The sequence below is a fragment of the Colius striatus genome, chromosome 11, assembly GCF_028858725.1.
Source record: "Colius striatus isolate bColStr4 chromosome 11, bColStr4.1.hap1, whole genome shotgun sequence".
Classification (NCBI taxonomy): domain Eukaryota; kingdom Metazoa; phylum Chordata; class Aves; order Coliiformes; family Coliidae; genus Colius; species Colius striatus.
Window position 1 is genome coordinate 15,877,477 of NC_084769.1, and position 72,089 is coordinate 15,949,565.

The 72,089-nt window shown below is 38.1% G+C and overlaps 1 protein-coding gene and 1 long non-coding RNA gene across 2 annotated transcripts; one reads left to right on the forward strand and one right to left on the reverse strand.

The window, feature by feature from the left end:
* Positions 1–5,919: 5,919 nt before the first annotated feature.
* On the reverse strand, positions 5,920–27,591 carry LOC133626351 (uncharacterized). Its single transcript, XR_009819449.1, has 3 exons — positions 27,229–27,591; positions 9,474–9,593; positions 5,920–7,487 (listed from the first exon to the last, which is right to left on the reverse strand). It is a non-coding gene; the product is annotated as an uncharacterized LOC133626351 (long non-coding RNA).
* GYPC (glycophorin C (Gerbich blood group)) lies at positions 14,343–42,493 on the forward strand. Its single transcript, XM_010199735.2, has 3 exons — positions 14,343–14,545; positions 38,758–38,808; positions 41,144–42,493. The coding sequence occupies exons 1-3, from the start codon at positions 14,512–14,514 to the stop codon at positions 41,338–41,340; spliced, it is 282 nt and encodes a 93-aa protein (XP_010198037.1). The 5' UTR covers positions 14,343–14,511; the 3' UTR covers positions 41,341–42,493.
* Positions 42,494–72,089: the final 29,596 nt, after the last annotated feature.

Sequence of the window (72,089 nt, forward strand, 5' to 3'; positions counted from 1 at the left end):
TGAGATAATGGAGAGTTGGCTTAGCACGTGACTATTCATAAAGCCTGGCTCCAAGACAAAATTTGTTTACTGATCAGGTTAAACAAGAGGATTACTGCTTTTGTGGTTCACATACTTGAACCATGCTCAGGAGGATGACCAGTTTGAACCTCATAAGTGACCTTTTACAGGGGACAGAGAAAATATCTACTTTGTGTGAAGGGATTGTGCCATGAAAAACTGGTTTATTTAGTAGCTTCATGTCCAGAAGCAATACAGTTGTGGAAGTACAGAGCTTTGCCAAAATTAGTTTCCTTTCTAGAAAAGCTCCACACAGTATTGTCACACCTATCCTGATTCCTGACACCCTGAAGAACAGAGACAGACAGATCACCTCATTCAGAGATATCTTGGTTTACTTTATTGTATCTTTACTCTGGACAGAATAGTCAATAGTCTCTCTGTGCTTCTCTTCTGGCTGTTTCTTAAAGAAAGGAGAATTTCTTTTCCACTCCTTTTTCTGGAACTCTTCCCTACTTCATCTTTGTTCTACAATATTACATGGTTTCCTAACATTTATGACAGTAATACCTACTACAATACTTCAACTACTCTTACTTTTTATCTTATTACCATTTACTAAGTCATATGATTACCTCCTACTTCTCACTTTCATGCACCAAAACCATCTTTGACCCCTTTGCCATATGTTTTGTCAGCATAATGTTTACTGGTAATACCACATCCTTTTCAGGGCGTTTTGGAAAAGTAACAACAAGCAGATTATTTTTGGTATAGCACATTTTGTCATACCCAGGAAGATGAGGTTACATTGGAAGGATAAATGTGTCATGACTTCTAGGGAACACTAATCTGTTTAGAAACCATAACTGCAGGTGCAAGAGACCTCGTGGCATCACACTAACATTCGCAGCAGGATAGCAGAGCAAATCTGTAGTGAATGACTCTACAGTGAGAAACTTTGATGACTTGGGCTCATGCTGAGGAAAGTAGTTGTGCTGAAGTCATAGAATAAAGCAGAAAACAATATATCCTCCTACTCAGTTGTTCTCTCTGGGTAGTTAAGTATTCTGAACTCCAGGTCAGGATCTCTTTTATTTCTGACTAAGCTCTATCATTTTACATCAGCGTAGAATTTGGCCTTGTCTTTTGGGTTACATTAAATTTAACACTTAATATCACTCTCAGTTACATAGTGATAAATCTGAATTTACCCTACCCTTTTGAACACAAGTACCAGGAGAAAATCTAATAAGTTTATCCTACTTCTACAGTGAGATAACAGAAAATAAGCTGTGCTTCAGGATATTAAGACCAGAAGTAACACATAGTAAAAGGACTAAACTTGGAAATACATTATTGCAATTGTACAAATACAAGAAATAAAACTCTCCATAGGCAAGGATGGAAGAGTTAAGACACTCTGTCTGGAACTGCAATCTATTTTCTTCTCCTGATAGAAGCTGTCCCAGACCTGATATGCCAGCTGCTGTCTCTGATATATGTTTCCTGCCTCCCCATATGCTTCATGTATACGCTTGCATATCACTTTGCAGACAGGCAGCATCTTTAAAATGTCACACTGACAGCTTGCTTCGTGACACTCCCCAGCCTCTGTGCTGGTGACATAACTTGTAGGCCTAAAGTCTGCTTATGTACACATAATGGCAGAACCAAGAAGGTGGTTTACAGTGAATTTCTTGAGAAGTGTTACAACAGCTAACTCTGGAGGGAGCTAATACAGCTGGGTTCATCGCCTGTGACATATAGAGACAGGAAAGACATCACGATCATGTTGTTGGATACTTTGCCCTTTACAGGCCGTGGATCTTCATTGGCTGTTTCAGATTATTATCTTCAAGGCCACTCAGGCCACAGAATCATACTGAACTAATAATATATGTTTGATTCATAAATCTTCTAGCAAGATTTCAAGAAATAGAAAAATTCATACTTCTTCTCAATCCTTTGTTCCAAATCTTGTTTAAATATTGGAGTTTTTTCTCATTTGCATAGTTACAGAGTAAATGCACAATTGTTAACTCTCATTAAATTTATTCCACTAGATTCAAAAGCCTTTTTGATGCCTGATTTTTTCCTTCCCATGGAGATACTTGAGAGCAATAATTATATTACATTTTGATCTTTTTTCTAATAAGCTAAACAAATTAATTTCCGCAGCAAGGCCTTGGCCTTTATGAATCATAAACCAAATATACTTAAAGATATCTACCTTTCAAGCTTTTAAAATGGAATAGAAAAAGCTCCTTCATGAAGCAATTTCTTATTTTCCAAAAAGTTGACAGGAACAAAAAAATTAGGTCAAGCTACCACACTTTCCAGAAGAGATGAAGTCAACAATTGTTTTTTCATCTCGGGTTTTTTACAAAGATCTGCAGTTGATGAGATTTTTTTAGAAGTGAAAACAAACTTTTAGTTTCAAGCAGTCAAATGACCTTCCCAGGGAATTCAGACAGTCTATGTAAGGAGGCAAAAGTCACCATATATATATATATATATATATATATATGACACCAAAAGGCAACTTAACATGCGTGAGATGTAATCCTCCTTCTCTGCTTCAACAGGTAACCGCCATTTCTCCATGGAAGGGTCATATTTTCTCATACAAAGTGAGTTCCCACAGGAATGTCATATCAGAGAAGTGATGTGGCACAGGAGAAGTCCAAACATGAACCAAAATAAGTTCTGTATATGAAACATGCTGCACTCGCAATGACAAATACATCATTCACAACAGATCATAGAATCATAGAATGGCAGGGATTGGAAGGGAATTTTAGAGATGGCTAATAGTGAAAAAGCAAGGAAAAATCTAAATAAATTAGGGGCCAATGTGACTACTCAGAAACTCAGAGTGGTTCTAGGGACTTTTCACCCTGGGAGCATGAAATCAGTGATCTCACTGTCCACAAAGAGCTCTAGCACAGCACTACGCCACAACCCCTGTGGAAGATAACTTATCAGCAGAGCCAAGTGGTAAAAAAGTCAAGATCTCAATGTCTGTGGCAAAAGACGATGGTTAAGAATAAAATGAACATGAAGTGAATTCTCGTTCTGTTTGTGTGTGTTTCACAAGGAGAAACTATGTTGGTATAATTTTTAGTCTGACAGATTTGTCCACATTTTCACTTTTGTCATGAAAATGGCATAAAATTTATACCTGATTTACGTTAAATTAATGTGACTTCTAAATGAAGAAAAGCCCTTAATATCTAATATCTAATATCTAATATTATAGACGTGTTTCTATTTCTTGATAATATTTGCAGTGCAGGATGCTTTTACATCCTTTTTTTCCCCAGTGATCAAAACCTCAACTTTTCCAATCTTTTCTGTCAGGACATTGTAGGTGATCTTCTGTTCCTCTAAAGAATACAAAGAATTTTTAGCTCTCTGAGAGAAAACTCCAATTTTGCAATACCAGCTCATTAGCAGAGTATGGAGAATTACTAGAAATATTCAGTCTTTCTTCTGCTGTTATGACAAACCTATATCATAATATAGGTTTATCAGAATCTCCCCACACAGCTTCCAAAACTTGAAAGACATTGACCTGATACTATTAAAAGACAACTATAAGAATAAATACTTAAAAAAACCCCAAAAAAGTTAGTAGAATTAATGTCTGGGTATTGCCCATGGTCATTCGATTTGCCATTGCACTGATTAAGTCAATGCTGACTTGAGTAGACAACATAAAAATGTTTACTGATGAGATAGCAACAGAGTTAGATTGCTCATACATACATACAGCTAATTTATTATGAGGTACAGTTAACTGGATGCAGCTGCTAATGCATTTCCTGTCTGGGCTGGACTGACAGCAGGGCAGTTGTGCTTGGATCATTAGTCATTTAGAATTTAGATGGGAAGATTAACAGGTCAAGATTAGCAGCAAAAGAAGTGTATGGTAACATAAGAAGAAAAACTGGTATTTTGTGGATGTGTTCCTGATTTTTTTTCAGGTGAATTGCATATTTTGAATACCTTAGGAACACAAAACATTATCATCCACTGTGAACCACAATGACTTTATATATAGACAATATCTGGATATTATGGCCAGTGAGATCAGATACCAGCAAGACACTACCAATTTATTTTTCATTTTATACTTTAGCTGAGTTACTCTAAGATAGATCATTTATATGCAAATTGGGTCCAAATCACCTAGATATATTTCAACTCCTCTTTCTCTCCTTTATTTCTGCACCTACAAAAAGTACACAGCTATATTCATGCAGATATCAAATGTGTGATCCTACAGTTGAAAGACTGATTATTTTAGGCTATCACTTACAGCAAAATTCTATAACTTTGAAGGTACTACAGAAAAAAACCAAAAAGTACTATTTAATGTAACCAGTGAATTTGTAGTCATTATTCCTAGTTCTAAAATTGAAAGAACATGGTCTTAAAGCTGATATATGATAAAAAGAGGGATAACTTATTAAGTATTTGCAATTACTATTTTTTTCCGTAGAAGTTAACTGCTTAATTTGAAAAAATATAAATCTGTTCTTTTTTTAGAACCTGTATATCTCCATCTGACTATCAAAAACATACTAAAGTTGGATTCAAAATATCTATTAACATGATACTGTTACAACATTGCTAAATAAATTTTTGAATGTATTAAAGCTGGGAGAAAGCATTCTCAATGATGCGAATACTAGCAAGGACTACAATGACTACAAACCAGCAGATGCTTTCAGAGAAAGGTCAGAATTGGAATTAATGTAAAAAAAAATTAATCAACTGTAAAAGAAACAAAATAAATCAAAATTTATTTGGCTCTAATTACCGTACTTTTCAAGCAATTACAGCTTTTATGAAATTATGGATAATATGCAACAAGACCACTTTATTTAAATTTATTTAAGATGTAAGCATGTGTGTTACATTTGAGTGGCAAGACTTTGGTAGCGGGGGGGCTAACAGTGGAGGCTGTTATAAGAAGCTTCTAGAACCTTGCCCTGTATCTGGTGGAGCTAATGACAGCTGGTTCCCAGATGGACCCACCACTGGCCGTAGCTAACATCATCAGCAATGCTGGTAGTGCCTCCGTGGTCACATTTAAGATGGGCAAGACGAGACGAAATCAGAAACTGCAGCAGAGGAGGAAGGAGAATATGTGGGAGCAATGACTCTGCAGACACCAAGGTCAGTGAAGAAAGAGAGAAGGAGGTGCTGCAGGCCCAGAGCAGATTTCCCTGCAGCCTGTGTTGCAGCCCGTGATGAGACCCTGACCCTGCAGCCATGGAGACCACAGGGGAGCAAGAGATCCACCTGCAGCCTGGGGACAACCTCACAGTGGAGCAGGAGGATGCCTGAAGGAAGTGGCTGTGCTTCTGTGGAAAGGTCACATTGGAGCAGGTTCCTGGTAGGACCTGGGAACCTGTGGAGAGAGAAGCCCAGGCTGGAGCAGGTTTGCTCTCAGGACTTGTGACTCTGTGAGGAACCCAAGCTGGAGCAGTTTATTTCTGAAGGGCTGCACCCATGGAAGGGACCCATGCTGGAGAAGTTCACAAAGAACTACAGTCTGTAGAAGGACTCACATTGGTAATGTTTGTGGAGAACTGTTTCCTGAGGGAGAAACCCCAGTCTGAGGCAAGGGAAGTGTGTGAGGAATCCTCCCTCTGATAAAGAAGGAGCAGAAGAAACAATGTGTGATGAACTGACTAGAACCCCCATCCCCCATTCTCCTGTGCTGCTGTGGGGGAGGAATTAGCCACAGCAGGACATTTCAGAGGATACCTGACAATTCTTTATTTAAGGTAAAATTAAAAAAAAACTAAAAAAAACCAGAAGACTATGGCAAGTGAAATTCCAAACGATGCAATATTGATAAAGAGTTTTAATTGACACAGAATGTTTATTCATGCTACGTGGTGCATATAATCAGTTACACTTAGTAAATAAGGATTTGATTGCCCACTATGCCAAAATATTGCAGCACTTTTATATGGCAAAGGCAGGGACTTTGTCCATTGGTATTTATCAAGTACAAAAGGAATGGCCTCTGTAAGGAGTATGAAATGATAGGAGAATAGAAAAAGCAAATTTAAATAACCCTAGAAATGTTTTAACACTCTTTATGTCTGGATCTCAGCAAAGACGAGTGTTATTGGGTTTTTTTTCCTTAGGGGGGAGACAAAATTATTAGACATTATGTAGTTCAGTGTACCTAATTTTAGGCACAGAATAAATAACCTTCTAGAAACCTTTATCTCTTCCTTTGATTCCAGAGGGGATGCAGAAGACTAGAACAGATTATGTGACTAATATCTCAATCACTGAAGTCACATAGAATCACACTCACTTCTTATCTTTAAAAAGTTCTTCAATAGACTGCCTCATCGTAGAATCTGAGTATAATTAGAAAACTTAATTTGTATGATGTGGAAGAGGAAGTGTCCATATATGAATATTTATAGAAGGCCTTCAGTAACCAGGAAAATCTGTAAGCACTTTTTCAACCTGGAAAGAGACCTAAGCATGTGCTTAAAATTAAAAGCAGGCTTTGTATTTTCTTAAATCAAGGTAACCATAAGGACATTCTTCAGTGCTTTCCTAATATGTGTTTGAGTTCACAGAGACAAATCAGCAGTGTAGCACTGGTGCTACACAGAATTGCTCCAGCTCTTATTTCAGTGTTTGAGGGAAAAAAAAAACAAACAAAACCACAATCCAGTGATCCTAGAGATTTCTGAACTAAGATGTTTCCCAAAACTTCCTGACCTAAACCAATTCCATTCATGAGCTTTCACTATCATATCCTTTCAGCCTGACCTCTTGAGCCAAAATTCATATTAATCTACCTAGTAGAGAAAATATGTTTAGATTAATCAGATACTTTTCCTGTATTTCTGTTTATTGTCCTGACTTATAACTTCCTGGACAGCTCTTTGATTTAATAAGAAAGCAAAATATTTCCAAATAAAGCACTGCAGATTTGATAGTGAAGTGTGTATATATCAGTAATATTTGCTTAAAGCTCACTACAATAAAGAAGTAATCAGTACATACTCTTTCAGAAAGCAATCCTTCTGCTGCAGCTTAATGGCTACTGTATCCTACAGGAGCACAGGGATGATAAAAAGTAGATCTGCAGGAGTGTTACAGTATTGGCAACTGAAATTTTTGACCGCATTCATGCATGTAATTAAAATAAGTTTCATGGAAGTGTGTGACATTGTATGCAGAGTGAAACATTTGGACTTTGCATTAAAACAAAACAATCTCATTGTATAATTTAGTCAGCAAAAGCATTCGTTGTGTGTCCCAGTATCTGATTAGCTGAGTGAGTCTGGTAAACTGTTGCAGTTGGGCTTGTTGCCATTCTAGCATGTGCAGCTTGAGAGTTTTTGCTTTGTTTTGCTTTTTGCAGCTGCATATTCTTGTCCTGCTGAATGTCAAAAATCTTGAAGCAGTGCCAATCAGATACAGCTGAATTGCCTTTGCTGCAGTAAAAAAAAAAAATCATCAGCGTGCAATTTATTATTAGAATAGATCATTATTAATTTTCACTCCCATCAGAGCAGACAACTATATCCATTTTTTTAAAAATAAAAACTTACTTAGCACAAATAGAAGGAATAGCAAACTAGATGTTTTTAAGACCATGTTCTATTTTAGCTGAACTCAGGGGAAGTGGACATCAAGGATAGCCACATCAAGTGCATTTAGTTGCACTTCAGGAGCTTTACTCTCTGTACAAGGCCTGTTAACAAACTTATTATCAGTGGCTTAGGGACTTCAGCAAGATGAATATTTTACTATTTTAGAGAACTATAAATTAGTCATTAAGCAGAGGTGTGTGAATTTCCTTTAAAACTTAAAGGAAAAATAAGTCACCCACTTGTGTCTCATAAAAGACAGTGGGGAATCACATGTCTAATGTTTGAATTTGGCTTTGAGAATCCTTCCTGGAGCTCTGTTTTAACAGTCAATTTCACCTCTGCATAATTCTTGAGAATAGTCTTTTGAAAGCAATGGGAGGAACTCTCTGCAGGGTGTTAGTAAAACCAGTCACATGAATACACTGAGAAGACACATGTGTTTTACACCAAGATTTTAGCCAGAGCTCCCTGGATTCTATGGCCATTGATTTAGGAATTGTTTAGGATAAGATTTAAAACAACCTACCAACCACCAACAACCAAAAAAAAAAATCCATGAAAGTACCAGTATAAAAGTATTGAATGTTTTGGGAGCTCCCAGACTTCATCTTGGTAGTCCCAAGGGATACCCTGAATGAAGGATATGGTAGCTGCTTGCCACTTTAGGAATGATCTCCAAGAGCCTAAGGATTTGCAAACACTACAGTCAGGGATCAGAGGAGAATACATCCTGAAGGAGTTTGAGAGGACCCAGATCTGTGCTAATTGCTCTTAAACCCTTCCTTCACACTGTAGTGCTGAGTTATTGGTGCAGTTCTAATGAACTCTATCAGGATTGCTGACTACATCTTTTAGTTATTTAATTAATCACTTAACAAAGGAAGCAATTTGAACAAGGCAGTAAACGCAAGCATCTTCATGATTACTCTGACAAGTTTTGGAATGAAAATAAAAACTAGAAGAATCTAAGGTTGTTTTGAAGTAAAAACAAAATCACATGACTCAGAAATGAAGTTCAAGTCTCCCTTGGGCTAGGAATTTTGTGGAGTTATTTTTAAAGCAATAATAGAATGTGAAGTGACAGGGTCTCGGGGTCATCACATGTGTCCTCGTGGTGCTGTAGTTTCATTCAGTGTAACTATGCCTTTATCACATGCCAGCTTTGTGCTGAGATAGTGGGTTGAAACACTGAAAAACTCTTCACTGAAGTATCTCTGATTTTATAATTGATCCAAGGCCATGGAAAGCAGTCTGATAACTGAAGACTGTTACAACATCAATATGATAAGGAAGATATCCAGGACAATCACTATAAAGTGCACTTGTAAAAATTATCAGAACAGCATTAATTTGGTAGGATAAGTACCTTTCAGCAAGTTTAGCCTGCAATCCTGCATAGAGACTGCCAGTTGTGGCAGAGATGCAAAAGCCTTTTGCTTTTGTGATTATAGAAGAAAGCAGTCTTAATGTGATGCCTTTTTCACCAGAAAGGATAGTGTAGGCAAGCTAAAAATGACAACAAAATACCTCAGTGTCATTATACTTCAGGAAATATCATTCACAGAATCACAGAATCTTAAGGGTTGGAAGGGATCTCAAAAGATCATCGAGTCCAACCCACACTGTGATTAGAAAAACCTCAACTTTGGATGTGCCTCATCCATGTCTGATCCATCCAGATTAGAAAGGGTAGAAAAGAGGTTGAAGCCTTTGCTAAAGTATGGCAGAGCTTAGGATCCAACTTTCCAGAGAGCTTGAGCTGAGTCTAGCCAATAGTTATGTTACAGAAGGACAGTCCATATTACAGACCATTGAGAAGACTGTTACCTGTATTTAACTAGCAGTGGAAGCATAATTTAACATGTAGGTAACAAAATACATCAGGCTCCGTAGGCACCAGGACTCTTGATTTTCAATTTTCTGTCAATTTTGGACTTATATAGTAACCTGGAAAAAAAACAACTTATTGAAATCATTATATAGTTCCAACTATGTCACCAAGAACGGTCATTTTCAGTCAAACTGGAGGTCTAACTATACCAGTTCCCTTAGGAATTATGACTTTTCATTTTTAATTCTGTTTTGTGCAAGCACATCTTCCTTTCTGTCTTAAAGTTCAGCATGATTAACTTAGGTTTATTTTTCATAGTTCTTTTTTCTGAGAAATACATGTGCCAAACCCTGCTCTTGGAGTTCTTGAAGTCATAGTATGCCAATAGTATGATTCCCCACCCCACATGCCAGCATGCTGCTGGCTGGTCTAGAGTACGTGCAGATGATCTGCTTTTCAGCAGTGTCAGGTATTAGATTGGAGCGAAGCTAGGAATCAGTGTCTCTAAGGCATTCTGTCTGATCTTTTGACATGATAACATAGTCACAGAGAATCTGCACCACTTTGTCTACTGAGCTCTTGATCTTATCCATTTCCCTCTGTGGTGTCATTAAATCAACCACAGTTCATGGAAAACCAAGCACAGGGCTGTAGAGAAGATGTAGAGTCTTCTTATACTTCCATTTTGCAGAGTGATGGCATGTTTTGAGAAGGATTTGCTTTGTAGCAACACAGGAAGTTCTCTTCACAGATACTTTACAGAAACAGATGGAAAAGAACTTGCCTCAAAAAGCCTAAGTGGAGACATTTTAAACATAAACAAGCCTACTACATCCTTTAACTGCAAATAATTGTGAGATAAGGCAAAGCGGGGGATACACTGCTTTCCAAAGACTGAAGTAGGTCAAAGGAGTGGCAATCATAAAGATGTATGCCTGAGATAGAAAGTAGGAAGGAGGGTTGATCTCTTATCTCCAGAGTAAATACTTCTCTTTTTGCTTTACTTGAGGGTGAAGAACTTGTTCAGTAACAATTATAGTTATGACCACAAACAGAAAATTCCTGCTCTGTGCCCTAAGGACTTCCCAAGCTTCCCAAGCACTTACAGTCAATGACTGCACAGGCACGACAGAAAATGCAAGTTACAAGAGCATCATAGACAATCTTAGGTCTCCATCTAAGTCTATTTAGATCTCTTTTACATGGACACAAAGATTTTTTTCTTCATGACATTGCATCAGACCTGAGTTGGCCCACACAGGGGATGGGTAGACAGTGGTCAGTAATCCCCATTCTCTTGGTATAAAAATAAATGGGAAAGGGGAAGGAAACAAGTGGACTGAAGTCATACTCCACAAGGTAATAAATAGACTATTCTTTGCAGAGATGGAGAGGAATTTAATCAGTAGAAAACAGTATTTCACAGATTACCCAGAACCAAATGCTTTCCCTCCTTCAGGATTCAGCCTCGCTTCTGTTTGGGATCCATTTGAGCCATGCATAGCTCACCAGCCTGGCTTGTTTAAGACAGTTTGAAGTGTGTAGCCAGCAGCAGAGAGGAGAAAGCCAACACCATCTCTCATGCCAGCTGGAGAGGTGACCACAGCAGGCAGCCTGGTGGGAGAAACCACTGGCTTAGGCAAATGTGGCAATCATTATGGGCATGAGCTTCATCTTGAACTTAAAACCAGGCAACAGGCACTTGCTACATTGTCTCCTCAGAGGTCCAGGTAGTAGATCCAAACACCTCTCTGAGGCTGGGAGGATGCATAGGATGAACAACAAAGGATATTCCTGACAGTTTTCCAGTCAGCCTCTTTCAGAACAACAAAGGACTGTGGACAGTTTTATACTCAGACTCTTTCAATCTTGCCACAGTTTTCACAGGCTGAGATTACAGATTTTGCATACATTTTGTCATGAAAATCTAGCAAAGACAAGGATTTCTAGTCTGATGTCCTGTTGTTTTAAGGCATAACTTCCTGAAGAGAGACTTTTCCCTTTGGTTTATTTATTTATTTTCCTTCGAGTACAGCCTAAACCCTCCCTTCCTGTTCGGAACAACAGATGCAGCATACAGCATTGGCTTGCCAAGTTTGAATGACTGTGAAATATCATTTATCTTGGAGCAAGATAGTATCAAAGAGAACAACTGTGTGGGCCTGACTATGAATTCATTACATAGCTGTTCTTGGGAGGAGTAGGATAAGTTGCAGTATCAGAGGCAAAAAGAGGTCCCACTTCAGAGTTAGCTTCTTGGACCTGAAAGGACTGTCACATCTGAAAACACTACTGAGACAAAAAAGGGAATTCTGGTTTCCTTGCTCAGAAAAATGCTCTGAGTATTTAAAGGTTGGAGATACAAAATTATTCACCAAGGCAGGAAACCAGTAGTTCTTCTGTTAAGTTAATGTTAACATGGTACCCCCAGAAGATCAAACAACTGTCTGATGAAAGCCATGCAACTGACACACACACTTCCCAGCACACCTGCATTATCTGGTGGATCCTAGACAAATGCCACAGCCCCCAGATTAAATTTGCTTTCAGCTAGCCTTCTGTTGTCTTCAGTCTTTTGTCTTTTCTTCCAGAAGTAACTGCTGTATTTAAAGTTTGGGAGAGCACTCAGACAAGATGGAAATAAACGATTAATCATATCTTTTCCCCAGCACCACTCCAGCCTCATTCCTCGCTCTGAGTTTCTTTGGTGACTTCTGTCCCCCAGGGGCAGTCAGCTGAGGGCTGGGGCAGGCAGAGAACACTGTGCTGCTCTTTGTTTTGTGCCCCAGTCTCAGGCCCCTCCAGAAGCTTGTTGAGCTGCATGAATCTGTCATGCTTGTTTCCCTTTTCAGCCTCACATATTTCCCACTAACGATGTGGGAAAGGTCAGGGAGGGTCTCTGTAATGGCCTGTTTGAAGGTAAGCAACAGTCTCGAGAAATGGCTCTGTGGTTTCCTGGGAATCTCAGTCTATTCAATAAGCAAAGAAGCCTTAAGGAAAGTGAGGATATCTAGGTGTTAAAGAGGATTTTCCTTTATGGGTTTGATTTTGCCAGAACCCTCTTACATAAAGTTGGGTATAACTCTCCTAGCGATTGCAATGAGAACAGCAAAGACAGACGGAGTAAGGGTTGTACAGAAACAATGGGATTAAGCACTAGGAGCTAAGTGAGTTCAGTTTAGGGCAGCCCACTTGCCCATTTTGAGCAATCCACCACAAAGCTCTTATGGAGGGTTTAGACCACTGGCACTAACATAATAAAGGTATCAGTACTTCTGTCCTTGTTCAGTTGCAGTGGCTGAGAAGACCTTTCTTGACAGTAGTTCTGAAATATCCCAGAGATCAGGATGATGAAAGATTTAAATGTTATAATTTTGCGTGACAATAATTCTCATGCTGTGGGACAGAAAGCCACAATTTTACTTGTCCACATTGTGCTTCAAATATAGAAAAAGAGGTAGTAGATAACATGGTCATCAGTATTTTCCTAGAGAAGCTATCTGGTGTAAATGTCATGCTATAGAATTGAAGCCAGTGGAGCAATGTCAGGAGTTTTTGCTATTATTTTTCTCTCTTTGTTCTGTGCCTTACTTTGCTCTATCACTAAATGTTCCAGCACACTCTACAAACCCAAAGTATGGAAAATGCTGACCCAAAGTCATTTACTGTATCCATGCTCACAAACAAGCTGTTATTTGTCTTTGGCATGTAAAAAAAGTCAGTGTTGTTTCCATCCTATAACCATTAAATAAACACTGTGAACCAAGTTGCAGCATTTATTTCTTGCAGGAGGTCACTGAGATGATTTCACAGAAACATCCTGTGACAGTTTGGCAAAACAGGATGAGTCTCAGCCTGAATTTCATGACTCTTTTTTTTTTTTTTTCCCCTTCCATTCCGATGGTTACTGTGTTTTTGCTGTCATGGGCAGTCAATTTATCCTGACTCACAGAGACCAGGAAAATGGAAACTTTGTCCACTCTTCTTAGTGTTCAAGACACATGCATTATAAATTACTCATATTTTGGTATGACCTGGAATTCCTAGCCAATGTCAACTGCAAACTGTCTTTGTATTCATACTTACAACTGCATACCATTGCAGTTTAGCATGCAGATAGCCAAACAGATAGCTTTAAATGGTAGCAATATAAACAAGGGAACTGATAGCCTAGTCCAAACTGAAAAACTTGCTACAAAGTACAAGTAAATCAAGCTATGCAGACTCATAAATATATCCTATTTATAAACACCTGCCTGCATACTAAAATAAATATACCAAGACTGGGAAAAAATCAGGTGAGTCATCTTTACCCTACAGAAGGCAAACTGAGGCAGAGATTAAATGCCTTGCACAAAGTGTCATAAGAAGCCTGTGTCAAAGCCAGTTACCTGCACCACAGCCACACATTCCTCCTTGTTCTGAGAACAGTGTAGATCCATGCTGTGTACTGATGTAACTACTCTGACCTAGTAAATGTCATTCTCAATTTTCAAGCATTAAAAGGGTAGAATCAGTTAGATTGTGAGTGTTAAGGATGCTGCTGGGCAATGAAAATTGAAAACCTTACTTTCAATCTCACTCACAGATGATAGGCATTTCAGGAAGGGAGTTAGCAGTAAGCTTTCACTTAAAAAAAATATATCAACAGTGGTGGGTAGGGGTTTGGAAAATGAACCTAATAGTTGCACCTAGATTTGGCTAAGAATGAAAAGAGCATTTTCTTTCCACTAGTTGCTGGATAGTAAAAGCAAAGGGGTGGAACACATCTAACTTGCAGAACTTGAATACAGTTAACTGCTATCTGCAAATGGGTGCCCCTCCCCGCTCATGTGAGCTACACAGGCGAAAGAGAATGACACATGTGCTGTTTCCTTTTCCAGTTGTAAAGGGGTCAGGAGCCAGGCAAGGAGAGCCTGAACAAGAGGAGCATTTTCCTGGGCTCTTCCAGCTGTTCTGTTCAATCCCGCCGTCGGTTCTGAGCAGGGAAGAGAGACTGTCAACACAAATAAGGCATTTTCAAAGGCGTAAATTATGAGTTACCAAAACAATACGACATCTCAACCACGTGAGTATGCTTATTCCCCCCCCCACCCCGCCTTACAATAAGAGTGGATTTATCAGTGTGTTACTTAAGAAAAAGATTGTCTAATGCATTTCATACAAAGAAAATGCCTGAGACTAATGCTGAAGAAAAAAAGTTGCATTGAAACTGTTTTCCTTTTTTATTCTTTGTTTTTCTGCGCGCGCATGTGTGTGAAGAACTGAAACAGCCTCTGCAAACTCGCTCCTGAAAAGGACCGAGCAAAGTTAGTAACATTTCCGCCTAAGCCCTGGCTTAGAAAAGTTTCATTTGAATGTTTTTCCTTCCCCTCACCTTCACGAATGAAAATATATAGCATTTCAAAAGCATACTGACGCTTTTCTAAGATATTAATGGTGCTGCCCAACTTGTGTTTAGAGTCTTAAGCTGTCTGTGTGTAATATGAGACGCAAGCCACAAACTGACAGTCTATATTTAAAGCCACAATGCGTTTCTGCTTCTGGAAATTTAGAAACATGGGGTTAAGGACAAGCAAATTAGTTTCTCAGCAAGAGAAGGTATGGGAGGGGAAGCCTTCTTATCGTGTAAGTCTGAAATAGTTCAGTAAGTTTGAAAAGACAGAATTCGGCCCAGACAAGTCAAGTGAGCCCAGACAGAGGCTCAGCTGCAGCATGATAGCATTCATTTTGGGACAGTATTAAAAAGAAAGCAGAGGGGAAGGGGATTGATTCTAATCTGATAAACTGAGAAAAGTCAGTGGGAAAACTGAGGTTTTGGGCTGCAATAGCTCCTTATCTCTTTTATGGCTTTAGTATAATCTTTCCAGTTTTAATTCAAGTCAGCAGTTTTGTGTTATTTTTAATATTCTGCCAATAACAGAATTGTTTATCATACCGTGATATCAATAATGAAGGCAGAAAGTACAGACAGCTCTACGGAGAGCTGCCTTCAATTCAGGATTTGATCCAGAGATTGCTGTAGGAATATTTGTTCTGTATGGATGTTGACACTGATGATGTTTCCCAAGCTTTGAATGAAGCAGGCTGATCCAGCAGAAATACTACAGTGAGCAGCACCTCTGGAATCTCAACCAGCAATTTCTATTTACCCTTTAGTCCGTTTTGCAAGTTCTAACCAACAAGAATGATCAGATGATATCTTTATATTCTATTTTATTAATCAATTTAGAATATTATAGCTTTTTTGGTGTTGTTTCGATTGCAGCTTGTTTACTATTATTGACAAGAAAGAAACATGCAGGCTAATTCAGGATTCTGAGAGTTTGGGTTTGGAATAGCTTGAGTAAATTGCTGCCCTTGAAGTTCTCCAACTGTGTGCAGGAAGGTGGTCATGAGTCATTGAGGTGCATTTTGCTCATTGTACAATGTCAACAAGAGTGTAGACCCAATCTTGTATCTTTAGTGACAGGCTTGGCCAGGTGACAAGTCCAGGAGCAGCTCTACTGTCCTGAATACATTACAAATCACTTCTCTGACAGACCCAGCTTGTCAGAGGACCTCATAGAAGGCAGTAGAATGGATCTAGATGTGGAGTCAGTATCCCGTGGGGCCTTTTGTCTGTTCATAATGAAAAAAGGCTGATGCATCAGGTTCTCTTATTTTTTTCTCCCAAATCTAGGCAGGAATTCTCAGCTTTAATCATTTCAAGATCATATGATTCCCAGTGAAAATCAATGGCTTACAACTGAAAAATAGTGACCATTTTTATTTGCCATCGTAATTTCCCTTACTATTTCAGACAGGATATTCCTGCATTTTGTTTCAGTCTGTTTGCTCTTTTAAATCATGAAGATCAAATTTACAGATTAGAAACAAAATTAAATTAGAGGGAAGTCTGATAGTACTATATTCCCATATAATGCAAGCTTGGTGCATTGCTTTTATAATGGTTGAGATTTTGGAGGTAAGTCTTGGAGAACAGGGTCTTATTTCCTAGTAAAATTCCAACAATTCTGCAAGAAACATTATATTGAAAGATCAGTATGTTGACAAGCACTGCACAGCACGGAGGGCAAATGTTTGCCAGAGAGACAGAGTAATTGGGAAAACAAATATGCTTCATGACCATAGTGAAAATCTTTGAAATGGGTGTGAAAGTGCATAAAGAATCATCGAAAATCTTTGACTATACTGAACATGTTAATTCTTTGCTGAGTACCTTCAGGTGAAACCACAGAGTGGCTGCCTGCTGATGGAAACTGAACAATGTTAAGTTACTTAATCACTCACGTTCTTTGTTTATCTCCTTGTATTTGCTCACAGATGATAAGGAATTTTTATTCATTCTATAAGTACAGTATAATCCTGGCAATTCAGGTGAGAACAGACTACTGTTTCAGATTCAAATTGTTCAACTCTGTGAATCTTGCAAATGTATTCTGCCTCTATACACAATTACCACACCAACCTCTGGCACTTCCCATGAACAGCTCAGATATCCCATCACTCTGAGTAGGCTCTCTGTATACTCAACAGAGGGGGAAAGGAGCCAGTAATTCAGTCTGCTGCTGTTAGGCAGAATGTGTATGTTTAGTCCATCATTCATTGTTAATGGGCATTTGTATATGGTTGGAATAAAATGGAATAGCTAAGTAAAGAAGTCTGAGACCAATGCCAAAAATGGCATTGGGCTCAAATTTCATTGGCTGGGGTTCAATACAATGTTTTGCTGTGAATATATCTCCAGTTTCTTCTTTTTTTACTTCTTCTTTTGATTATAAAAAAGATCTAGCCTGACTGCAGGAATGTGATCTTCCTGACTTTCAAATGCATCAGTTTTAAAGTCATCAACTTTTGGTGATGTATTTGCTTCCTCCCATCTCCACTCAGATGTATGGGCAGTGGCTGCCTGACTTATTACAAAACCTGAGGATTTTCACGGGTTTGGTGACCTCTGTTCAGCCTGCAGCTTTTTGCCCTCTTCCTTTTACACTGCAGTGACTCAGTTCCGAAGCAATGGGACAGCTCAAATGAGATGAAAGATTTGCACAAATAAATGTCACCCAGTCAAAGGTTCAGTCTGGGGAAACAGTGACCTACCAAAGCCATCTTTGGGGGCCAAAGGTGTTCATGCCATTGGAGAAGATGCTCTGCACTTTGGAGAATTTAACCTGTATTATCATTCTGTTTTATGTAGGGTTTCTTATACTCCAAATGCCAGCTGTCAGAGGAATCAGTGGTTAAGGTGAGCAGTTTTTGGAGGCTTCTCTTCCTCATCCCCTACCAGCAGATAATATCTTTCTTCTGAATAGGTAGGGATGCAGTGTGCTCTGTGCTTTGCAGAGGAATTGGCCCAAAAGGAAACCAGGAGGCCAGATTGGACCTTAGGCCATGGCGCAGCTGCAGAAAGAGGGTGAAGCAAAGCAGGCCTTGTGAGCTGTATGCTTTCTATCTGCATTGACAGATGTAGTTCAGCAGCAGACCAGGTGTAAGCCCTGCCCTGCTCAGGAGCAGCAGACCTTGATGCTGCTTCTGTCCCATGAGCAGGAGGTCTCAGCTCCATCCTGCCCAGCTTCTTCACTTGCTGCAGTGATAGCTAGGGCTTCTGGCATGTATGTGTGGGCTGCCCCCTGCATAGAGGCTGAGAGCTTGGCAAAGGTGGCCCCTGATAAAGCCAAAGTGACTTACAACTGTGAGCGGCGAGTCTGGTGCTGAGAAAAGCCTTGTCCTATCTATAACTCATTGGGAGATATATTTTACTAGAGCAATACCACTTACCTTTTACATGGGGCCTGTGAAAAGCTGTAAATGATCCCCATAGACTTTTAATGATGTTATTCACTGCCTGGGCAATAGATTTGATTTCATTGCCCTTAATCAACAGAACCGCTTGTCTGTGACAGTAACTACGAAACAAAAATGGAGACTATTGATTATGAAAATTTTGGTCTTCACTGGTAAACCTGTGAACATTTACAAGCAAGGAAACCTATATATTGTAATAACCTCTCAGTTTTTCATACAGAAGTCTCAAAATGTGTCCCACAAGCATTTATGTAAACAGGTTGCATATGAATTGGAAAAATTGGCTTTATACCCCAGAGCTCTCCCCAGCACCCTCATTGCCTGTGATGTTGATATGAAAGTCAGCAAATTCAAAGGCTCAGAATGGAGCTAAAATTTCAGTAATTAACAGAAAAAGTGTTGGCAAACTGCTAAACTGAAGGAAATGAGGAAAACGTCCACTCAAATAGGAGCCTGCTTGTTTAAAACACATAGTTCTCAAGATTTCTGGGCACTGCTTTTCACAAAAAAAAAAAAACCACAAACAAAAAAACCATCATCCAAAACAAAATAAAACAAACAAATAAAAACCTCGAACCATTAAAAAACCCCCACACAATGTGAGGGGTAAAAAATAAAATAAAAAGCCAATGATTTACACAGCAGATGTTAAAGATTCAGATTATGACTAGTTATGTGATTAAGCCTATTAGTATTACAGAATTGCACAGTGTCTGCCATTTCATTGCTGATATTGCTGCACCTTTCTTTCTAGGCTCTTGTGGAATATACTCTGTATCCATCACTGTTCAAATGAGTCAGTCCAATCAGCAAAGCCTTTTGTAAAACAGGCTTTTGGGACTGCATTCTCTAATTAAACTCTGTTTGTGTGTCTGCTCTGTGGAGTGCCTGTCTCTATTGTTGGGGAGGGATTAGTATTCCTATAGCACAGAAAAATTCAAGCCAACAGAGGGATCTGACTGTACTAGGTGTTGTACAGACAGCCTTTCTTCAAAAGGCTGGTAGACTACAGAGAGAGGACAGATTACAGGTAGGAGAGAAATGACTGCTTTCCAGGGCCACTGCTGGAGAGGCAGCTTTTGGATGTGGAAAAGCATTTACAGCAGCCAAGGAGGTAGGAGTTAGTATTGATTCCCATAGATCCATTGGGGCAACAGCTCTTTGCTTCCCACTCTCTAATTTTGTAATGCATCCTTAGGAAAAAAATATAACTCAGAAGTTATTTAACAACTGGCTTCTTTTTTTCCTGCAGAAAGATCAGAAAACTTTTAAACGTGATGTTAGGCACTAGTAGGAGTTTTGTCTACTTTTGAGGGGGGCTTCATATCAAAGTTGTGATAGGAAATGCATGAAGAAAGGGGACATCCAGATGCCTCTGTGACAAGAATACATGAACATCTTATCTGGGCAAGTATTTGGACAGCAGACAGACTGTGTTTTACTTCAGAAAGACTTAAGTACCTAAGTCAAATGAGTTTGACAGTGTTACCCTACTAACGAGTTGACGAAAAATTCACCAGCTGCTAAGCATTCTGAAAAACTACTTGGTAAGTGAAGAAAAGTGGCACTTGGAGAAATCAGGTTTGGTTTGCCAAAAATTTATGAACAGAAATGGTAAAAAAGACTATCTTCTCTGGATAATTTATTTGTGACCCATAATTCAACTGCATTAAGTAACAATACTGTGATGTTATAACAGCAGACATGCTGCTCATAATTTGTAGGCAAACGAAGATATGTGCTCATCTGTTTCTCCAAGAGTCAGCATGATCTAATTCACACTTGAGTACTGTCTCTTCAATGTTAGTATGGAAATCAAGCGCATGGGCTGTGCTATGCTGCTCCCTCATTGCAGATATACTTTGCACATGTAGTTTCACCAATGAGACATCTGGCTAAGTGATTTTCTTCTTAATTAATCTTCTCATCTGCAAAGGAGGACAGTTTCTCATATCTTCTTCTCTTCTGACATATGTTTCACTACAGGGTTCTTCCTGATGAAGCAGAAAACTTCACTTAAAATCTCAACAGGTTAAACTCATTCTACTGCATTGAAGTTTTTAAGAGATTTTTTTTTCTTTGTTCCATCTCCCTCTCTTTTTGATCTCAAAAAATAATTCAGTTATTTCATGAGGGTCTACCTCTTTCTTCTTCAGATAAGCCCTGAAATGGAATTAAGCTTTTTATCAGTAAATTGCAGAGGGGCTTTTGAACACACCCTGAGAGCTCCATGTTATCATGAGTGATAAATGCCTCTTCTACTGTGGACTGTATGTCTAAAATATGTAGTTTTATGAGACGGACCACATTATAAAGTGTAAGTGTGACAAGGTCACAGCAATGCAGAACCAGATATCACATCTTTACATATGTGTAGGTTCTTAAATTTCCAAACAGAAACAACAGTAACATCAAACCTAGAAAATTCGAACTTTTTAATAGATGTACATATATAGAAACATAGAGTGTACATATAAAATGCGATGTATCTGCATGCATACATATACACAGGCATACACAGGTAAACACACCACTCTTTTCACTACTTACATAGATATTCAGTAGTCAGACTTCAGGGTATGGAGAGTTTTATTTCCCTGATTACACTTCTGTTCATAGACCAATACCCAGAAGCTCATGCTTCCCTTTTTGTATGATAGATACCTTCAAAAGTAGCAGAAAAAATGACTAGGTTTTCAAAGGCTTATCAGAGGCATAAATTCCATATCAAGAAAGCAATAAAGATGATTTGGTCTCCCTATAACAAAATATCCTTTTAATATGATAGAGTAAAACATTAGTGAAATGTTGTTATGCAAACTCACTTGCAGAAGCCAGACTCAGGTGTCTGCTGATTACATTATAAAGCCAGAGCCTAGCAGCTCACCATGGTATAGACACTGAATCACTCCAGGTTTTGAATTTAAGCATCTACGGTATTTGCATGCATCTATCTTGAAGAATATTGCAGGACCCTTGTAAAAGCAAAGGTCCAGAGAAAAGGAAAGATAATGACTTAAGAAACAAGGAGGAAGTAGATGTTCCATATGTACCAAGCTATTTACAAGAGGAGAACCCAGTTTAGGAAAGGCCACCTCTGAGTTCTTTTTCAGGTGGTGAATGGTACAAATTTACACCTCAGGCAGCCAGGAGATTTGGTCAGTTTTGTCATCCTCTAGCATCTCATCTGTGCTGCGAAAATTTGGTAGTTGAATTTTCAGGATACTTTTCTAGAAAAATGGATCATTTTAGTATATTCATACTGAAATAAAATATATTCTTTAAAGAATAATTGCCCACCCCATAAATAAAATATTTATTCAAGAATCGGTCCAATCATTTTTTTTCTATTCTGTGGCCACCTCAAACAATTATAGGAAAAGTAATTTATACTGAAAGAATTTCCACAGAATTGTTACTCCAGGTTAACCTGACCCTTTGGTGTAAGCAAATTTGTTCTCTGTAAACAATGAAAATAAGCTTTTTACATTGAAAAAGTATTCTTCCTAAGATAAAAGCAAAATTTTTCTCATCTGCTAATTGAATGTTTCAAAAATTTCAGTCACTTAACAAGAGATAAAAAAGCAGCTCTTGATGACCAGCTTTGGTTAAACCAAATAATCCACAGGTAAAACAAATAGCTTGCAAGTCACTTAACCATAGGTGATTAAAAAGTTATATATATGAGTGAGTAGAGCGAAAAAATATTTCTAGAGGATTGTGAAGAGTTACCGTAAAAATGGGGTCATACAAGAATTCAGGAAACTTGTGTCTATTTTAAAGAATTCTGAAATATGTTTAAAATGACACTGTTTCATTTGTCTTCTGAGATCTATATGGGTATATTGTTGAATTCTGCTTTCAAGGTTTTCTTAGCATGTATTAGGGCTAGAAAATTACCAATTTATTATGAAATTACATTTTCATAGAGTTTATTATTTCCTGAGGCTTTAATAACCAGCACTTCTGAGCTAACAGAGGCTGTTCTTCTAACTATTGATGGTTCATTCAAATGTCATGAGCACAGTCTCTGTCTTATCCAATACAGAGAGCAGGAAATTAAATTCTTGATGTATCTATGATGCGAGGATGCTCTCAGAGAGCATATCAGTCTCTGTCAGTACCCCTCTCTCATACCTGCTTTCTCAAGTTGTCTAGTTTAGATATCCTCTGTACTTCCTAAGCCTTCTTTTCTGTCCCTTTCTCAGTCCACAGGTAAGTGCTCATATCTCAACACAGGAGAGATACACTGGTCCTATTTTTTAAATGCCATTTCCTCCCGTCTTTCAAAGAATTTCCACAGTTCTGGCAGTGGGAAGGAAGAAAAGCATAGGCAAGGATGACATAAGTCTTCCCCTGCAGTCCTTTGGGCTGAGACCTTATTTCCTTTAGGAGTTGCCCCCTCTTCCACCTCCCTCCTTCTTTGCCATTGCTTTTACTTTGCTCTCTCACCTTCACAGCTTGCTATGAAACAACACTTTCACTTTCCAGATCTTTCCCGTCATCACATGGGAATTTTTATTTACAACCTAAGAGATGGTTTTTACATCATGGATCACATGATTGGGAGAGTTTTTTATTGTCTGCCTCTCTTGAATTTCCATAATCACATCAATTGGCTTTGATTTTTGGACTCTTGCATAGAAATCCAGTTTTCCCCTCACTGAACTCACTGGGACTTTTTGTTTCAAAGCCTATACTATGAGTTACTAATGGCAATTAAGCCCTCAGTGGAAACATGGGGATATACACAGGATTAGACTACAATCTCTACAGAAAACCCAGGTATTGAGCAGAGCAGACCGGGAAACAAAACTGCCATTGAGAGCCATATTTCCATTCCAACTTCCCCTTTGCTTTGAGAAAAAGGGAAGTCATGGTTTTCTCATTCTTTTTCAAAACCTCTCAGTGTGCTCTGCACACGCAGTTGCTTTTCCTATTATTCATGCTATACCTGTTCCAGTCACAAGGAAGGGCAAAGTGAATGGTTTCTGCTAACATAAGCATGGCCAAGAAGACCAGGTCAGGAAAGACAAGTGTGCTTTGTCAGTTCTTCTTGTACGGCCTGTGCCCACCTAACGAAAAGGGACCAATCCTTTTGAAACTTTGATGGTTGGCTTTGGCATTTACCTGTCTCCCACTGAAAGGTGTCTTCTCCTCCATACATAGAGTTAAAGCAACAGTTAGTGTCAGGACCCTTGATTATTTTCAGAAAAAAAAAAAAAAAAAGAAAAATCACAGTGATGCATGGTGGCTTTATGTGGTGAGAGATGGAAAACGTGGTGGTTTACAGTCCCAGAAATAAGCTGGTTTACTCATATCCTGAGTTAGCCAGGTCTTTCCTTTGTTTCCAGCTCTCCAGTCATGATTAATAGCAAGTTCTTACCATCTTTCCTCTCACATTCTTCCCATTCCTTTTTAACAAAACACAATCTTCTCCATTACCTAAATGTATCCTTTTTTCTTTGTTTAGTCTGTAAATTCCTCAGGGCAGAAATCATCTCTCTTGCTACATCTTTTCTAAACAAAAATAACCAAATAATTTTTTGCCACTTCAGTGGTCATAATAACGGGCACTGACCACATCCATCTTCCCAAGTTACCTCATCAAGTTGCTCATTCTGGGCAGAATTAGGCCTCCTGAAGCATAAAGATAAAATACACAAAACAAGCTTAGGTATGATGTCTATTGGCAAAGTATATCAAGTTGGAAGGACTTTAGGGCTTTCTCCTTGAAAATATTTTTCCCCTAAACATATTTATTTATATTCTCAAAGATAGTCTCTAGACTGTGGAGATCAAAGCAAGCTGGAAATCCAGCAGAGTTTTTAAGTGCATTAAAGGTAGTGCATTTCAAAGCCACATTCCTGAACATTTAAGCACCATGGAAGAAATGAAGTAGCAGGTGGTAAAGCCTGTAAACATGGTTGTTCTAATTGTCATACATTTCAAAATTGTCAAGACCTAACTCTATGGTGCAACAGTTGACAAAAATAAAAGATGCTGCATGCACACAGACACACACAGGAGAGCATCAAACCCATGGACGCCAGCAAGTTCTGAGTTTTCTCTTTCAGACATGTTTCTGTTCTAAGTACTTTACAGCAATGAGCATGTGAGTTTACCAGACATAAATGGAACCTGGCCAATTTGATCATGGGAGTGAGTGCTCCTTGGGAGATTTGAATATGGAAATGCATTTCTCTGATACACATTTTTTTCCCAAGGTAAAGAGTATAAAATGCTATCAGCTACAGACTGATGTCATTTTGTAAATGTCTGTGGATCGTGACTAGATACAAGCAGTCTTTAATGTTTATCCCTTAGCAACTGAAGTATTGTGGAAATATCTTCAAGTGGTTTTAGAGAGTCAAAGTCAGACAAAATGAGCCTATTTTTATTATTATTGCTCCTAAAGAAATGAGAACATGATAACAAGAAGTGTCCACCAGATCTGACCCCTTTCCTATTATAACTTTTAGTGCATGCTTTCTGTTCTACTCTAGTGGCAGACAGAAAGCTTCATCACCTGAAGTCCATGTAAACATATAGTTGACCATTTCTGTCTCCTTCAGGTTCCTGCAATTTCCAGGAGATGCACTCATTGCACTTTGTCATTGCATTGATGAAATCAGTGGTGCTGAGATATTTGTATCCTGGAACTTAAGATTGTTCACATTGATTTCCTTGGACTTCAGATCAGAATTTGCTGATTTGGGATCTTCACTTTTTAATATTACTCTACTTCAGGTGCCTTGATTTAGCTTATAGTAGCCTTACCTACTATCACAACAGATTTTAATGAAGGCAAAATTATATATCAGTATTAATTAGAGTTCTTGTAGGAACCACTATTGAAAGAAGGAGGTAGTGGGGAAAAAATAAGATAACCTGATCCTTTATCCTCATAAATAAGAATACTTCCTGCTGATTCAAGGACCTTGCACGTTAGAAAAGATATCTCTGGCTCCTGAGCTCATTCCCCTGTGGATTAATGATCCATAAGGACTCCTTGTACCAGGAAAGGGTAAATCACTCTTTCCGCTTTTGGCAGGCAGGAATGTGAGTGGGGAGATAAATGCTTTTGCATTTCTCTGAACTTTGCTGTTGCTCCTCGGTAAAAGATTTCCCTTCTGGAATCCGTTAAAATCTGCAACTCTCAGACAAAGACTCTTCTTCCTCCTCCAATGTGAGATGCTTAATCTCTGTGTCCTGGGGACATAACCATTTGTGAGCTGGAAACAGCATGAGCCAAGCCCTTCTTCTCTTGGGGTACCTCCTCTGATTTCCATTGCTTGTGATGAATGAAATCTCTCATTTCAACAGCATCTAACTTGTGTCAGAAGGTTCACGACTGACTGGAGCAACAATGGGGTGGCAGAGATGGATGAAACTGTTTAAAATGTGTTATTGCTAAATAAAGGATCAGCTTTAAACACGGAGGGGAAAGTGAGAGGAGGTACGACTGCATGACACTGTTTTTAAGATAAAATGCAGCCTGGACTTTTTCCCCCTACTCCTCTTTATGACTCGTACTTCCTTTAAGGAAAAGGTTGTGCATTCTCTCCCAGGCTGCTACAAGCCTTTCCCAGACAGGAAGCATATCCTGTGTCCTGTTTTCTCCAGAGGCTAATAGCAGACCAGATGGGAGCATGACTTCCACATTGCTGCTTCCACTGTGCTGCATTTAAGTGACCTGAGTACCAACTAACTGAGTTAATCTCCCTCTCTTTAAAACGCGGTGCAGCCAGCCCCAGAACCTTGTAGAGTCTGGCAGATGCTGTGGGTGGCCATAAGGATAAATACAAGCTACTCCCTTTGGAGGTCTGGGTGGCTATATTTGTCACATATGAAATTGTAGCAGTCATGGGGGCAGGGGGCAGGGCAGGGGAAGGAGGAGGGAGGGAAGCTCATGCCCTGTAATTAAAGATTGTGTGTGTGATTCATTCCAGAAGAGAGGGGTGTGTTTTCCTCATTGAATGAATTGGCTTGGAAACTGAAACATCTAGCACATGCAATTTTCCACCTAAGTGATTTCATTCACGGTTCACACCTGAGTAGAGGCTCTCTAAGGGAAGAAGCCTCCCCAAGTCATGCCCTGCTGCCTGCAGCACACAGCAAAGTCCAGGACTTGGGGCTTTCTGTGGGAAGTCTGCCAGGGAAACTTGATAAATGTGAGTGTCCAGCTTTGCAATTGATTTTACTTGTCACTATTTGGCACATTAAGGTAACAACTTGTTGTCTGTAGGCGTGAGCATCCATATCCCTTAGAGAATGCTTCTCCCCAACACTGAACATAATCCTGGGTAAGGGGACACGAAATACCAAATCAGTCCCTTGACAGGCACAAAGCCATGGCATGCCAACTGTGGCTGAGGGTTAGATTGCCTCCCCAGATTCCCAGGTCACATATATCTATCTTTCCCATTCTCTGGCCTTACTAGGATATTTCCAATTCATCTTCTAGCTCATGGAATTTGGTTCCAATTTTTCCCATCATTTGTTTCCCTGCCATTGCACAATGATACAATAGTGTGACATTAACAGAGCTGCCTGTGTGTATCCCTTTGACCCTCACCAACTGGCTGTTAGGTTACACCAGTATTAAGAAAAAAAGACTTTCATTCCCACGGACACTGCCACTTCTTTCCATGTGCTATAATATCCACAACAAGTGATTGATTTAGTAGGTTTGATCCTGATGGTGCCGAGTGTTTCGCCTAGCCAGGATTCAACACATCTTCAGTTCTGCATGTAAAAGTGCTATAATAATCATGGAGCTGATGGTCCATTTTCCCTGTTAGAGACAGTAGCAGATGCCTAATGGAGAGTTCAAGCACAGGGCAACCACCTAGGGATCTAAGGCATGGGAAATTCTTGAGCCAGAGTTCGTATTCCAGTGTTTAAAGAGTTTCCCTGGGGTATAAAAGCTTTTGCACTTACCAGAGTTTTTCATACGAAATACTTTAACCTCTTGCTTCTATCCAGATTCGGGGCTTGGCAGAAATGAGCTTTACCTCCACTCTTCCCTCTTCTTGCATGAGCTCTTTTAATTGCTAGTTGAAGGAATTCAACCTTGGGAGCACAGTTCATGTCAGGGAGCAAGGCATTCCTCTGCTTTGTTCCTAAAGTGCCTCCAGAAGCCATGCAGAAGTGCATGAAGCCATGGCTTTATCATTTTGTCCCCTTTAACAGCCAGCTTTGCAGCTGAACCTGGCCCTAGACATGATAAAAGCTGTTGCCTGAAGCTGTCCATGCAACTCAGCAGCACAAGGGTGCCTACATAGCTAGCCCCTGTCTTGGAATGCAAGCAGGATCAGGAAAGACTCTGCCACTCCTTCTTCCCTCCTTATTCAGCAGGGCTCCTCCTTTTCAGACAAAAAATGTTCACTGGAAGGTTTTAAGGATGTAAAACTGGACTGCTGTGTATGTCTTCACTTTATAAAGTATGTGTATATTCTAGTCAACACTTTTTGCTGACTGATTCCTAAAGGGACTCCCAAGAGCAAAGACATTAGAAAGACAAGCCTTAGAGCTTCTGCCAATGTGTTTAACTCTTACTGGGGTGGCAGAGCCAGGCATGGGAAAAGTCTACCACATCTCATGAAAGTAACTAAGTGGATTTAGAAATGCAAGTGTTCAGGTCTTGTGGAAGAAGGAATTAATTTGACAAATGCACTATTTCATTCACTTCTTTCAGTTTTCTATTTCATCTATGCAGATGGAACCAAAAAAATAAAAAAAAGCAAAAGGGATGTGAGCTTCATTCCACTATGGCTTGTAAAAGATACAGTGTTCTGTCCAAGCTTTGCCCTGACATGAAGTACAGCACAGGTCACCCTGAAATAAACTGCATCTCACACATCTCTCAGGCTGGAACTTGGCTCTTAAGCAAAGTTTAATGGGAGTCTGCTCTGGCTGAACTCTACTTATGACTTCATATTTTCCACGGCTGTGCTAGTGTTGTTGGTTTCTTCATTTTTCCTTCTTTTTTTTTTATTCTCTTACACTATAAAGTGTTTCAGTGGAATAACTTGACCTTATGATACTGTTCCAAGGCAGGCTTCTCTGGAGGCAATGGTAAATAGTTTGGGTATGTTATGAAAGTGTTTTGAGAAATTTGCAGGCTTTTTCATGACTGCTGAGAAAGCAGATTTTTTTTTTGTATCCTGTTAGGCAGCATCAACTGGTGAATTAAACTGTGAAGCTGGAAAACAGAGAGGACAGACAGGGGCTATATAAGATGATTTTCACAGTGAATCCTTGGTTCTATCATGTTTCTAACATTCATAAAATAGTTTTTAAAAGTTTTCACTATTGGGTCAACTGAGCAGTTGGAATGCCTGGGAAATCAGCCACCAACTTCTAAGGGACCTGAAGCAGTTTAACAGAGAAAGCTTTTGCAAATCCCACCTTCTGTGTTTACCACTTGGTATTTCACTTTCTGTGTTGGAACAGTGCCTTGCTTTGAAACAAGTGTAAATGGGACATCAGTGCCTGTTACTGCTCAGCTGCAGAGTATGATTCAGTTGTTCAAGGGCATCCCTCCAGGCAGGGAGGGAGATAGAGAGTAGTAGTTTTGCCTTAGGGTCCCCATTTGGAAAGCTGAGAGAGGAGCCTTACTTCTTAGTGCACTCCAATATATTACACAGGGAATACCAAGCTCAACTTTTTCCATGGCCTTCTAGAGCTATTGTATTTAAAAGGATTCTCTTGGCTGTGAAAATCTGGAGTTTTCTGTTCTATTCAGAGTAATCTAGCAAGAAAATATCCAGTATATCCAGCTGTTTTTCCCCTTATGCTTTTCATTTGGGAGAGTTTTTTTTTCTGAGTGTCAGTTTATGATGTACTTCACCTGCCCAAAAGAACATTCTGCACCTAGCAAACCTCTGCCTGTTAACAGGTCAACAGACAGTCAGACTACATGGCGACTTGGATCAGTTTGCCAATAAGTAAATAAACCCCACCTCTTTCCTTTTAGTAGTCTAGTTTTCTGCTGGATCAACTTGAAGGAAAAAGGTTTAGGAACAGGAATATCCTTTTCTGCTGGAATGAAGCAACCAGCTCAAATCACAACAATCCACATTCCACTTTCCTATATGTAAATTTTATATATTTAGGAAGGGAGCAGCCCAAAGGCTTTACAGTAAGTAAAAAATACATTGATCAGAGAAGTGTCATATCAAGCATTTGTTGCTATTGAAAACTACTACACCATATTTCTTTGCCTAATAACACACATTAATCCTCCATTGAAATTGACAGGGCTATCTGAGCCAGATTTTGGCTTTAAGGGTTACAAAATACAGTCCAAACAAAAAAATTTAGCATTCTCACAAAAAAAAAAAAAAGAAATAAATTCTCAGCAGTATCCCTTTGGTTTTCTTTTGCTGTTTAAACCACAGAGGGCATCATCTATGAGCTTTGAAATTGTCTCCAAAACATGGCACTTCTTTTGAAATACGTGAGCAAAATATGAATATATCCAAGTACCCATTGCTACGTCTTTTTTCAGTCCAGTTTCCTAATGAAATGAATCTTGTGTGTTCCTTCTGTCTATCTGTCTGCTTAATCATCTGTTCATCCATCTGTCTCTTCCCATCAAGCAGTTTTGTATCCACTGACCAGTTTCATCCAGATTTGAAAGTGAAGTATAAAAGTCTCAGAAATTATTATCATCCTCCAAGTTGTATGTAAGTCAACGTTTGCCTTACAGAGACCCATTCAAGTGAGCAATAACGGAAAAAGGACTCCTTATTAGGGAACTAAACGAAATGGAAGACTTTTCTAGTTAGGAATGTAGTAGCATCAATTTTTTGCATAAGATTCCTTCCATAAACATGACTGCTGTTTAACAGGCAAAAGTAAAGTGTGAGATACTATTCAAGCACTCGTAGAAGAGATCTAACCCTTCTGACCTGTGCATGTTGAAAGCTCTGCAAAAAAAGGCTCTAACTCAGCACAGGCTTTGTAAAAGGATGGTTAACCAATGCTAACAGTAATGGTTGGAATTTATTTTCCCTGATTGCAGACTTCAGAAAGGCAGGTTTCTCAACTAAGCTAGTCTTTTAGGTTTACTGCTTGTAAAAAAAATCCCACGTCATTACCAAGGATTCGTCACATCTGTATTGGAGCTGAACGGATCTAATTGCAAGAATACTCTCTTGCAATGAATAGAATAGAATAGAATAGAATAGAATAGAATAGAATAGAATAGAATAGAATGGAATGGAATGGAATGGAATGGAATAGAATAGTTCCAATTGGAAGAGATCTACAGTGATCATCTAGGCCAATTGCCAGCTGCTGTCCTCTCTACAACACCTGTAGAGACAGTTTAGATAGACTCCTTTCTAGTAGTCAAATATCTCACCAGGATGGTTATTAGCTTTCCACCTACATAGTACTTACCACTCACATTTCATTAGGGAAGAAGAAAGTTAGTAATGAGTTGTTAATGAATCTCACAACAATAAAATTTCTGTGCAGAAAAACATTCAGTATACGGCTTCAATTAAGTTTTTTTTGTGCTCGGCTCTGTTAATGCATTCAATATGTTATTTGTTGAATAATGCCAGACAACCGTCCAAAAATAACAGACACGTGAGACTTTTTTTTGTTTTTTTCCCTCCCTTTTAAAAAATTATTGCACAATCTGTCTAGAATTGCTCAAATAAACGATAGATGGTAAAGAAGTTTTGCTAAAATTGCTCAACTCAATTCAGACAGCTTGGACTGATACATGAATGCTTTTCAGATAATAAAATGGGCTTTGTCTTTTTAAATGGAATAGATATGCAAAAGAAATCTGCATATTCATTGCAGAATCCTTGGAAAATGAGAAATGTTGTTGCCCTAAGCTATTATTTGCCTTGCAAGTTTCTAAGGTGTTTCAATATGTTTCATTTCCTTTGTTTAATATGTTCAATATTTAAAGCATTTGGAAGATTGTTTCCACTACAGATATCTCCATTAATAATATTAACCTCATCAATGCTCCAGGAAAGATCTGTGTCCCTGAAGAGCATATGCTAAACTTCCTGACATTTCCACTTGCAATGCTTAGTAGACAGTGCCTTAGGCAAGCACTGGTATATGAGCCGGATGTAGCTGGATGTAGCTGAATAAAATTCATATCAAATAAGTTAGGAGAAGGAGCAAAGAGAGCTGCTGTTTCCAAGAATTGTCACCTGTCAGACAGCCTTGCTACAAAATATTGATGGTGCGTCTCTGCAGCTCCTCTGAACCTATGTGCATGATGATTGGAAAGGATGTGGTGACTGGAGAACTGGCTGCTGCTGAACAGCTTAAAATTGCTGAATCCTAGCTGCCTTTCCCTCACTGCTGGAGTATTGTAGTCTCCCTTTTTGCTCCAACATATAGCTTTCATGAAAATTGAGTCAAAGTGCTTATCTTTCCCTGCTATTCCTTTAAAAACTGTTGGAGTGAATAATGGAGTCAAAACTTGTGAAGGTTACAAGGACAGTCAGCCATACAATAGGAACATAAAAAGTTAGTGCAAAAATGCTGTTGAATGTATTTGATGGAATTATTTCAAATACTAATAGCTCAGTCTGTTAGGGGATTTAACTTTAATGTTTGTCTTGAATAGTGTTGTGTCCATTAAAAGAATATGTTTCAGTGTAAACTAAGATCTAATCTTAAGAAGTTATTAAGATCATAAAATCAAACACAGTAAGAAACACAGAGATCACTTTATTCTCTGATGACATGGTCAAGACACCTGAGAGTCAGGACTGAGTCTCATAGACCTGTTAGATACAAATTAGAAGCACATTCTGGTAAATGATTACAAGCAGTTTAGCAGTTAAAATATCTTATTGTATCATATAATCATTTACACAAGGGGTTGGGATGGACTTTTCAAATCCTCCAAGACTTCTTGGCCTCTGACTTTCCACTGAAAGATTCTGGCTCAAATTTTTCCGCCTATGCTTCTAACATGCAAAGTTTAGGTCAGTGAGGTGTGCTTTTGTACTCTATCAAGAATCATAACTTAAATATCTGCTGAAGGTTATCAGATGGGCTTTCACTAAGTTCATAGTCAGCTCCTTTGATTACCTATGATCATTCGCCACATTTGCAACGTTTAATCAAATAAGCCAGCAGCTCCTTTCCATTCAGCTTTGATCTCAGTGAATGAGCCAACGGCTGTTTTGCTCCCATTTTGATTCAGCAAAAAATGACTAGAACTTGTTTACTTTGGAGAAGTCAGACAGAAATTATTTGGCAGATTCACTGGATGTTTACTGTTTCTTTCAAAACCTTCCCAACTAAAAAGCCTTCAAAAGGAGCACTTTGTTCTGATGAAGAGGAGCTGGGAGGAGGAGACACATGCAGAAAAACATCCTGATTGTGGACTGTACCTTATGGTTTCATTTGTAGCCCATTTGTCATTCCTTCTTTAATGAGGCAATACTAGGTTAATTTTTCTTCCCCTGCAAGATGTTGTACATTTGGAGATTGAGTCAACTTTGATGGCTATGGAGGAAAAATGTAAGTGACGGACTAGTTACATTAATATATTTCCATAGAAAAGTAAAGAACTTTGTTGTGACAATAAGCATGAGGCAGGCAAAACAGGGCACAAGTTTCAAAGTGCCACATGCAGCAGTTTCTGAAAAAGATTAGACCTTCTTCCAAGTCCACACACTTCATGCACCCTTTGTATCATAAAAAAGCAGCATTTGCTTTTCAGACACCACATAACATTCCCATAGGAACACATCAAAAACACGTGAGCAACAAGACCACCACTCAAAACTCATCTCACGATTTCTAAAGCATCCTTTTGTGAGCTTCATTGCCTGCTTGTTAAGGAACTTCAGTGCCAGGGAGGCAGCTCTTTTCCCTAACTTCTCCTCAGCTCTGGGTTTCTTCTGTCAACCCGAGACATTCTCATTTTTCTGATGCTATAAACAGCACAGAGATCCATCTGAATTTCTCTGGCATTTTTTACTATACATATATATCCATGTGAATATACAGGACACATTAAATATCTGTTACCAGAGGAGACATGGCCCTACAATAAGATCTTTCTCGAGTATGGAGTTGTATGGGATCTTTAAAAGTGTAACATTAATAGTACTTTTAAGGGAGGGATTGCTATTTTGATGCCTTTACTGGATGCACTTTGCTTAATTGCTGTCAGCATCAGTGATTGGTATTCAGCTACCTTGAGCTAAGGAGGTGAAGCACTTTACCGTATGTCTGTAGTAAATGCAAATAAACAAGAGTAAGTGGTTCAAAGTGAAAGGGGAATTGGAGGTGATAGGGGACAGGGGATGGTTCTTTTGGAGAATCAAACAGAAAAGTTTGACTTAACTAAAAAAAATCTGTGCTATTTCTAGATTATATATCCCTCTAAAAGACCTTTCTTTAACTTTAAAAATTTGTTATTTTTTTTTATTTCAAAATATAGACGATCTATTCAGTTTTAAAAGATCCTTATTATTTTTCACTTAAAATACTTTCTCAAATTGACTTCTAGTGCATCTCATCCTCTCTGATTTTCCCCAAGACTCAAGTACAATTCAGTTTCACAAAAGAAGTACGAAACTGTGTGAGTGAACCCATTACTTCCTAAATCATTGGAAAACACTTTTCTTGTTTACTTCCTAATGTTCTAGAGTGGTACAAAAACATTTTGCTGATACCATATACCAGAATCAAATGAGAACTGAAAAAATTACGTGGTAATCTTAATCTAATTAAAATTATTTGATAATGCCTTTTTATCCTCACTATGTTACAAAATATGTAAAGTCCTGAACAGACTTTTATTTTAATTGTATGAAAATGGATTTTTTATACTCAGGATTAATGACAAAGTACTTACTAGCTAGGATAACAAGAGGATTTGGCCCAGTGCATTTTAACTTTTTAGTCAGTCTGCATGATTTACCTCACATTTGGAGCACAGCTCAGTTACTTAGCCAAAAGATCATGTGGTTGTTGTTGTATGTCACCATTATTATTCTTATAATAATTTAGTACATAAATGGAAGCCAAATTATTCTGTCTCTTGTCCAGATTGACAGATGAGAAACTGTTCCTTAATTTTGAAAGAACAGCCTTGATGTGTTTCATTATCTAATGGGAGATGGTGATGGGTTTTTCAGCAGAATGTGTCAAATTGATGGGTTCAGGCTGATGACCCTTCGGGATAAGAGATGCCAGCTCTGGCAGGGGACTGCCTACTTACTGGCAAATATCAAAATAGGTAATGGCATATTTTTTAATCCAGAAAGGCCTCAGTGCAGTGCATCTGGTATTGTAACACAGGCTAGAGAGCAGCTTGAACAATTAACTATTTTTAACATGAAGTTTTCAGAAGTTGGTTCAACTCATTTTTTACACATGCATCTGCAGTGAACCAGTTCTAACTATAGCTTGTAAATTAAATCAGTGTGCTAAGGTTAATAGATTAATGATTTTCTCATGAATGCAATGTGTTGGCAAGGCACAAACGTAAACCAAAGGGCAAGGAGGACATACCACAGTTGCATAAACAATGGAGATGTTAAGACTTCATTAATTCTTCCATACTAAATATGTAGTAAGAAAAGTATTGCATCAGTGGACACGTTAAGACCTGCTTTTAAAGTCAAGACAAATGATGGCTGCAGGAAAGCACACAAAGAACAAAAATTTAAGAAATGTCAAATTGAAAACATTATAGTAAAGGTTTTTAACAATTGCAAAAACTTCCTGGTAGTCTCTGTACTCAATACTTTCAGAAATTTATAATGTTTTACTGAATCCAAATACAACCTTACCACTGTCTTCAGTGGAAGCAATTAGATAGCAATAAATGTTTTTGGAATTCCACCTAAATTCTTTGCACAAAATTGCAGTCTTCCTTTAAAATTGAAACTTTGCAAAAATAAGGCAAGATTGGTATGGTATATTGTACTAGGTCAATTCATAGAAACCTAAAAAGAAACAATAATTTACTAGACTCTCCAGTTATACTTAAAGCTCTCTTTAAAATGTATGAATAAATGAAAGAACAGTCACTACAGAGGCAAAATCCTTCTTTGAATTCATTTTATATCTGGCCTGAATTATGAACTGGATGTTATTCAGTTTGACCATCTCCCTTGTTTATTGGAAGTACATAGATAGATAGTACTAATATTTAAGACAAAATTATTAAACCTTTAATAGCTGAACTCCAAAGACACAATTCAGCCTACAGGCTGCTTACAGACCACTTCCTGTAACAACACAGTCAATAATTGGTGTGGTTCAGCAAAGCAAGTCCATGGATATACCAAGGTAAAGTCGGGTTGTTCCTCAACTGGAAGTCTCTCTAGCAGCAGTGTTTTTTATAAAGTGGTTGAGTGAGCTGATTAAAGAGGAAATCTTGCAGTGCATTTCCTAGTCTGCACACCTAGAAAAGCCCTAAGAAAGAATTGAAAGGTCTAAGGAGCTCAGGTCATCACTCATAAGGTTTGAATGAATTTTAAGCACTCCTTATGAACAGGCACAGCAAGAGAGAAAATAGGTAGTCCAAGATAGCACTTAAGAGATCTACTTGAGTGTAATTTAGCAGCCATGGCTTCATGTCAGATTGTAACTACAAGCAGGCAGCAATGGAGCATCATGACAAGAGATGGCTTAGATTGCTAAGAATCAAAAGCACAGACCTGTGGTTAGGAGTATACTGAAATGCTGGAGCTGGAGCAGTGCTGCCTGACTGCAGTTCAGTGGCTTTGAAAACTGAGTTGTAAAAGCTACTTATCACATGTAGATATCTGTATACTCAGTGAGATTGACTGACTCAATCCAACAGAGCAGTATCACCCACAGCTGCAAGGAAATCATGACAAAGCCAGCTGTATTCTTGGGCTTTTCTATCTATATTCAACACCTCTTAGCAGTAAGCAGTTACCCATCTTTAGTTTGGAGCTTTATCTTAGGAAATAAGACACTAAGTTTAGGGTAAGGTCTATGTTATCCCATCAAATTAGTCCTGTGTATGACACAGCAAAGATTTGGTAGATCAACTCAAAAGATTAGATCCATCCTTTAGGATAATTCCCATGCATTTATCAAATGTGCCAAATGGGAATCCCCTTGCAGGTACAGTTTTTCTTTCATACTGTTTCCATTTATAAATCCATAACAAGCAAATATATATGTAATTAAACTGCTAACCACAGTGCTGACTGCAAAACCACTAAGTGTGCAAGTACCTTTTTTTTTTTTTTACTGGAAACTCCTTTGATAGGCAAAAAATATGCCTGAAAAATCGAAAGCTTGAACTTCTCTGCAAATGTATCCCATATGTTACTAACAGTAGCCACAGATGCAGTGTCCTGAGACGCTGGATCATGCAGCAAAAGATCACCTAGGACAACAGTCACCCTGTTCTGTGGTCAACAATTGACGCACAAAGGAAAAGTCAGACCCTCATGCTTGCAGTAGAATATGCACTGTGGAGAGTGATGCCACGTCATGGTGTTAGCTGCTTGCTGAATAGGACAACATTGTCAGCTTAACAGATTGATGCCAATGACATGATAGCTCAAAATGGATCCAATATTCTTCTGAAAACTTAGAAAGTACAATACGGAAACAAAAACTTTTCTGCAAAGTGATGATAGTGTAATCCATTATCAAAAAGCACTGTGGTGGCAAGTACTAGAGATAAGGCACTTGTTATCTGAATCTGAGAGGCACCTGGGAACAACAGGAAAGAGTAGAGAGTTACTCACATGCCTTTTTATAATTAAAGGGATAATGATTTGATCTGGCATTAATGTTTGGAAGCAAAGCTGTGTGGCTAGGGAAGCACTTTAGAATTCACACCTTCAAGTATTTGATTGCGGTAGAGGAGCCTGCTTTTTTGGCATGCAGAATGTATTTGGTGTATAAAGAAACACAGAACAGTTTGACCTTGAAGCAATTAATCTCTTCTGAGGCACACGGGTTTTGAATGGACATAGAGATAATTAGAGTTTTTAAATTACACAAGGCATGCTCAATCTTTCCATCAGTATATCGCTGAAAAAAAAAGTGTGGGAAGTATCTGTGGGTGAGAGGAAAGGACTCTTACTTTCTAGAAGTAAAGCATTTCCCATGTTTAGAGATCTCAGCTCTCCTCAGTTTATAGCAATTTGATATAAGAGACCAGACATGAGTAAGGAGAATGCTGCTGATAGTGTCATATCCTTGCATGATTTATCACAGATTTAGCAAAAGAAGAGCTAGATAGCAGCATAGTGCCATTATTGAATTTACAGAAGGATTTTAAATTAGCATTTCCAGTTTTTCCAGAAAAATTTTGTATGTACTTACCAAAGGAAAATTTTAAAAGGCCTCACATAAAGCTATTTTCCTTCTTTGGAAACCAGTATAATCTAGAATTGCATAAAGAGAGAAAAAATAAACAAAGAATGCCCTTTGTTAAACTTAGTATGGAAAAAATCCAGAAGCTCATTGTCTTCTCAAACATCCACATAATTAAGGACTAAGTAGACTGATAGCAACGGCATGAAATTAGGAACTAAAAACAAGATAAAAATTCTGCCCCTATGAACTACAAGAAAGCTAGTGAAAAAGTGCTTGTCTGTACAAACATACTTCCATTTAAAGTCTATAACAAATAATGAGGAGAGGAAAAATCCTCTATCCATTAGTTGTTTCAGATATTCTTAGTAAGTTCTATAATTAAGATAAAAATGTAGTTCAAATTCTAACTGCTTTTCCAGGAGCTTACAACATATCAAACCAATTTCTTCTTAAAAAGACATGGTCAGGTATTCTTCTTTTACATTTAAATTGCAAAGTTATCGTTTTTTAATAAATTATAATCCAATATAAAATGTAATTTGGTTTATCTCCACCAAATTCAGACTTACTCTAAGTGAGGATTCTGTTTTACACCATGTACATAACAGGCTTGCCTTGATTCCAAATGTAGGTTTAAAAGAAATCAAAAGCTAAGATTCAAAACAGGATATTGCAGATAAATAAATACTAATTGAAATCAATAGAGTCAGATTAATTTGCATCTAATTAAGATCCAGACCATACTCTGAAGGGCCATAAATGGGAAAACAAATAGGCACCAATATTTTTTCCCCAAAACTACCTTTCTGAGAGTAATCACAGTACCTAAGCGCTCTTAATTTAATCATTCGCTGGAGGATGTTACAGGTAAGTGTTCATAATAAACAGTAGCTGTTTCCCTGGAGGCCATGATAGTTGGCATAATGTGCTAGCTATTTATTTTCCACTGTTAAGGTGACAGAAAACGTTACAGTACAGCTAAGTTTAATAAGAAGTTTCATAAATGTCTTTTGCTAATGAGATATTTTGTTTAAGTTCTGAGTTTCAGAGGTTAAAATAATAGAGTACCAGCAGTACAGTCACTGTTGTTACATATGATCCAATTCCTTTTTCTTTAATTAACTTCTGTATGTTCTAATCTATTTATAGATGGAGACATTGAGAGCCCCACAGCTGGAGCAGATGTGGCTGTTATTGGAGGTAAGTAGCAGACCATACTAAGCAGAACCATTAGAATTAAAACAGCAGGTTGGTTGATTTCTTGCATTTTGCAAAACCCCTACTTTGCTGACAAGACAACAGGAGCAGCACAATTAGAGTTAATTAGGCCAGTGGGAAATCTGCTCCCAGAGAGGCTATTGGCAAGATAACGAGACAAGATAATGAGCATAAACTATATAGTGAGTAGTACCATCCCCATCCGTTCCTTGTTTTAGAACAAAAAAAAAGTCCAGAAGTAAAGTCAACTTCTGATATTCTTCATTATTCACTGAGCCAAGATTGTCATTTAATGTAGAACTGGTGTAGCACCTCTGATTTGAGACATCCTAGCTTTTGTCAGCTGACCCTTTATTTTTACAGAATGTATCACAGTGCATTTCCTGGTGTTCCATAAAAGCTCTCTCGTGCATTTAAACTAAATACAGTTGTCAGAATAAACGAGTAAAGCTATGTTCATGGAGAGAACCTGTCTTTTTATTTTTATTGTGTTTGTTCATTTCCATGCTAACGCACTAATTTCAGTCATTCACAAGGGGGTATGCCAATCATTAGTGCAAATTGGTGAGGTTCTGCTATATTTCCCTCAGGTCCCATCTCCCATAACTTTAATTTCGGCTTTCTATGAACAAGTAGCAGGTAAATTGATTTGTACTTAGTCCCTACGGCTTATTAATATTGTGCTACATCCAAAGCCTATTAAAGCCTCTTGTGTCAAGGGATACCAGTGAGGTCCTAAAAATTGATGAAGCTCCCATTGAAAATATGATGTTATTGTAAACCTAAAGTTCTTTGTATAAACAGTTTCATTTCTGCTAGAAGTAATTTCCCACTTCCAGAACCAGACACCATAAAATCTGCAGGATAGCATTACAGGCATAGTTTTTAAGAAAAAAGTTATATTTTTTTTTTTTTACCCTGCCAATATTCTTATGTTAGTTCCTGTATTTTTATGCCAGTATCTCCATTGAGTTGACTGATGCTGATAAGTCTGAAGCTTTGTAGATACCCACTCCTACCACGTATCTTGATCACTAGAAATGTCCCTCGTTGTCTCTGCAGAACAGTAAACATTTAATCTGACCAAACATAACAATTCAGTTGTAGAAGAGGAATCAACTACCACTCACACGATCCATTGACAGATAAAGCCCAAGGGGAGTAACTCAGATGATGCTTCCTGAAATGCAGAGCCCTACAAGTCAGATTAATTCTTACCTATTGCATCTTTACAGCAGTTTCACACTCCACATACGGAATTTTCCTAGGAATGTTGTGTTCTGATGCTTTTCTGTGTGTATTTCTTTAAGATTTGGTTTACTCCTAGAATCACGTGAATACAGAATCATCTCAGTATCATGTACTTGGACAGAATCACAGCTGAAGTGTTTATAAGCACATCCTAGTTGTATTCAAGAAAAGGGTTAAAAAGTAAAATCACACAAGTTGAATGAACTTTGAAATACGTCATTTATTTTCAGGATTCTGAAGTAAAAAATTGATTTGTGAGGAAGGGTATACAGCTTGTAATTGTTATGCAATTAACTTGTCAAGGATGCCTTTCTTTTGTGAAATGCCTTTCGCAATAGAAAAGGAAAAAACAAAAAAAGAAAAGGTCTCTGGTAAGCAAGGACACACAGTATTCTCTGCATAACCACTCCTGGAACTTCAGTTTGCTTCCCTTCACTAGGAGTACTTCCATTCACCATTTGAGTTACCTATGGAAATCTTTGTCCAGTCAACACATTGCTAGTAATTAGTCTTAGTCCAGGCAACAGAAAAGATCTACCGAGAATCCCTACTTCTTGCCAGGTGCCACTTCCGTATTCATTACAATCAGACTTTCTTAATTAGAGCTTAGCATGAAATAGCAGCTTGCAAAAACAGAGTAGTACTGCAGTCACATGGCTACTGATCTGTTGAAAGCCTCCTGAGAAGTATCCAGTACCCTACTCTTCTGAAATGGACTACACTTGTGGAGGCAGGGTCGGGTTTCCTACAAATTCTCCTATCATTTTTCCCTTATGTTCTCTATTTATCCTCATTTTGTAATTAACTTTTAGTTCCAATTTGTTCAACCAAATCAAGCCATTGATTTGAAAGAAAGCTAGTGGAAATTTGGTCTCCATTCCTGCAGTATCTATATCTCGTCATTTGCAGTGTCAGATTCCGTTCTGAGTCTGTCCCCTGCAATGTGCAAACGTTTTATGATACGTGGGCTTTTCCTTATCAAATAATTCAAGCTGTGATGTCTGGCTGTGAGATACTGCTCTTATTTTATTAGTGGCAATACATTTTACTGGTCTCTCTCCTCCAGGTGTGATTGCTGCAGTGGTGTTTGTCCTCATTTGCCTGCTGGTGGTGATGGTCCGGTATATGTACAGACATAAGGGCACTTACCACACCAATGAGGCAAAAGGAACTGAGTTTGCTGAAAGTGCAGATGCTGCTTTGAAAAATGACCCTGCTCTCCAGGAAGCAGTGGATGAGAGCAAAAAGGAATATTTCATCTGAGAGGCAAGGATTTCTATGGAGCCTTCCCCAAGGGAATCAATCAGAAATGCTACATCAACAGAAGTGCTGAGAGATGGATACTATGAAGATACAGGCAAGCATCCTAACTGAAAAGTATCTCTCTACCTTTTTTGTCGCTGCGTTGTTTCGTTTCCTCTGCGGGTGAAGAACTAAATGCCAGATACTTGCCTGTTGATTTTATTAGCAACACAGCTGGTCACAGTTGAAATCAATATCAGATAAGAAGAAACAAAATCTCAGTATGAGTGATACACCAAAAGCAGATAAAGATAGCAAATGTCAAGCCTTGACATTTGGTGAAAGTAGCAGATGCCAATGGAAAACAGCCTCTTAGAGTTAATGATGCATCTTACACCAACATGATACAGAACTACCTGAAAGTGAATTTCAGATGGTCACAGAACAAACATTAAACTAGATAAAGCTGAAGCAGCTGGAACAAAAATATCTATGTAGCCCAGATATCTCTTCTCTCCTTTAAATGTGCAATTTTATCAGCAGAGAGAAGTTTCATTTATTTGTTTGGGGATTTAGATTGGGTTTTTAAAAAAAAAAAAACTAAAAATCAAAGACACTTCAAACAAAAAAGACTGTTGGAAAATATGAAAGTATAAGAATGAAGGATCAATTCCTAACTTTCTCTGCATGGCAGCTTGAGAACTGCAAAATGTGGGAATTTATGCTGTAGTATATAATAGTCAATAGACTCAACAATATGTTTCAATTAGTTGGTAGGTTCTCTGTGCGCATACATAAATAGATATTAAAAGGTAAAGCATCTTGGTTTGAACAGGCCTTCAAAAACAATGGAGCTCAGATAGATTTTTTTGATGTAAGACATTTTTGTTTGAGAATTTATTTATTTACTTTGCCTTGGAAAATTCTCTTGAACACTTACCAGCAGGATTTTGGATTTTTGCGGGGAGAGGAATTCAGTTCTGGTGCAGGCACAGATAAATCTTTTACAAATGCAACTGTAAGACTGCCACTATAAAGAAGCTTGTTCATCTGAATCCCACTGGCTTGTATTGATGTCTCCCTGTTTGGCCTCTATATATCCTTTGCACTATGCTAGATAAGAGAACTACACTGACCATGGATGTTTTATTATAAATAAATGATCTTATTCCTCGCCTAAGAATCAACAGTAGTGAGTTTCTTTACCTTAAGCTGGCTTCCTAATTATCTCCAGAAGTATGATAATATTTTCTGCATCTACTCATACCCAGCTACAATGGACCACAGAATGGGAAAAATACACAATTACAAATTAAGGCCCTGATGAGCTCTGCTCAATTTGATATGTTTTTTTCCATTGTTTTGACTATGTATGTGTGTACATATATATGTCATCTGTAACTTTGCTTTCAAGACACTGTTGATGATCACTTGTGCTCTCTTCTGGGCACCAAAGCTTGGAAAGCTCCTGGATTCCACTATTCATTATCATTATTATTCCCAACAATGCTGTAAGAGAAGACAGATCTGAACAAGAAAAGACTCTGAGGATCCAACTGAAGAAATGGGTTATTTTTTGTCTTTTCATCACAATCTCAGTCTTTTCTCAGTATTGGAAGGAGATGGACTCTTAATTATTCTTAGAATACAGATTTCTTTCAACTTGAGCTTGCTGATTAATAGTTAGGCAACTATGTCATACCTGATACACAGGAGAACCTGAATTGAAGTGTCTTTTGGGGAAAGGAGGGGAGTCATTTTTTTAATTATGAGGTGGACTGAGACAGACTAACTGTCCACATTGGAACTATAGAGGCCAGATTTTCTGGTAGTACAACATGCATTCAGTGGAACTTGGCCAATCCTTACCAGTTCAGTCAACACTAGACTTTGTGTAATTGCTTCCCCTAAATCTGAACTCAATGCAACTACCAGTCTTTGACTATATCCCTTCTTAGTAACTTAATTAAATCTCTTTATCCTATTTTCCCTATCCATCTAGGCTGAAAACACTCCAAGCATACAGCAACAGCTTTCCTACCAGTAATGAGCTACTTTGAATATTTGCAGAGCAGTGATTCTGGCAAGAGCTATGGTTTCAGTTAGTTTATGCTTTTACAGTGTCTTTTTTAGTTCCAGGGCTTTGTGTATTTAAAAATTGCTCAAGAACAGTGAACAGAAGAGATAGAGATTTTCTGTTTAGTTGGGTTTTTTTAGGATAAATTCTGCTTTATAATGAAGAAAGCTCAAGACATCTGATGAATGGCAGATTCTAATGGCTTCATCATCCTGCAACTTTTACACATACATTAATTCTATTGTCTTGAGTCATTCAGTTAAGTTATTAAACTTATTATAACTTTTAGGACTGATTAGTCAAACAACCTTCTTCAAGCAACACAGTGTGCTAAAACAAACATTATATACAACACCAAGATGTCTCAATTGACAGACAAAGCTTTTTATCACTGATGATTAAATTATTTTTATTATTTACTTCTTGAATAGAAGAATTAAGAAAACAGTTTCTTTTCCTCAGATGCTTTTATTCCAGATGCCTCTACTGCTGCGGCATATTGTCTTGTGAGTCTCTGGTACCCATTCTCCCCAATCATGGTTGCCATTCTTGCTTACAATCCCCCAGACTCTCATCTGGATCCCTATGCTAAAGGATTAGAGAGTTACTTACATATTTATTTATTTGCCTTTATTGATGAAGAAACTTTGCCCCACTCTCCCAGCCAATTTTCAAAAACTTTAACTTCAAATTGCCAATCTTTTGTCAAATGTTATCAAACTTGAACAACCTGAACTGAGACTGATTTACAGGGTGATCATATATGCTTCATTTTCACAGAAAAAAAAAAGTCTGAAAGCTCTATAGTTGGTGAAATTTAATGCTTTAAGTCTCCGGTGTTCAGTAAATAAGGTAATAGCATGATGATCTCTCAAGGAACTTTTTCCCTTTAGGTCTTAATGCTCTGTGAAAGCTTGTTAAATCCCACTTTGCATAGAAAGCCACAGGTTCACACTTAGAAGTCATTTTTTCAGTGCTATATAGGAAAGCTGTGCCTCAAAATGACCAATATTTGCTGGAGTTGGAAGAGGGAAGATATGATCTTGTAGGAATACAAGATGTATATAGAAATCACAAGAGTTAAACACAATATTTCTTACTACATTGGTGAGCTTTAAGAGTCTATCTGTGGAGTTTTGTCTCACTGAAAAAAACAAATGATGGTTTGCAAAGGTAAATTAATCTTTTTTTAAACCATCTCTTGGTGAGCTTTGAAAAGAGTCTTCACAGGTTTAATATACTACCATTCTGCCTTAATACCTGGAAGTCAATTTCTTCTAATTTTTTAGAGCATACATGTACAGTTCTCCTCTGCACAAAAATGACTGATTGCCAGTGTCAGCCCCTGTAGCAACATTACAGCTCAGCAGAGTAATTCTGTCCAAAAGCAGTCAGTCTTAAATGTGTATCTGACCACCCATTACTGAACCTGATATACATTTTTTTCTAGGGCTTCACCTCTATCATTCCAGGTTTTCCTAAGGTCCAATGCACTATTATACATTAATGCCAATCTGAGGAGGATTTAATTAGCCAAGGTAGCTATTTATTTTTTTCTTTTCTTTTTAGAACAACAGGACCAAATCACTTTGGGGGGCTAATTAAAAACACTACTATCTCTCATAATACCAACATCAATTTTTCTCTAAATCAAATCCAGGGACTATTAGGGGAACACCAGAACAGGAAAATAAAAAGGACTGCTTCTTTTCAGCAAGGAATGCAGACAAGGTGTTGAAACATTTATAGCTGTGGGATAAGTAGCATAGCACTACTAGCTACAGCCCTCAAGATTCCTCACAGAATACAGGAAACACTAAGACAAGATGTAAATCAGTAGAAAGATACAGAGTAGGAGAAGGTAATTAGACGCCAATAGAAATGGAGAGCAGTTTTTCATCAAACAAAATACGTTTGGAGAAGTCTAAGCATGCCTTCTGAAGGTAACTACTGACAACAAATTTCTTTGAATTATATAAGGAGCTTGAATTCCTTGAATGTGCAAGTCCAGTCAAAAATATGCTAGGAAATACACACCAAAAGAGTATTCATATTAAATGTATTAAGAGCTGTTTATTGCATTTTCTAAAATCACTCAATTCTTCACATAAGAAAGCTTTGTAAGTTTAGAAAATACAGAAGCTTCACAGCAGCCATTCATATAAGACAGAAAACTAAAGAACCCCTGAACAAGCAATGAATACACATCCGATGTCTGGAAATTTAGATACTTAATAAAGGAAGATAACAATATCAAAGAAAAAAAATATGGTGAGTAAAAATTCCAGACATATAGCAAAGAAATGAAATATTTGTAGTAGCAGAGGCCTTTCTGTAGCTCAAGGTGGTAATATTGTCAGTGATTGGAAATACGGAACCCTTATTCTACAAGATTATTCCCCGTGTGGTTGGGATGAAATCCCACTGAATTCAGCAGGACAAGACTTTCACTGACTATATTTATCTTCCCTTCAAAAATTTATATTCCCTCTCATGTCATAGAGAAACACACTAAATTAAAGTAGAAATCTTTGTAAGTGCTGATATTTCAGCATAACCTCTTGCCTTCACATCATTTTTCTATTTTTTCAACCTGTATGTATGATGGAAGGTATCTGATACACTGTATTAAAGTCTATTTGAATTGCAGCATTGCTAAGACAAGAATAGACAATACAGATCATTCAAAGTTTACTGCTTGTATGTTAAAGATGATTATAGTGTTTGTATTTGCCAAATCTATTAATACATTGCTGATGTAAATCTATTCTGAATTGAAAAAAGCTAAAATATGAAGAAATAAAGAGCTTTATAATTAAAGTTGTCATTTTCAGCATTCAAAAGACTGATCTCATATTTTTGTTCTCTTTTAAAATACTATGAACTCTTAGAATTTCCAATTATGTTGTTTTCATAAGAATGTACATTAAAAAGGAAGAGTAGACTAGACTTCTTAATAGAGCATACAAACTCTAAAAGATATACTGCTGGTGTTTGCACTAAAAAAGCAAGAGAATGTTTTAATAGATCTAAAGGGGAGCCACACTTCAAATACGAAATCAAACAATAATTCCCCCTGAAGGAACATTACCTTGTGGATGCCAGTGTGGACCTATGAACTATTATCTAAGGCCTGGTATTCTTAAAAATTTTAGGCATATGTAAATATCTAATGAGTATTTACTGATGGATGGCCTATCTTCCATTCAATTTCTACCAAATGTGAATACTGGCTTTGTTCTTCATGCTTTCCAGGAGATTTCTCTTTTATCTTAATATATCTCTCGTTAAAGAGTAATATCTCAAAATATTGAAAACATGGAGGGTATAAGGACAGAGTAACATTGTTGTTTTAATATTCATAAGTGAAAAAGGTATGGTAAGCATCACTGTTCCAATAGGCCTTTAATATCCAGAACTAGAGGCCATCGGTAGACAAATGGTTCATTAGCAATGCTCCTGACGGGACGACAAACAGAGAGGTAAGACTACTAAAGATTACATACTGGATCCTCCATTATTAGCCAGAATATTATGGAAATTTGGCCTTGATTCATATCACCTCTGACAGCAGGATTCAGTGTTACTGAAGGCACTTCAGTAGCCCAAATCTGATGGCTTTTACTTTTACCACTGGTACTGTATAGAACGTCATTCCATGGAGACTGGCCATAGGCTGTTTGCCAAGAAATAATGAAAGTGAGCTGGAACTAAATTCATCGTTTATGGATGAACATTAGTTGACAAGCTTATAGCAGGAACAAAAAGCCAAGTAAAGGAAAAAATACCAAAAGGAAGCATATGAAAATAAGAGTTTTCAGCAATATGTGCCATCACATACCCACATTTCCGACGTAAATTTGATTTGCTTCACACCTCTTCTGTCACTGGTGCTGAACCTAAATCCTTAGTACAGGATATGAAAGTATTGAGAGGTTAGTACAGGATATGAGTACACTGAGAAAGAAAAGAGTCCAGACCTTGCAGTAATGAACCTGCTCCCTAACAAAGGTTTTGGTTAATAATTCCATTTCAGCCAGTCTTGCTATGGGTACTGTGGAGCGTTTTCCTGATTTCTCATGTTTGGTTAATGACCAGAAAGACCTGAGTGGTCACTCAGTTTCTAGTATCTTGGAAAGTAAGTACTTAATCTCCCTGAGGGTTTGCTAGCAGATTCACTTGAAAAGCCTTCTCAATGTGACATATGGATATGCAGATAAAATGCAACTCAACACTATGTTCTTGGTTACTGGGAACAATCACCTTTACTCATTTCAGCACCTAATGGAGTGATCAATAGCATTTTAATAAACCTGCTGCGAGTCATATTTAACACAAATAAGATTTTATATTGTATTTCAATTAAATTACACTTTCTGTCATTCTTTACTGACAATTTCTGCTTTCCTCTCTATTCATAATTTTTTGTTTCACAAATGGATGTGTCACCCTCAGGGCTCTCGATACCTTTTCTAATATTCCTGCAATGTTATGCACAAATATACCCTTGTGCTCAGAAATTCTTCTATAGAGCTGAAATATGTCTATTCCCTTCTCTTCAGCAGCAGCACAACTTACCTACCAGAAAAGAAGTTGAAGAAGCAGAGATTATTACATCTCTCAGTTTTCTGGTAAAGGGATAAAGACCATTGTTCCATGAAGGTAGCTCAGGACTTTCTCAGTCTTTCTTCTTGCATGACATGAGTGATGCTTCTGACACTGGAATGTAAGAAAACAGAATGAAAAATGAAAAGCACGGTGCAGAATCAGGAACAAACTGATTCCCCTGAACAGCAACATGCTGAACATTTGCCAAAAGTTAAGCCACAAGAATTAGTCAGAGAGACTTCTGCCTAGCTGTGAAAGGTTTTTTTCTTTGTTAGTTTTCTCATTCAGTACCTCTCTTCCCTTTTTCCTTCCCCCAAAAAACAGCTGTGTTTAACCAGAACTCTCATGTCTGCAGCTCCACTGACTGCAATGAAAAATGAATTACCGGCCCAAGGACAAGACCAAATAGTTTAGGATCAGATTACTTTAAACCTTATCTGACCTACCAAGTCAGCTTGCTTTCTGTCCCACTCAGAGCTATAAGTTACATGGATTTTGAAAACCTGTCCCAATTTTTTCATTTTGCTCCAGCCCTCCAGTACAGTTTTTGTCCTCTCCTGCTGTGGGATCAAGAAGTTTCTTATTAAGTTCTGGCTGACCTTTTCATAGGTCCAATTTTTCATTATAACTTGGCAAAACAGTTTTGTCAAACCTCATTCAATAAGGCATTTTGGTAAGGAAGGTAATGGCATAGTTGTGAGTGAAGGTCATGTTCCTAAATAAGGTCAGCCTCCCTACCCAAAGCAGGAGGACATTGAAGATTTAAAAGAAAGCATTACCAGAATATTGTTCTGACATGGACCAAATAATACCTTTTCTATAAACCAATTTCTTGGCCAAAGCTGAACAGTTTCTGGGAAAAATTCACCTCTTAACTCATCATCATCATCTCCTCTCTGCAATAAAGAGTAAATAAAAAAACAGTTTGAGGCAAAAGCATTTTTAATCAAACACACAAAGGAGAGGTCATTATTCACTAAAGCTGTTTTCCAGAATTTCTGTGCTGTGTAGTAAAATTTTTTATTATTGTACAAAGGCAAAGTAATCTTTTTGTTCCATTTTCCCTCTGCAGTAATACTTATGGAATGTAGCTGTGTCATTTTATGTAATCATCATGTTTCTTGTGCAGTGTCTTCCTAGGTCTTGCCCTCTATCTCCACGTGTATTGGGTTAAGGCAGAGATAGCAAAATATTCATTCATTGACTAGCTCTGAGACAAGGCAGGAGTTCACACCTTCCAAGGGCTTTGTTTTGGTTTATTAGTATTATTATGGAAAAATTACCCCATGAGAAAATTATATTCAGTTTCCTAAAACTGTATACTTAACATGTGTCTCTGTAGTTGCTATTCAGACTACCTGCAAGAACATATCTTTGTTTTTTTACAAAACATTTTCCAATATTGTCTTCTCTACCTTACTGCTGTGAGCTCAGGTTTAAGAGTGTATTTCTTCAGTTTTAACTCTCAGTCAATATTCTTTAAATTCTCAGAAAATATTCTTACAGAAAGCCTGAAAAAGTTACAGTGCAAGGCTGCATAAGAGTGTAATTGAGTCAAGGCACATTCTGTTGCTAGTAGTCAGTTTGTGAGATGTTTCAGTTGGCACCATCAAAGCTGACCTTGATTTTCCTAACTAAAGTTGTTTCTAAAGAAAATCAGAAAATTCTTTGGATTCTGCAAGTAAACCCCAAAGCTCCTGTGTCTCAGATAAAGTCCCTTGTTTCCTAACAATAACAAGTTTGATGCTCTGTTTTCTTCCACAAAGCTAAAGATCTTTTCTGCATTTACACATATTGGTATCTTAAAAGTCATTGGTCATAAAGAGAACTGTAACTGTGACTGTTATAGCTAAAAGAAAAAGCTTCTCCAATTTTAGCTAAGAAACTAAAACTGTCCATCTGAGACCAGTGTCTCTCTCAAGTCCTTAGGTAGTCAGGAACACTTAATACACAAGAGGTATATTTGTATAGGCATGCAGTGGGATAGCTTATAAAAAACATAAGTGATTTCCTGCACATCGCTGTCTACTAAGTCATGATATGTAATCAGTGAGTATCCCTTTTCAATAAAACCAAATTTGAGTTCTCTCTGCCCTAACAGTATATTGACATTAATATTTTATCCCATTGGAGCTAGAAAACAATTTTTTAGGAGGCTCCATTCAGCTGTACCAACAATATAGGGGTGCCATAAGCCTTCTATGAGTTAAGGAGCAGAAAAACAACTTCCCCCAATGAGCATTGTGCACACTTGTGCATTACATTTTATTTGCTTAGCAATTCTCATCAGGAGAATTATAAAGAAAAGAATGAGTATTAAAATATCCCTTTGCAGCAAATTAACAATGAAAGAGTTAAGTGTTGACTTATTTTTTTCCTAATGGCTTCTGCAGTAACAAGGAGCCAGCACTCTCATTAAAAATATTTCCTATGTGAGAAATCCACTAGTAGTTAAAAAGCAGTTGACACACACTCTCAATACTGCAAAGCTCAAGAGATAACCTTCCCTTGCCAAGGTGAACAACTTTCTAAACGTATCAGCTGGTAAATGTTTGGGGCCATAATATCCACCGACTTTCAAGCAAATTGGTATTGTTGTGAATTTCACATATCCTTCCAGTTAAGGACATTGGAATTGGGAAAGTCTGTAAAGAAATCAAGAACACAAACAGACAAAGCAAGAAGTCTATAATGTAAGTTACCCAGGGTGATTTGACCAAAAAGTCAGTAGAGTCTACAATGAACTGGGAAAGCAGGAATGAGAGACTTCATTATTCTTACAAGCAAGGCCTCCAAGAGTGCCTTGATTTGCAATGGAACTATGATAAAGGGGACAGGGGTGGCATTTTTTAATATTATAGCTTAACTAGTGAATTTCCTGATAAAATAAAATAATATAATCCCTCCAAACATACATATCTGCCTGCTCTAGAAGGGTATACACAGCTGCTGGAGTGTAGAACATTTAGATACCCATTTTTTTGTCATGTCAGTGGCTGCTGTGGCTGCTAAACTAGTATAATTCATATAACATTTTTTCCTAAAGGCAACATCTGAATGAAAAAAAGTGGAAATAACAAGAATTCCATACCTTGGGAGATGGAGTCTCTACCTGTATGGTTTTGCCTGTGTTTTCTAGATTCTTGCTCATAGTGAGTGGAACAGCAATACAACCTCACACATTTACTCTGAATGACATACCCTGGCTGCACAGCACCTCACTGAAACAGTCTTACAAACCACAAAGGTTCATATTTCACCTAAAAAGGGAAGCTAGTAATCCAAATCATATTTCTTACGGTCTTTTGTTAAGCCCACAGAGACAAAGTTATGCTCTGCACCACTGTATCCACTAACACCAGTGGAAACAAGATCAGGGAATGAATGATTTGTGTGCCTGGCTGTGTATGTCCTAATTTTGGACAGATCGTTAGTTAGAGATCCAAGCAAATGTCTCACAGCTTCATAAGGAGGAGAAGCATCTAGAGTCATTCAGGCTGCCCTAGACTTGTGCAGCTTTTTGTGGCTGTGTCTGTGGCTGTTTCAGAGCAGCTGTTTCATCCCAGCGTTACCACAGGGAGTTCACTGTCTCATGTCTCAGATCTGTGTGCAACCTCAATAACTTCCACATCAACTTCTGCCGCCAGCTTGTGAGGGCCATCGGCTACAGACATAATGCTTTCAAGAGGGTCTTATCACCTCTGATAGAATCATCAAAATGGACTTTGCAGTAACTTTAACAATAACTGAAGGAGGCTACAGATGCTGGGCAGAGCCCATAACTTGCAACAGCAGCTAAATGACATGCTGTAAAACCAGAGCAACCAGTACATTCAAAAGGCATTCTTGGTTGGTGAATACACAAACACATGGACCTGGAAAGGCAGATGAGCTCTACAATGGTACCTTGGGAACTATGGAAAGTGAACTCTCATTGCCTAGCACCTGTGCTGTGTAAATACAGCTATATACTTGTGATTCAAGAGCAGCCTGACCACAAAGACAGGATAAATTAACCCCACACCTATCTGTGCTATTCAGACTCGGTTACAAGATACTCTGAGAGAAATCTCTTCTGGCAGCTAAGTCAGATAGGAGGAGGAATTGATGGTAGTCATTCGCTATGAGATCAAGCTGTGAATCCCACAAATATTTTATTGCCGTGTAGCATAGAAAATCTCTCCTTAAAATTCTCTGCATCTGCACACTGATAGGCAAAGTTGAGGCAGGATATCCCTGTAAAAGGCAATTTTCTTGTTCTTCAGATCCAGGGTTTCATCTGAGCCCACAGGCAGCTGGTATTAATTAACAAAGATCCCTTGACTTCAGTGTAGCTACTTTGACTTAAAAGAACCTAAGAAATGTAAATTAATCAAGGACCAATGAACACTGAAAATTGCTATCTGGATGAAAAAGAGTTATGAGAAATCTTGAATCTAAGACTAGAGTATATTTTTTTGTTAGCTTTCCAACCTAACATTCCTAGCAATTCACATTGCAGTAGGTAGAGAATTAAAATGACCTCAAACACAGTGAGCAAACATCATCTTTGAAAGCAGAGGGTTCTGATCGTCTCTAAATTACATTGGTAGAGTCTTAATTTTGCAGAACTGATGCCTTTTGTTTTATCTCCTCAGCACAGTTAATCTGACAATGTGCTACTGTAATTATAAGCCAAGGCAAACTTGCATACATTTTAGGGAGAATATTTTTCTAACAGAAAGAAGAAAAACGCTATTGTGCATTAATGACTTCATTAAACAAATTTCGCAGGATCTTGGGAGGGGGGCTGAAATTGTGGGCAAGAATTATCTTCTTCAAACATCTGGGAGTAGAGCACAGCTGTCTCTCTATTGAAGCTTGGCACTCAGCATGCTATGAGACATACTTGAGTACATAAGAGAGGCTCTTATAAAGCTGAATCATTTGGGCAATTAACACTCAAAGTAATTTTCACACAAGCCCTTGATATACGAAATTTGAGTTTTCCAGAAGTGACAGGCAGGCTTCTGTATGCAGACAGCTCCAGCTTTGCTGTAGCACTTCAAGGTTTATGAAGGGGAAAATGCTTTCAAAGATGGAAGGTGCTTAAACAAGTTTTTCTGCTCATTTGAAAAGGAAGACTTACTGACAATGTTTTACTGTTATATGCCTGTCCAAAGTTAGTTACCCACGGTAATATTCAGATCAAGAGGAAAAGCTGGAAAATGCTACATTGCAAGCATATAATATCTTAGATGACTGAAAAAATATCTTTGAATTGATTTTCACCTCTTCCAGAAGATCTTGCATTGGTTGTAAGCTGAGAGTTGCTCGTAAGAAGGCACAGTTTTGTTCATATTTTCTGTGAACAACAACGGCTTAAGGTAATGGCAAGAAATTGAAACAAATGAGAAAATATATGGATTTGATAAGTGTAATTACTTTTGATGAAAATTCCTGGAAAGACATTGATTTCTTAGAAAATATATATTAAAAAAGCCAACAAAATTTAAGTTGCTTTTTAATGTTAGCAGGCCACATAAAATATAGTTCACTGACTCAGAATTCACAGAGATCTGGGAACTGACTGCTGGACTTATAATGCTTAGAATAAGTAATCCTTCCCATATAGCAGCCAGAAATTATTGCAGGTGGGTAAGGAGGGTGAAATTTGAAGTTAGTCACAGACAAGAAGATTAGTAATAGAAATTTTTTTTTTCTACCATCATGCACAAGCCAAGCATTTTGCAAAGTAAATACATCACTCTTTAAGAGTAAAATAGAGGAAGAACTACTTTCTACTCTCACCCCTTCAGTCCATGAACTGCGAGTAAAGGTTCAGTGCTCACAAAATTACATTTCATGTATTTTTTTAGCATTTAGGTTCTTTTTCCTGTTTTTTGTTTTTTTAATTAAATGAGATACTGAGTAAAACATAAAACAAAATATTCCTCTAAATTTTGCTGTTCCTTTGTTTCTACAGGGAAGCAATTTCAGGTACTCTTTCAAAAGGAATTTTGTGATTTAGTAGCGGTACAAGGAAAGTTATTTAGAAGACAGTCACACAGAGCATACACTGCCCACTGCTCTACTCATACTATCAGCTGGTTTTGATAAAGCTACTCAATTTCCACAGAGATAATTGAGAACAGAATCCATCCGAAGACCCCGGCTTGATGAGAGTTTTTAAGTCAGGGTTGAACCCTATCTTCAGAAACAGCTTTCCTATCAGTAACAGCCTCATAGTAAGAAATAGAGATACCCAGTTGGATCCTTTAGATCTAACGGCAAATTGGACAGATGCCTTTGCAAGGTAGACCTGTGCATTTGAGGTGTCTCAGAAAGCCTATGTTTACTGCCTAGCATGGTCAACAACAAGGACTTTATGCTTTGCTACTAAGATTTACAATAACACTTTAAGTGTTTCAAACTCATTTCAGTCTAAATCCATATTCTACCAATGCTATTTTAAGATTCAGTGACAAGAGGCTTTCTGTCAATGACTCAGAACTCCCCTCGTGCCTTGCCCTTGACACTGACTCAACCTTTGCATACCTGGATTTCATTCCCAAAATATTAGCCAAGAGTCATGAATCCCACCAGTTACCTAGGGTTTGCAATCTAACACTGCAACTGGATGGAGTTAACTTTCTGTGCTGGCTTCCACTAAGAAGCTAATCTGCTCTTATTTACTAAATAGCCACTACTGGGGAGATGCTTTTGTAAGGACGTTGTTAGGCTGGTCCTCTGATTTGACTAGAGGAGTGCAAAATAAAGTGAGGGATTTTAGAATGCATTTGTAGCCAAAGATGAAGTATGGAGAACAGTTTAAAGGAAGATAAACTATGCTGTGAAAAGGCCTGTTCTTGAAGAATGAGGTACTCTGAATTAGAAAAGCAGGCCCATATTTCTGCATAATTCTGTACGGCTATTCTATGTAAGGTTGATATTTCTGGCAGAGAAAGATGCTTAGAGGGGGTGCCATTTTTTCTACCCTCTTTCTCTCTTCCAGCACACCTCAGTAAGTGTGATGTGGATTTCTCAGTCAGATCTCAGCATTTACCACTGCCATTAAGACATGAGCTACACTCTGCATGGCTCTCATACTCTGCTCTATTGTAGGGACAAGTAAGTATACTGCTGGGCAGCACCTCTCTACCCTGCTATCAACCTCTTGACTGTATCCAGCACTTATTTCTTTGTTGCTAGAGCAGTTGCTTTGCAGCAGTGAATACTAAGTCTGGTTCTCTGTGTAGTGAGCTTTTCTTTCAGGTTATTTTGTCTCTAGATGATTCGGGGCAATGAATTTCTCTCACCTCCCAGGTACTGTTATCCCAGTAAAATGCAGAAGCAGTTAGAGGCTGACTGGTATAATAGGCAATGTGTGTAGCTCCATAAGAAGGTAAATATAACATAAAAGAGCTTTACTGGGACAGAAGAAAAGTCTATGTAACCTATTAACTCATCTCCAAATCTTTACCAATTGCAGATACGTAAGGGAAGAATACAAGAATAGAGAAAGCTTATAGTGCAGTTTCTCTAAAATATACTCTGAACATTTATGTTTTAGAGACTTCCTATATCAGAGGAAGATGATTGTGTTCTCAGACTGTAATTTTTTTTCTTCCATTAACCTGCAAGATAACGTTTTGAATTCATGTAATTCCTTTTGTGTCTCAGACATGCTGAAGCAAGAAGCTATGCAGCTCAACAGTACATTTAGTAAAGCAGTACCCCTTTTCCTTTGTTCTGAACCTATCCCTGATGGTTTCTCAGCAGAACTCTAATAACGTTTGCATTAGAACAGATGACCAACAGTTTATTCCATTTACTCTGTAATCTCCATGTTGCTTGGAAGCCCTGTCCACTTTCCAAGTGGCTACTTGAGACAGCCACGGTAACATGACCTGACCTGTAGGAGAGAAATTACATCAGCACTTTCAAAAAAATGGGAGAGTAAATTAGCTAAGAAGTTACACTGTTTAAGTGTTCCTCTTATTGTTCTCATCTTGTATTAAATTACTCTTAAAGCTTGACACCTATTCTATGCATAATGCAGTCGGCAAAACACTACTTTTGTGACAGCAGCTTTATTCAAGATGATAATACTCTGCAATCCACAGATTCTATGCAACAGACAGCATTTTAATTCTCATATTATTGCAGACCACTAGAGGATTTTTGGGGCTGTCTTCATGTGTAGCTTTCATATTTTAAAAAAATGGTATTTGGCTTCCACTTTGTGAAAAGCTGGGTTTTTTTCCCTAGATAAAGAGCTATGGTGTCAGAACTCATTGGACTGAAATAGGATCATTTGCAAGGGAAAGTCTTAACAAATATCTAACAGTCTTGAGCCCAAAGTTGGTCTTATTTTGGATGGTCATGCTTATGGAATACAGATAAATTGGTGGCAGGAATCTCTGCTAACACAAAGCAGCTGTGAGCTGCATATGGGATAAATTCTAGTCATGGAGGTGGCATATTTCACACTAGCTGACAGCACAGGAACATTACCAGAATGTTTCACCTACACGTCACTCTCCAGTTTCTTTTCACAATCATAATGCTATTCTTTACCAAGGTTAAATAGGACCTGTCTCTTCATGAAACAGCTCTGCATTAGAAACAAGGGATTATAAGCCTGAGCTGCACCTTCTTTTGGGGTATGCCATAGATGAGCTGGATGTAAATACAGAATTTCTCCTCTTCAAAGTGACATGATGAGTAAAGGTCAATAAGGACAATTAGAGATTTTGCTTTGAAAACTTGATCTATCCAAAGAAAGTACATTTTAGCTAAGAGAAATTCAATATTACTAATCTAAAGATAAGAAGGGAGAAATCAAACCCTAGTAACCAGTGGGTCATATTTCTAGATCATAATAAAGAAAAACTCAATATACTTTGCAAGGGTGAAATAATGAGTGAACAAATTCATTCCTTGGATGCATTTTTATTCCCTGACACTGCTCACCTGATGCTGGCCTGTTTCCTGCATACTGGAATGGCATGTCCAGTTCTGGTGTTGACATTTTAAAGAGGATGTTGAAAAATTACAGGGTGTGTAGGAAGGAGACACAAACATAGCTCAAGGAACAGAGAAAAATATTTATAGAGAGTAAATTTGATATTATCTCAAAAAAGATTGGAGACAGCCATGATTAGTACATTAGTAACTAGAAAACAGTATGTACAAAATGGTCTTTTAATCTTGCAGAGAAAGGCAGAACAAACAATTTTTGGAAATTGAAATTGAGCAAATTCACATTAAAGATTTTTAGTTAGCATGATTTGCCATTAAAATACACTGAATCAGAGCATAACAGGTTATTGTTCTCTGCAGCTGTGTCTGTGGTAATACTTAAAAGAAGCCTCAGCTATCATCAGCAAAGTTACTGAATCTTTCTGCCTAGAGGTGGGCTAAACAGATCACATTTACACTTTTATAGATTCAAGTCAAGGCTAGCTATGTTTTCTGAAGTAACATGTAAGCTGAAATACAGTACAAGCTATTGGAATCCATCCAGGAGTAACAGTCTGGGAATGACTGGCCAAGCATTTGGACTTTTTTATCCAAGGATCGTGTTTTACTTAGTAGATCTACAAATCTACACCACCTTACCTGTTCACAGAATGTCTTGAGTACCCATACTTGCCCAAAGTAAGCTTGCTTGGAAAAATCATTTACCTACAAAAAGGGCAAATACTCCAAGAGGTAATAAAACCAGCATTACAGCTGTGCCTCACACATGAATGAAGGCAGTAGATACTGCCTCCTGGAAATAACAGTGCAGGAGGCCTATCAGCTGTTCAGGTACTGTGTAACCTGCAGGCATTGCTGTTTGTGCTGCTTAACACAAAAATGTGTTACAGTGTTATCGTTCACTCCAGCAGATATAACACTGCTAATTATCCCATCATGTAGTCACTTTGCAGTGATATAAATAGCCCAGTTAGTGTCATTTTACATTATCCAGTAGAGAACCTCCAAAGCCTGGGTAAGACATAGAAGTTGTTTTAAAAAAAAGAGCAGGTCACTTTAAAGACAGATGCTGTAATTTCTCCCCACATGCTTCAGATGCTGCTGTTTGCTTGAATCAAGTCAGTAGAGAAGGAAACTGGGAATGATGAATAGAGTGATGAAAGAGATGAATTAGTAAATAGTTATATTGCTGAGAATTCACTAAAAACAGAGATGTAGAGGCAAATGTGATTAATATTTCTCCTAGTCTCTTCTAGATACTATACCTCACTGTTGCCCCCTCCAAAGTAGCTCCACAATTTCCATCCTTTTTTTTTTTCTAACTGCACATGTTTACATTTCCTTGTTTTCAACAGAATGGCTTCTTCTAGTTCTCTCCCTTAAGGACTTCTTATGCTTACTCCTGAGGTCCACCCCACAGCAGAGAAATTGTACTGTATCAGAGCTGGACTGCTTACTGGAGTAACAGTTTCAACGCAATGGTAGGCTATTTATGGAAGATTATGCCTGATGAATGGGATTCCCAAAGCTGATATCTCAAGCTGAGATTTCGAGGCTATAAATAGGTAAAATCAGGAAGGAACAGTGGAAAACAGCCTGTTTTGGACCATTTGTGGACATGTATATATCTGGTACAGCTAGAAATCCTGGAAAAAAATGTTCTACATCCTCAAACTCTGCCTAGATAAGATTTCCAGGCAGCAAATACAGGTAAATGGGGAAAAACGTTTAAAAGAGCATTATTGTTATTATCATAAGCATTTGTAAGAAAATATTTAAAAAACTGGTAACTGCACACTTAACTGTTGGAAAATAAATTGACAGAGGTTATTAAAACCAAGCTAAGCAAAGGAAAATTAAGACAGCCTTAATTTACTGACAGTGAGATATTGTGCTGTGTAGTAGAATCACTGACAGGGGGCAGTGTGGGCCTCATTTGAAAGTTGAAGAAGAAAGCGAGTAATCCCACTTAGATATTTGGAAAAGGAGTTGCTCAGGGGTCTGAAATTTGTTTCATCTTTTTCCAAGTCCAATAGTCATTGTGGCCACCCGAATGTTTTCATCTGCATCTTGCTTGTGCTGTCTCTCTGATGTACAAGCAAGATCCATTTGCTAGGAATCGTATAGATTATTAGCTCTAGGAACAGCTTTTGGCTTTTCTGTGCCTGAAGACTGGAAGTTCTTCCAGTAGCACAATGCCACACATCAGCATAGGTAGCACATGTTACTAAAATGATCTTCCAAGACTCTTCATTCTGAGAGACTGGATTGTTCTGCTTGTTTTGCTTTAAGACACCTAAACAGTAAATGCTTTCCTAGTGTTTCTTTCCAGTTGAATAGGTACATGGGTTGCCAAAGGGACAGAAAGAGAAGATAGTTCAGCACAGAGTGCATCAAAGGGTGATTCTTCATCTACAGGATGTGGCCTACACTCTGGAAATCTGAGTCCTTTTGTCCAACTACAACCATAGCAAAGGAATCAGACAGAATGTAATAAGGGGATCTTGACAAGGAGGTGGCAAGTCACTAGTTAAGTAAATTAAGAACAATCTCTATGAATATGTCTTCAAATGTCCTAACGGAAAGAGCAATGCCTCTGTAGAAGTGTGTCCATCTCTACAGATTGAATTTATTCACATAGTATAATCATGTAAAAAGTGTAAAACCAGAAGAATATGGTCTGGGACACTAAGTAAATGATACTTTTCAAGCAGAGGGTTGTGCAGCCTCTGTGGAAAGAGCAATAAAATTTCTACACTGTTGGACATGAAGCTTTCCCCAAATTTGCACTGAACTCACATACATTTCATGTTGTAAATTCTTTAAGGTGAGGAAATTATTTGCAAGCTCCAAAGCAACCTTAAGATAGTATTTTCTGAGCAAACATCTCTAAAATGAATGTTGTAAATCTCATCCATTCCTTGACATGACAGTCAGAGACTTACATGTCTCAAGGCAGAACCAAAGTTTTAAAAACCTTGCATACAGTTGCCCAGGGAATTTTTCATACACATCTCAAGTTCTGTTTGCTATGCAAATTGGATAGCAGCATGCCCAAAATAACTTACATGTATGTCTGCCTATTTGCAAATCAAACGATGCAAGTTAATAGGCAGCAGAAGACTGGGTCCCCACAGCAAAGTACATAGATTTACAATTTATAAATCTGCAAGACCTTTTTGTTGCTGCCTCATAACTCACTCCCAGTGAAATTACCTCCCATCTTGCATTGCTCTAGCAAATTTGGTTTTCTCCTGCCAGTCTTTCTAACACCACCATTTGCAAGTATGCTACCTCTCAATGAGCCAGCTCCAGAGCCCATTGCAGCCAACAGAAAACCTTTCAGCAGCCTTTAGAGTATGCAGGTAGGAAAGAGGTATATTGTATGCATTGCTCTTGAGAGGCTTTTCTTCATGACAAATGACTGAAGGTACAATCATGAAGAATTCAAAAGTGGTTTGATGGAAGTGTATATGTATACCACAAAGTCTAGAGGGATGGAGTTAAAGCCAAGGAGATCAGAATGTAGCATGTACTGTGCAGTTTCTGTTCTGATTAACCCACAGCACTTCTCAGGGAGCTCAGTATAAGTAGCTGAAACAGACCAGACAGGATAACTCTTTTATATATACTACCTCCATTCTTGCATTTAACCTCTGGCAACACTGCTGTGATGCTCATCTCCTTAAGCTTTTTAGTGTTTTGAAGAGGGCTGGAAATTCTATTAACCAAACATTTTTCTCTTTCAAAAGAAATACTGCTTTCTTTGGAAACAAATCTTTTAGTAGGAATGGTTCCATCTAGATGAATATCCTATCTGAAAAATACTTTCAGTTAAAAAAGGGAAAAATTGTTGAAATTACTTATTTTGATGTGCCTGACAAAAAAATTGTACTTTCTGTTCCATCAATGTTCTATAAACAGACCATTTTTAAACAAAACAAAATAAAACTGAGCTCACTACTGATGCTTTAAAATTATCATCATGATTATTTTTTCTCACTTCAATTCATTATCATAATTGTTTCTGTTAATGCATTTCCAGATTTTGTGCCTTTCACCTGGTTTGTGTACTGAAAATATACCAAGATTATCCCTTCCTCCTCACCTCTTGCCCAGCTTCCTGAGATTATGAGAACTGTGCTTTTACCCTTTGTATTAGCAGCTCATCACTGACACATTCTTTTATTTTGTTTGTGTCCATGCAGGCTGGTGTGTTTTTAAATCCTTTAGACATGCAGCTTTCTTATACATCCTAAATCATTGTTGCTTAGAACAATATTACAATCGATCCCTGGCCTTTTTTTGAATGAAGTGCTCACTGTAGCACTGGTAACTCTCTTCTAAATATGTACCATGCCTCAGACACAAAGCACTCTAAACATTTTGCAACCCTAAATTTAGCATTTGCTGGGCTATGAACTCAACCCAATATGCAGTACATGCCAAAAGCTAGGGCAGGTTTCCTTTGCACGGTAACATGACATTATAGATAAATGAAGAAGGGTTTTCTATAACTCCCCTCGTTAGCTGCGCAGGAGCTTTTGTTCAGTGTGAGTACAAAGAGAAGGACATGGATGCTTGGGTGATTTTTACACCCATGCCTCCTCACCCAGGATAAATAACTTTCTATTTGTCTTGGTGTGGCTCTGTGAATATTGAACTACTAGGAGTCTGGAGGATGACAGAAAAAGCATAGACTATGTATATTAACATAATCAGGTTTTGGACTTGCAGAGCTGGAGGATGGCTGCATTTGCAGTCAGACATAGTTGCAAGGGAATTAAATACAATTTCCTGATACATGATCATAACATTTGATCGAAGACAGCAGCATTGCTTCCATTTATTATGCATGAAGCACTTATGATCATGGGATGCTTGTTAAAATACACATTAACGGCTCTGCAGTAGAGACTTACAGACAGCTGGAATTTGGGAAGGCCCAGGAGGTCTTACCTCTTTCCCTGAAAACCCTTATTCATTCCTTTCAATGGGATTTGTAAAGAAGAATAAAAGGAGTGAGCTTTCAGCCACCCCCAGCCTAAATCGGCATCTTTTCTATTGCTGCTGGGAGCTCATGTTGTGACAGGTCATTGCAAGATTCGTAAATGCAAAGATGAAAGCAAATGAACCTCTTGAGGGAAAGACAGAGAGGATAAAGCTGGAGGTAGCAGCAGGATGCCACAGGGTGGGAGGAGAAACCTTGAGATTTGCTCTTCCCTGCCTGGCAGGGTTTGAGCTGTTCTTCTCTCCCCTAAGAAGGCTTGCTGTTTTTGTAACGGGGTTGTTTTCATTTGAAGGCTAATTATCCTTCCCAGAAAAATAGACAAAATCAGATGTTGGGAGAGGGTGAAGTTCTAGCAAAGTGAAGCCTAGCAGAGATATATGACAGGGCCTTTCTCCATCTTGTCAAAAAAACACAAATCTGAAGACATTCTTCTATTCTATCAGAGAAGAGAGATACCATTGTCCTCTTACCCTACCTTATAATATGAATTACTATTTCCTAACTCTTGTTTTTCTCTAAGTAGTTCTCCAGTCTCTTTGTAGATGAGCCCAGAATGAGCATGTACTGAGCTGGTCATCATTCTCTCACTTTCAGACTTTAAGCTTTAGTATAAGTTAAAGCAGTATGGGCTTATGAAAGGGGAGACTGATTTCATTCATCTGGGATGATTCATAGCTAATACAGAGAAAAAATTCAATTCAATTCAAAAATCTTTCAGAAGTAAAATAATAGTTTTGCTCAAATGTAAAATTGACTTTTTGACTTAAAACTGAATATCCCAAATAATAATTTTTCCATTCCCATAAAAAGGGTTTGCATAAACATTTTGGTGCTTACAGAGGATCATAACTCTTGTGTGTGATGCCCCATTCTCTCATCTTTTGCAGGATGTCATAATTTCATGTCTAACACTCCACTGTGGCAGCACCCCATATCACCTCCATGATGCACATCTCTGCAGAGCCTTCTGCAGAGTCTACTTTTACCCTTCATGATTTTCTCTGCATTAAACTTGTCTGAAGCTGAAAAGTTTAGTAATTTGGCACTATTTAACCCCCAGTAACAGCAATATATGGGCACAAGTCAGTATTGGGAACTCTGAAAACTGTGCTGCTATTTCTTTGGAGTACTCCCTCAGCTGTCATGAATAGGTCCTGTAAGCCTGGCAGGCAAACTCTGTCAAACACAGGGAGACTATACTCCTAGTTCTTTGATATATAATATTCATTAGTATCCTGCACGTTCCCAAGAAATTGTTGCTTGGATTTTCGTCTGCTTTTGTTTAAGTGTGTTTGAGTTCATGGGATGTTTTGATTGTCTCTTCAATATTTTTACACACAAAACCTCTGCTATAAAGCTGACATCTGTGTCTGAAATATACACCAAGCATGCTGAGGTTTTTCTCCCTAGAGAGCTCCTGTTCTCTACGAAACACTGAGTAAAATTCATATGGGTGCTTCAAGCCAAATAATAAAAAAGTGCCAAACAAAACAAAATAAAAAATAGTTTTTGCATGATTGAGTCAGTCATATTTAACCGTCTTTATCAGCATTATATCACCCAAACAATGTTCTCACTACAACAATAAAAATGTTGTTGCAGTTAGCCTGTACAGTTCACCTGATTACATCACAAACAGCCTGTGCTACCTGTGAGGTTTGTACCCTCTAGATCCAAAATAAGTAGAGGAGAATTTGGCTTGTATAACAAAATGGCAACAAACACTGAATAAAGCTTATGAGCACCACTTATTGAGTAATGAGGAGCATTTTGGTGGCTATAATTGCCATACTTTTATTGTTACTGAACCAATCTCAATCTCTGATGTTGCACCAGGGATCGGTGTCATTGCTATACTGTCACTTATCTAGTCTGTACACTGAGGGCACATCAGGATCATCTTAAAAATGAGACCCACAACTGTCTTGGGTAGCAAAACTTTTGATCACAGATTCTGTTAGGGCCAGTAGCTACCTCGTCGAGTATGGAACATTCTGAGTTTTCCAGTGTCCTCAGCAGGCCACCTAGACCTACACCTAGCAGATGACCACATCATACTGCCAATGGGACTTTGTCTTAACCTGGGTAGGCAGAGTCCTTCCAAGCAATGTGAGTAAAAGCCATCTATGCTGACTCAGCCCTCTGTTTCGATCCACAATCTTGGACTCTCCCATGTGGGATTCTTCCTCTTTCCATCAATGATTTGTATTCTAATAATGCTTAGAAGCCCATTCAGGAGCCAGCTACCATATTGATGGATATCACAATAATCCATCATTGAGGTTTGGACTGGCTGCCATCTTTTGTGAACTCTAATATAAAAAGAATTGTCTCCATTGTGGATTTCTTTGCCCTCTTTCAACTGAAAGCCTGTACAGTGAAGGCTAGGTCTAGTCACTTACATGCAGTAAAGGCAGTCCCTGTCCCAAGGAACTTCCAAAGGTTTCTATTAGAGAGCAGTAAGTTGCAGTGCTGTGAAGTGACTTTCTCCTTCTTCTGCTTATGGGTGAAATAAAAGGTTCAGCTCTTGCCAAAGAGAGAAATTATAGGTTCACAATGCTGTCTTCAACAGCTATACAGGAAAGATTTTCTGATGCACTTCTTAGGACATGCTGCAAACCACTACACCAAGCAGTTCATTCACTACTAAAAGCAGCAATATGCTGTATCGGACCTACAGATCTCAGGCATTGTGCTGTGTGTGTGCTTGGTCAAAGCCTCTGATGCTTATGTGTTAATTAAGAATACAGTTGCTGTTGTCAAGACACAACAATTACTCTGAGTTCCCTGCAGAATGAGAACAAATGCTTCAGCTCTGGAAGGTATGCCATTATTATTAGTTTGTAACACAAAGTAAGTAGACAGAGCAGGAAGCACTGCAGAAGAGTTACTTCTTCATCACAGGCTTTGGCAAAATAAAATCTAGGTAAGGAATTGCCCATAGGGAGCAGATATAAGATTTCTCAGAAGGAATTCCAAAGAGACACCATTAAAACAGTGTATTTGTTGACTTCATCTGTCCCAAACCCAGCTCATAACAGTAAACCTTGCCTGACCTGGAGCAAAAAGAAAAACTGATGTCCTCTGAGCTATGAAAAGATACTGAGATACAGTTAGGGAAGGAAGCTAGAAGTCTGCATTTTTCACACCCCTCTCTTCTAGCAGTAGGTAACCCACCCACGTACCATAATTGAAACAGAGAAATCCTTTCACTTTAAATCATGTTACAGCTGTGGTGTAAGTTGTTTATTTTTATGTCCTGGCACTTTTGAGGCAATAAAAAAATGATTGTTACCCTTGCTGAAAATCACATCTGTCTCTGAGATCAAGCACTGTGTGTGGTCCTCATGATATCATGGGATACAGCTGAAGATTCAGAGCTCGCTGGTACTGAGGGAATTTTGTCCACTGACTTCCATGAGTGCTGGATAAGGCCTTTATTCAGCTGCTATATGAACGTTCAGCATTAAATGTTTCATTTTTTACAGGGTTATTAGTGTATAGGTCTGATGTACACAGGGTGCTGGAAAGCATTTTTACTGCCAACCCTCTGTTTTGGACCAATGGGCAGTTTGGCATATTATGGACCATTATTTTTGACTGAGGCTCTAAACATCACAGTAAAAATACTGTCCTTGGTGTTAGTTTGCTACCCTAAGTGTTGCAATAAACATGGGTTCTTGACAGCTGGGAGACAAGCAAGGTAAATTCTAATAATTTGATGAACCTTTGGTTACTCCCAGGCAGCAGTAGGATACCTGAGCTGAGATGACTGATTTAAACACTAGACTGAATCAGGAATGGGGCTTTATAGTCCTTTCAGAGATACCTCTCCTCCTTGGCTATTTATCCACTATATGCCAGTGACTCACATGTGAAAGGATAAACCAGAGCCAAAGTCACACCTTTTGCCTGAGGACTAAAATGTGCATAAAGCCTGTTAAAGATTTTAATGTGCATTATAGGTCAGTGAGCAGGACATTCCCTCCAGCCTGGTGAGTGTGGCATTTATTGACCCCATTTTACCAGTGTTGCCTTAGCGAAAGCTGTGGTTTTGTGCCAGCAGCAGCACTGAACAGAGAGAAGACAACCTGCACCTCCCATCAGATTCCCACCAGCTTTTGAATAGTTCTACCACGTTTCATGTTACAACTTAATCCATCTATAACAAACAAAGAAACAAGGAAAAATTGAGAAAATAAAATTATAATAGGTAGTCTTGCTTTATACAGTTTTGGCTCAGATATTTTCTTAGTTATTTTAAAAGTTAGGATGGGTTTGAAATAGAAAAATAAGAATGGAAATGGGGAAGCTAAATACTAAGTTCTTGGTCCTGGAAGTAGGGATCATCTGTCTACGTGTGTGGCAGCACTCTATCTTGGAGTCTTATGTTGGCACCATTGTGAACAGGATCTCACTCCTGACTCCTCTCTCCTAGTCATTTATGACAATCAGGTGCAGGTGTTTTAAGTAAAACTAGGAAAAATACAAAAGTTTCAAAGACTGGAGTATATCAACAACACAGTGAAGCTATGTAAACCTTTTTCTTCCTTTTAAATCAAAGAAGATTTCACAACTGCCCAGTCTACATGCTTTTGCAAAACTATTTTGGGAGCCAGAACTCAAGAGACAAGTCTGCTGATTCATCATTTATTTAAAAAACGCCTACTGACATTTTTTAAAGCATATAAACACCTGCCGTTCTCATCTTGGGAGATAAAAAAGCACAATTATTTATTAATTATACCATTGCAGAGGTGAGTTTTGCAAAAGCATTTTTCAAATGGTAGATTGGTGTACAGGTGGGTAGTGGCTAGGGTACCCTGCCTGCTTTTCTGCAAGAGAGCTGGGATAGCCTGTGGGGCATCAGGTAATGCAGAGGGGTCATTGTCACTAATGGAGGAAGCCCATGTTTCTGCTAGTCTGTGGTGCCTGTGCAAGGCTGCTTCTCTGAAATGTAGACAAAGTTGAATATTGTCAGCCAAGAGATTAGTGGGTCGAGACCTGCAGAAAGGGAAAGAGGATGACAGGAGTAAGAGTGGGGATGTGAAGTGCAAGGGGTGGCATTGAGGTGGTGAATTAGCCATCAGCGTGTCTCCAAATGTGCCATCTTCTTCCTCAGAGATGAAAACAGCTATCACTCCAAAGCTTTGATATAGCCTTCATCTAAAGACTGGTGTTACAGTCTTGCATATATAGCAACCTGCAATAAATAGGTTTAACCCAACAAGACTACTGCAAAGAACCATTAAAGTTTTGGGAATAGATAATCCTGAGGTAAGAGAATAGACTAGGTGATTGAGGTGAGGTAAAAGAATAGACTAGATGATTTTGAATACAGTATGTCCCACCACCTCTCTTAAGCCTATAGGAACAAGAGGTCCTTTCATCATAGTTTGCATTGATTATGTCTTCCTGGACTTTCACTGTACTTTTTAAGGGGATTATTCTGAAATTGCTAGCTACCTTTTTTTCCCCTTCCACAACACCAGATAGCTGTGTTGGTTTTCCTTGCACCACTTCTTGTGGTTGCCACTGTGATCAGGTGAAAAAAACAGACACCTTAAGCAAATTGATTTAAAACACACTGGGGAACAAGAGTAAGTCAATTGAGGTTAAAATATCTGAAAATCAAAAATCAAACTAATTCTTAATGATTCCTTCCACCATCTGTTTTAATTCAAAAAGAGCCTCTTTGGTTGAGAAAGCTATTATGATGAACAAATGCCATTCTTAAAAAAAAAAAACCCGACCTGTTAAGTGCTTAGTGCTAGCAAGTTTAATTGGCCAAGATTAAATGTGCTTTTACAGAAATATAACAACTGCCCAGGAGGGAGAAAAAGAAGTTTCTGCCTATGAGGTTTGTTTTATGTATTAAAATACAATAAGATGTATCTTTTAGCACCTGTGTCTCAATGGTTTAATCCAGGACCCTTTCCCTGGGTCTCTTCACACTGGTTCCCACTCACAGACTTAGGATGCTGCTTTGGGTTGCTTGTAATCTAAACCAAGGACAAATTAGTCCATAAATGGTAAGGTATAAAATGTCAAAATGAAGTGGTATTTGGCATGAAGTTCCATGACAGAGACAGACAGATGAAAATACAGAGTGCTGACTTCATCCTAGTGTTACCGTACTTGGCAGTTACCCTCTTCTAGTACACAGCAAATGTAATGTATAACCCTACTGAGGTAGTTCAAGCCAGGACACTTTATTTCATATTCATAATGAAGTAGAAGTACATATGTGGCTGGTTACCACTGTTTGACTGATGGGTAGCAACATATTAATTCCTCATTACTCAGTCATGTCTCATTGCTCTTAAGCAGGAACTTAAATTTTCACTACAGCTCATAATTTGGATGACAGGAGTGAAGTCCTGGGTAGATATCAGCTTCTCCTCAGCTGGTGTCTCTAGGGTAGATGAATCTGGAATAGGCAGGTATTGTCTAAGAAATCAAAAATATTCCTCATTGTTTTGATGAAAGCAATAGTAAATCAGAAGAAAATCTCAGAGAAAAATCTCTCCACAAATAAGGTTTCCTGATCTTGTATTAAAGGTTCCTTCCCGTAGCGTTCTTGTAAACTTAGTTTGCAAGGTATCTGGCAGACTTGAATTGAGCTTTGACGTGACATATTGCTCATCTGAAAGATATGTGAGATTATGAATCTTGGTTCAAGTGAAGCCAAACTAGAATAATTCAATGACTTCTTTTAAGCCTTCTTTTGAAAATATGAAACCATACCTCCAAGAACCTTTTCAAATCTTGCTGTGATTATTTGTTTGAGGGAGTTTAGGGAGGGGAAGTAAATTAATTCTTGTCTCTGGCTCATGCTTAGCACCATCATTTCTTTACCATCCTTCTTGGAAGGGGATGAAGCACACAGTAGAATTAATAGAAACTCACAGACAGGCATTGTGTCAGTCACTAGTATCCACTTCTTTGACTATAGAACTTTTGCAGCTGAATCTACTCATAAAAACCCTCAGACCTCCAGCTGGAAATGGCTGGTGACTCCAACTGTGCCACTGTGACTCTGGGAAGGTCTCATAGACAAAAAAGCAGGAAGATACTGATGGTCCCTTGATTTTGCACACACTGACCCCAGCACCTGCCTCTAGCCTCCTCCCCCGATGAGCTTCAGCACTAGCTAATGTGCTCTTGATTGCTGCTGCACTTAAGCAAATGAACTAATGGAAAGTTTCTAAATGCAGAGCAAACAATTAATTAAACACTTTATTTTTGTGCTGTTTATCACACAAAAAATAAACCAAAATGTGATTTTCCTCTCCAGCCACTGTCGCCTCTCACATTTTCTTTTTATCAGCACGGCACCCATTCTGCTAATGACCTTCCTTTCCATAACATAAACTTAATGGCTCAATAAACACCGCTGTGTGACAAATAGGTTCAGTTAGTTTTTCAGTCTCATTCCAAATATTTACAAAATGTTTTGTTGGCATTCAGGGATCTGTTTTCTTGAAATATGAGTCCTGGATTTAGTACGTGCTAGAAGACATTTACTCTGTTCATGTCTATATGGTCATGAACAGAGTAAGCAAGTAGAGTTTCTCCAAGCAGAGTCCTCCTAGTGGTGGAACTGTTAAATCTCAGAATTCATTCAATATAATCTTTTCTAGCCTTTAAACTATGAGGATCCTTGATGAGGTAATTCTTTTTTGTGTACCAAGAACTGTATTCCCCAAGTAGATAGACTCCCTAAAGAGAATCAAGATTTGTGTGTTGAAGAAGCTAGAGATATAGAAAGATTCATTCCCAGAGCTTTAGACTAATACTATATTTAGACCCCTGACTTTTCAAACAGGAATAATTTTATATTTCCATGATTTTGGGGCAGTTCTACCAATCCACTCTGCAAAAGAGTCATTCAGAAGTGGGAAACTTAAGGGAGAGGTGAGGGAGAGGCAAATAATAGAGATTTTCCAGGTTTTGAAATCAGATTCCTAACCAAAAAAAATCCTCTCTTAAGGGGTGGTCTGCAAATCCCACTTAATCTATCCTCAGTTTTTCAGTAGGCATAAAACCCAGTTGGAATGTTGCTTCTGGGTTAAATCTTGTATCAATGCTTTTAGTCAGAAAGCAATTTTATTTTGCGTACTTTGAAGAAAAAAAAGTAACAATCTCAAGCTTACAAAGTTTGAAATGAAACCCAAAACAAGGATAAAATCAAAATGAAGTAATGTTTTCCTGAAGATGCTCTTTAGTATTTACATAATAGGTTTGTATTTCTAAAAAGAAAATTTTGAAGGCCATTGAACCACAGCACAGTGACTAAGTGAGTTTGCTACTAAATCATTCAAAACAAGAGTTATTTAGCTTTTAGAAGAAGCAAAACATATTGTTCTGTAAGGCTCTGAAAGGACTATTACATTTTTTGTGCATCATTAAAGCAAAACTCCCAAATAATCCCTTAGTACGAAGGTCGGGAAACCATATACTGTAATGAAGCTATGAATATTTATTATAGCAGAGCTACAGCAAGCGAGAGAGTAGCTTTGGCCTAATAGTCTATAATGCAGCTGGCTGGATAATCTGAATGTTACAAACTCAAGAATATACCAAAGCTAAATAACAGAAATCTGCTATGCAAGTAAAGCAGCTAGAAATACAGGAAGAAACAAACTTCCCCACTGTATTGGAACAAAAGTGGTGGTGCGCCAGCCTTCTGCCTATACAAGGGCTCTGCAGCAACTGGTGAGGGCCCACAGCATCTCGCGGTATTCACCCTTCTGCTATCTCAAACAGGTCTTCGGAGAGCATAGCCCTTGATAATGCCTATTTTCTATCCTTGCTGAGGTCATATTTCAACTATGTCTCACAGAACTCAGTGGTTCCAGCATAATGCTTGAACAGACTGATCCTGCTCCTCTACACATATCCAAACTGTGTCGTCCCTATGTTCACATTGTATTGGAGACATGGGCATAGCCAAGATTTAGTGATGGTATTAATGATGTTTTCTGGCCTTATTACTTATATCATAATTTCTCACAGCCATTTTTGTTTCTCTGATTTGACTGACTTTTCTGTACTTTGATTTGACTGATGTTTTTGATCCCTGATGAGCATAGGTGTAATATTTTCAGAGAAACGTGCAATGACTAATTTAAATCCTGTACTGCGTAGGTATCTGGAGTTAATTTTCCTGTTGTGTATTGCTTTGCAACTAGTAACACTGAATTTCATTTACCTTTTTATTACTCAGCTTCTCCATTTCCACGATCCACAACTATTTATCTGCACCATCAATTTCAGGATTGTCAAATCTAAATAAGCTCATGTTAGTGCAAACTCTGTCATTTCATTGCTCCTTGCTTTTCCCAGATCATTCATGAATATCTTGATCAGCTCCAGTTCTACAGTATCTTTCACTCTTCTGCTTTATGTTGTGACTACAGTTAACAGTGGTAATTGCAAAGTGATGACTTTTAATAAAAAAAGTATAAATTTATATGATTTTCTCACAATTGCTTTATACTTACCCAAATATGGTTAATTGCACAAATTTGTCCAACATATGGCCACTCAGTCTCTAACAGATCCCTTCTTTTCTTCAGGAATCACACCCCTTCTCAGTGAGCACAAGGCAGTTCCTAAATATGCCTAGGAAAAACTGACATAATTACTTTAAACAGTAATTCTAATTAATTCTGGTTGTAAAAGGGGACCCATTCATACTAGATTATCATCTATATCTCTAGGATTCAAGTAATTAGTTCACCTTCTGAAATAAACCTGTCTACACAAGCCACTCTTCACTGGAGAAAAGAAACAGTTTTTCAAACTCACCTTCCCAAGGTTGAATTTCCTGAATGCTAGTTTTGGAAACTCAACAGGATCCATTAAAATTAATCAAGCATAACTTCTGATCTTCTGTTGGAGGATGACTAGGGTTCAGGGGTGGATTTTTCTGTTTTTTTAAAAGATACATGTTTCTTTTCAATTCCCTTAAGATAACACAAATTGTCTTGATCTAAATAGTATAACCTACTTGCTAGCATTCATTAATCCTCCATTACAGAAGCATATTTTCCCACATAATATTTCTCCTTCCCTCTGGCAATGCAGTCAACCAAAAAAAGAAAA

Excerpts from the sequence above, each read along its gene's own strand:
- GYPC (XM_010199735.2), top strand. The coding sequence starts at position 14,512 with ATGAGTTACCAAAACAATACGACATCTCAACCAC. Across the intron at positions 14,546-38,757 it reads CAATACGACATCTCAACCAC|ATGGAGACATTGAGAGCCCC; the intron begins GTGAGTATGCTT and ends ATCTATTTATAG. Across the intron at positions 38,809-41,143 it reads AGATGTGGCTGTTATTGGAG|GTGTGATTGCTGCAGTGGTG; the intron begins GTAAGTAGCAGA and ends TCTCTCCTCCAG.